Raw genomic sequence first — 61804 nt, forward strand, 5'->3', positions numbered from 1 at the left:
ATTATGCTTGATATATGACAAAAGAACAAACTTTCAACAGTCAAATTATTGTAGCAGCCTTATAAATGGCACCTATAAAAATCTTTTGTATGGATGTTTAACTTAAGTTTAGGGACATTGGGTTAGAGAACAGTTAATGCTAATTTCTATTTTATTTGTATATTGTTAGTTAAGTCTCTTTTTCAGATAATACTACATACTTACAACAACTAAAATGTAAACATGTGATGTAAAAGGGTACATAAAAGTTGAGAGTATTTTTTATAAAGGTTACTTAAGTTACAGGTACATGAATGAACAATTAATTAAAAATTATAATGATTCAAGATTACAATATCAAATATTACTGCAACTACAAGTTACATCTACCGAGCTCTTACATGTAGATCCTTGATCAACTGTGCAATAATAAAACAAATCAACGGATAAAAATATATATTTTCAGCTAACTTATTATTCTATGCATTAAAAAGCACAGTTTTATATTATGATTTTATTTTACTCACTAATATCTTTATAAGACATTTCTAAATAAAGATGTTGTCAACACCTTCGGTGTTGCAAAAATCCTTATTAAGTACCTGATATGCAGATATATTCAAACTCAAGATTTACATTCAGTTGGTGCTATTTTAGTTCATTTGGTTCATGCTGTACAATCACTATATTTGATGATTTGGGTTCTTAAGTGTAAGTAGGACTGTCCGGACAGTAGCCTGCATTTTTGGCAAAGGCATTTTTTTTAATGGATATAAAATTATAAGAACTTAATAGTTGTGGTGTTACTAAAGGACCAGAAATGTTTCACATTGTTCTGTTTATAAGGACAGTGGTTCTGCACACAGCCAGCAGTGAACGTGCTCATACACAAAATGATAACTTTTTACTATATTATTCTTTTGTAGGCAGTAGGCTGGGTGATAACATTAGTCACAGCTGGTTATGAGTGCAAAATAAGTCCGATCACGTAAACAGGAAAAGTTTAGTCAACTTATGGAAATCTGAGAAAATTGGAAAGAAAAAGATAATATAAAATATGTGACACTAAATAAAAAATTAAATTATACATTGTAAAAACATAAATAAAAAATATGCCAAATAATCTAGCACTTGGTGTGGCAGGTTAAAAACAAACATGCGATTTGCAAATGACGTTACACATCTTGAGCGTCTCAACCGCTGTCAATGAGTATCAGTCAGTTAGTATACAATCTACTGGCATCACTGTACAGTTGTAACGTGCCAGTCAATCCAACTTTGCCTACTTTAGACCGCAGGCCAGATGTCAGTTCTTGTTAGAACTGGGTTGTCATTTAAATTTCATTATTTATAAAATATGATTTAAAACATCAACAGTATAGCATGTGTAAGCAGTGAAAATTGTATAAAAAATGTATATTAAAACAGATGTATGAGTACTCTTATGTTAACAAATTGAGTTTTGCATAAAAACGTTTGTTCTAACTTATTTTCTTTGTACTAACAGTTTGAAATAAAGGTATTTAGGTATTATGTTTTGTGAACATGGAATAATTTTGTTATATAATACAGAAAATGTCTATAACAACCATGTTTGGGAGTGCCAATGGTTGAGCATTCTAAAGACATCGAACATTGAATCTGAGTTAGAGATGGCACTGGTTCAAATCATATGTCTGACCATAGCACTCGATATTGTACTGTATTGACATTTCTCTTTATTCTATTTGATAAGATCAGCTCATATGGGCAGGCAAAATACGGCTTAAATGGGAATTTGCCTCTCCTTAAAAAAAAAGCTTAATTGATAGGTCTATACTTACAGTAATAAGTGTCGACCTTTGCGTCTCACTTATTTTTCACCCTCAAATTTGAGGGTTCTGCAAAAACCAATTAGATTTGGGGACTTCTGTTCTCTGATGTCCTTTGGGTTCAATAGATAAGCTCCTAAGAATTTTTCCTGGTTTTGTAAATAGTGAGAAGATTAGCCATATTTACTCTGCTGATTCTTTTGGTCTCTGTAGAGTCTGCATTCATCAGTCTGGCTTAAACCCACCTCCATCCAATGTTTTCAAAGATAGCCATGTCCTGTTAATACCCCAAGTACTAATCTACCCTCCTTGCTTTGGTCTAGGAAGTTTAACCACCTTCTAGCATATGGAGAGATAAACATTTTTGACATTTACTAGAACTTTATTGTTGGAGAGGGCTATTCCATAGCCAAACTCTGGTCATATAAAAAGGCCTCCAGAGCTAATCTTGGCAATGCTAGCCTCTGTAGTGATTTGGTTGCCGTATTTTGTTCTTCTTCGGCCAACACACAAGACCTGCATATATGACCATTGGTTTTATTATGGCTTCATATACTCAATATATCATCCTGTGTTTTAGTTCCAATTTTTATCCAAATAGTCTTATTAGTTTAGGAGGTTTTTGTCTAGAACTATCCATTGGTACTTAACCAAATTGGAATACATTATTCTAATATCTTCCAGAACAGGTCAAGCTATTTTTAAGTTCCTTTTTCTGGTGAAGTTTATTATGTATGTTACGTTATGTTAATTTAAGTGTGCACAGAGCTACAGGAACGTTGTGAAAGAGAAGGTGAGCAATTCCTCAACACAATTTTAACATGTGATGAAACTTGGGTTCACTATTATGAGTCAGAATAAAAAAGCAAAGCATGGAGTGGAAGCATACCAGCTCACCTCTTAGCAAAAAATTCAAAACCCATACATCAGCAGGAAAAGTTATGTTGGCGGTGTTTTGGGATGCTGAAGGTCTGGTTTTTGTGATTATCTTGAAGAGCAGCATACAATTAACAGCCAATACTACTCGGATATGCCTTTGAATAAAGTGAAGCCAGCCATGAGAGAGAAATGTTATGGATCTCAGAGGATAGGTGTGATTCTCCAACAAGACAATGCATGGCCTTATACTGCTCAACTAACTCGAGAAACCATTAAAAAAATGGGCTGGGAAGTTCTGCCTCATTCCCCTTACAGTCCCGATTTAGTACCAAATAGTTTCCACTTGTTTGGTTCGCTGAAGGAGGCATTACGTGGAAAGAGGTTCCAGAATATTGAGGACGTCAAGACATTTGTGGGAAATTGGCTCAAACATCAAGATAAAGAGTTCTTTGCAACTGGTATAAAAAAGCTTGTGGTCTGTTGGAAAAAGTGCATAAATGTTCAAGGTAATTATGTTGAAAAGTAGTAAAAGTATTGTTTTTTCAAAATAAATTGTTTCCTCTCTAGACCGGTTTGTCTCTTTAATTATTGAATGACCCTCAAACTTCTATAACTTTAAATGGCCATCACCCTGAAATCTGGAAAGTTATAAAAAAAATAAGTAAGTATAAATGTTGCTTGGAATTACTTGACAATCTTATAAAAAGTGTCAATTTTAATTTATCTTGTGAAATACTCGAGATAAAAATTTTGTCTGAATGCGAATGACCACCATCTTGAAATATTTTACTGGTTAACACTGGCTGAAGAACTCATCCAGACTATATAAAAATACTGCCTCAGTACAAAGTTTAGTCTGTATATATTAAAAAAAACTATGGTTAATTATCGTGTTCACAATTATTCCCACATTGTTGTATGAATATAGTTAAAACTTTGAATGCATGTTGTCTAGAAACAATATATATTTTTTAACACATTGGAACAAAAATAATTGTAAATAACCTGAGAATTACAAAACAATTTTTTGTTTTGTGATATAATGCATAATATATATATATATATATATATATATATATATATATATTATATATATATATATATATATATATATATATATATATATATACAGGGTGTTCTGAAAAAAAGGTGCCCATAAGTCAGGGCGTGATTCCTCACATCAAAATAAGAAAAAAAAGGTCTAATTAACATAGGTCCGAAAATGCTTAGTTTACCAAGTTATACAGGGTGAAAGATTTCGTCTGAATTTCAGTTCCCCTGCTGCCAACGAAGCCCTACGGGTATTTGTTGGCTGTTAATTAAGATGTACAATTTAGCGTACTTTATGTAAAATGGAACTGAAAAATTGAATAAAACCGTTTCCAGACCTGTAGCTACAGTAATTTTTAAGATATGTGACGAAATACGCGAAACTTGGTCCCGAAAAACAAGTTACATTTAGGTTTGAAGCAGATTTACTATGTTAAATGTACAATAAACACAAAATATTTTTTCACGGCACTTGTAGAAAATTTAATTTCGAAGAGAAAAGATGTAAAATAAGTCTATAATAGACAATACGCAAACTTTAAAAAATAATCCTTAATTACTATACAAAACGCATGAAAAATAGACAAAATCTGTTTAAGCTCTCTACAAATGTAATATTGAAATTAAAACAGCTGTTTTATTAAAATATTTGATTTGAGAAACAAAATAATTTCTATTTAAAACATATGTTTTTAACAATGTAACATTGTTTATAATAATTTAAATAAACATTACAAGCAGCTATTTTTCCATTGCTCATTAAGTGCGTGTGTGTTGATCTGTACTTTAATACAAGTTTAGTGCGAGTGCCGTTGAAGTTAATTTTTGATAGCTAATTAATATCTTATTCATCATGGCAGGTAATATGAATATTATGTACACTAATGGTGAAATGGCAGACATGCATTTAATGTACGGTCTTGCACATTGCAACAGTCGTCAGGCTAGACGACTCTATCAGGAACATTTTCCTCATAGACAGTTACCGACTCATAAAATGTTTTCTTCCATTCATAGAAGGCTAAGCGAGACGGGAACCTTTAAATCTGGAAGAGTTGGTAGATCAGGACGGCCACGTACAACGTGTACAGCTGAATTGGAGGAGGGCGTGTTGGACGAAATAGAGAAATCATCCTGGAAGAAGTACTAGAGAACTAGCCTTGGATTTTCGGGTGTTAGTAATTCAATTGTCTGGAAGATTTTACACGAGCAGCAGTTGCATTCTTATCACTATCAAAGGGTCCAGGCTCTTTTGCCTCGAGATTACTTTCCTCGTGTTCAGCTATGCCAATGGCTTATCCAAAGGTGCAGAAATCCACATTTTTTAAATTACATTATCTTTACTGATGAAGCAAAATTTTCAAGAATGGCTATAATACTCACATGTGGGCAATTGAAAATCCACGTGCTATTTCAGAGAACCGTCACCAATATCAGTTTTCTATAAACGTATGGGCTGCTATTCTGGGTGATAAAATTTTTATTAGTTTTTTACCTGATACGCTCAATGGTGAAAATTATTTACATTTCTTGACGACTAATCTGAATGAGTTACTCGAAGATGTGCCACTATACACACGCAACAACATGTGGTTCATGCAGGATGGAGCTCCAGCTCATTACACATTACAAAGTAAGAGAATTTTTTAAATGAAGCATATCCAAACAGATGGATTGGTCGAGGAGCCCCAGTAGCATGGCCTGCAAGGTCACCTGACCTCAATCCTCTAGACTTTTTCTTATGGGGACATTTAAAGACGCTTGTCTACGACTCGCCTGTGGATACCATAGAAGAGTTGCGAATAGAGAGGATTGTTAACGGGATTCAAAGGATACGTGAGACACCTGGGATATTCGAAAGAGTTCGGCAGTCTATGAGAAGACGGCTGGATGCTTGTATTTTGAATGAGGGGAAACATTTTGAACATCTACTGTGACGTGGTTAGTTTTTTAGGACAAGTGTAACTTTTTTGTTGAATGATAACTCAGATAAACTTTTTTATGTATGATAATGTATGATTGTTAAAAAATATTTACTTGATAAAAAATAATAGTAACTCATTAATTTGTTTTAATAAAACAGCTGTTTTAATTTCAATATTACATTTGTAGAGAGCTTAAACAGATTTTGTCTATTTTTCATGCGTTTTGTATGTAATTAAGGATTATTTTTTAAAGTTTGCGTTTGTCTATTATAGACTTATTTTACATCTTTCTCTTCGAAATTAAATTTTTCTACAAGTACCGTGAAAAAATATTTTGTGTTTATTGTACATTTAACATAGTAAATCTGCTTCAACCTAAATGTAACTTGTTTTTTCGGGACCAAGTTTCGCGTATTTCGTCACATATCTTAAAAATTACTGTAGCTACAGGTCTGGAAACAGTTTTATTCAATTTTTCAGTTCATTTTACATAAAGTACGCTAAATTGTACATCTTAATTAACAGCCAACAAATACCCGTAGGAATTCGTTGCAGCAGGGGAAACTGAAATTCAGACGAAATCTTTCACCCTGTATAACTTGGTAACTAAGCATTTTCGGACCTATGTTAATTAGACCTTTTTTTCTTATTTTGATGTGAGGAATCACGGCCTGACTTATGGGCACCTTTTTTTCAGAACACCCTGTATATATAATTATATATATATATATATAAAATTATATATAGCCATTCCCTTTCAAAACTTTGAATGACCGCTATCTATTATGGTCGCTATACCTCAAGAGATATTGAATAAAATAAACGAGTAAAATATGTAAAAATGTATTATTTTGGGTCAATGTTGGGCATTAGTTGAGTTAAAACCTTTGCTTGAATGTAAATGTCCGCCATCTTGAAACATTTTAAGACCGAAACATTCGGTTTAAGACCGACCACTTCCGAGCTATGTGGTGCAAGTACTGCTTTTGTGCCAAGTTAAGTTTATATATTTTTAAATTACAACATTTATCGTGTACACAAGCTCAAGTTATATTGCATAAGCACATACACAGACATATGTATAAATTATTTAAATATTTGGATTATTGTGGTTTTAGATTTTGGGGGTCATAATCGCAGAAAATCCAAAAAATCTCTCGGTCATGAACGTGATTGCAATAGGCAAATTTTTATGAAAAATACCCAACAATTATATAATATTTGCAAGCTGATCTTAGATTAATAATTTTCTAAAAAATGGGACATTTCATCACAATAAATAAAAATAAGACACTTTTTGGTTATTTACATGAATGATACATTGTTAATTACAAACTGCTAGTCAATTTAACAAGCAGCTTTTAAAACAACTTATTTTTTAGTTTTCTAATGCTAATTAATTACAAGTGGAAAGAACAAGTGCCCTAATATGTACAATATATGAAGCAGTTATTTAAATTGTGTCAAATAGTATAAAAAACTAAAAGAAAAATAAAGGAATGCATTGAGTCATAAGCAGAAAAAAAACGTTTTCCAAGAACTGTTTGTCAAAGTGTTATAATTTTAATATTTTAAGAACAAAATTATCATATGAGTCTGAACTATGCATAAGTCTACATTAAGGTAACAATGATCAATTTTTAATTTGTTAGTTTAAAAACAGGAAAATGATAAAAATGTTTAAAACAGAAGACCTTAGTATATTTTTTTTGAACTCATTATTGTTTTTTATAACCTTCAGTAGCTAATTACTTAGTTTCTGTAAACATTACCATAATATGTGCAGCATGGTAGTTTATAGTTATAAAGACAACCAGTTCATTTGTGAATTTAATTTCAGCTTTATTGAACAAAACGGAGAGGTTGTAAAAATACCTTCAATAAGAACACTCGGACATGAGAAAAATTTTCCAAGAAAGAAGACATACGATTGTGTCAGGAGCCATAGCACAAGATTAGAGCATCCTGCACAAAACAAAGCGATAATCAACAGAACAGATGTGACAACAATTATTTAATAATAAATAAATCTGTAATTAAAACTAGAGTATGTGGAATTTTAGTGCTAAAGCTGAACTTAAAGTGAGCTGTAAATTACCAAGATAAATTAATGTGCCTAAGAAGCTGATAAAAATGTAACAAAAGTGCGTAAGGCCAAACAATAAATTTTTACAAATCAACTTTTTTACATTTAGTGTATAGGTGAATCTTTCCAAAATATTTTATGAATACAATTTCTGCCTATAGCTTACAATTTTGTTTAATGCTGGTTGCCAATAATATTTAACATTTACACTGCCCACCCTACATATACCATACATACCCCTCCACCCAAATAATAAGTACAATAATTAGTGGCAGTGTTATTCAAGATATACAATGCGAGGTTAGTTACATTATAATGGCTGAGAATTGTTGTGTGAGCAGATGTACATTATAATGGCTGAGAATTGTGTGAGCAGATCAAGATGGCCACTGAAAACCTTTCTTCAAATTCCCAACAACTGTAATACTGTATTTAACCCTTACGACGAGTGCAATGGTGACGATTTATCGTAACCAGTTGTATTTGCAGGAAATGCTGTGCTCTATCAAATTATGTCGCTAGCGAAATGCGATCACGGTATTTTGTTACTATATGTTTCTAAATAGATTTTATAAACAACGAGCTAAAAAATATATTCCACCAATCAGTAATTATCAGCTCCAGCAAAAGCCTCAGACTTTGAAAACACAAATTTAAGTAAGGGGGGGCGCAAAGGTCCTTTTAGGACTAAGCACGGGAAAACTGTCCTTTTCCAACTAAAATACAACACTGTCTCAGTTGGATCATGATTACGGTGTCGTGACAAGTAGCGGAGCCTTTTTTATGTTATATAATTGTGCGTTTTTATTAATTTAAAATGTGTATAAGCTAAATTAGATACCCCAGCAGGGATCACTTCTGGCTGGTTTATACCTTCCATTTGAACCCACCACTGGGCACAGCAAAAACCGATGTGTCACTTCAATCTGGGCAACCTTATGGATGTCCAGGAGCGGCACATCACTAACCGCATATGTCGAGATTCTGGGGTTCATGGCCAATTTGATAGGTCTAGTCTACTGTGGGAGATGACTGTTGGAGTTGGTGGTTTGTTCCCTAACCTCAGGTTCTTGCTAACCTCACCAAGAGTATGCCACCCCCTGCCTATTTTGACTGGAGAGGCTGGTTCAGAGCTGGCCTCCCCTTCTTCAGGGGGGGACATGACTTTGAGATGTAGTGCCCTAATTCTTCCTCATGGATCTCGATAGGAGGCGGCCCCTACTCCCTAACCTTACCTATCCTGAATATCCTAACACTCCGGAAGCAGCGCAAAGGTTCTTACAGGACTAAGTGCAATTTATAAGCTTCTTGTCCTAATTAATAAAAAAGTGATGACAGTCACATAAGAAAACTTTTAGAAGATGTTTGTGCCCATTATACGTCCGAGTGTCCATGTTGTAGTTTGTTTGAAAATGGTCAGATTAAGGTTATGTTTATGTTTGGAATTTCATAGATAGTTGGGTGTTTCTTTTTAGTAAGTAATGTTATATTACACATGAATACATGACTTCGCATTGAAATTTTGAAACATTGAAGAATTAAAAGAAGCTTTTTGTGGTTAAAAATAATTTTTAACTGAATGTTTTCAAAAACTCGTGTGTTTTTAGCAAAACAAACCTCTAGCACATGAATAATTTTTATAATAAATTGTGTTTATTGTACAATATTAGGTTATTACACACAATTTTAGGGTGTTTTTAAATGATCTTTATCATAAAAGCATTAAAATTAAAAAATTAATGTTTTATAACAGTTATTTTACCTTTAACTGAATTTTTGTTTTTGTTTCTGTAGAAAAGTCACTGTCTCAAGTGGTTTTTAATTTTAAAATTATATAAACATCTTATTGTTGTATATTTTCAATTTATTTACCTTTCAAACAAATTAAAAGGAACTTTAAATAATCAAATATAAATTTTAGGTGAATTTTTTTCTGAAACCTTGCATTTTAGTAAAAAAATCTCTAGCAAATAACTATTTTTTACAAATTGTTTTATGATATTACACATAATTTTGGGCTGTTTTTATCATGAAAGTATCGAAATTTCAAAATAAAGTTTTTTTATAACAGTTATTACACCTCGAACTTTATTTTTATTTTGTTTCCATATAAATGTTGCTGTCTAAAGTGATTTTTTAATTAAAAAAAATATATAAAAAACTGAATGAATAATATTTTTTTATACATAATTCATTTACCTTTAAAAAGAATTAATATGGAGCTTTTATGATAAAAAATCAATTTTGGGTAAATTCTTTTCTAAAACCTTGTGTTTCCGTCTAAAACCCACTGGCATTTTTCGCAGTCTCACAAAAAATAACTCAGCACTTTTCAACATGGATATGTTTTTATCTCTGGCACTAAAAGGGTAAATAATTTTACTTAGATAATTTTTAGAGAACAAAATTTTTTTATCTAGTCATTCAAGCTGTAAAAGGACCTGCCCTACCAGGAAAACATTCTTTACATTTATTTCAGGTCTATATATTTTTTTAGATGTATGGTTTATTCTTCAGTGTTGGTAATGTTTAACCCTTTCCGGGACAGGCGGCAATATATTGCCGCCATGGATCGCATCTAAAAAGTGCCAGGCGGCAATATATTGCCGTTGGTGGCATGCGCGAAAAGTGCCGGGCAGCAATATATTGCCGCCTTGATATTCGTCGTTTTCTTAAATAAATACGACGTCAAATGATTTAAGTTTTATGTTTTTTTATTCCCTCGTATATTTGTAGATAATTAATATGAATATCATTTTTATTTTTGAGGTCTATGCATTTTTATTTCGTAATTGTCATGTGACATTATCAGCTGACTCCTCGATCTATTGTTGTTAATTCTTTATGATTTAGTGTAATCATACTATTGTATGCTGGATTCTTCTTCATTATTTTATTTTGTGGTTGTAAATATTAGTAGTGTTAGTAGTTACCTGCTTAGCTATTGTGTGTAGTAGTTACAATGACTGACAATTTGCGATCTCACGCGAGTGAAATTGTAAGTAGCATATTTGTAAATAGAAAAAGTGTAAATAAATTTCAAATAAAATTGTGTAAATATTTCTTGGCAAATAGTGTTTTTAACTTTATTGAAACTGTTTATGGATCCTACAATCATCTGTTTACCGGTACATCCATAATGTGAATATTTATTTTAAGTTTCTTGCAGTGTAAGAGTCAGTTGCTTTATCATTTATAAAATGTTGCGAAGTACAATTATGCGTATTTATACAAAATGTGTCATAAAAAATTTATTTATGAGAGAAATAACACAAAATTTGGTATGGTTGTTCCTTTCTAAATGTACAATATAATAACATAGCTTCCCACAGTAAAATTATTTTTCCTTTTTTAGTTATTTACAAAAAAAATAAAAAAATAAAATTTTTTTCATGTAACCATTAAAACATTATTTTTTTTTAAATTTTAAATTACTTAAAACTACATCTATATAATTTTTTGTTGATAGTATATATCTATACGAGTAATTTGGTGCAACTTTTAGGTCATTCTCTAATTTTTATGAAAAGTTATAAATTTTAATCTAAGAGTCTGCAAAATCGCCAATTTTAGCCTGGCACTTTTGACTAGTCACAAGGGGATATGATATGTGAAAAAATTTTGCAACATCTCATATTTGGTCCTGGCCCTGAAAGGGTTAAGCCACTATGGTATTAGGACCATTTCCTTACTTGAAATCAATTCAACTTCATGTTTGGAAAAATGAAAATCTGGTTTTAGGTATCTTTGACTTACCTTTGCTTTGGAGTACAATATATTTAACTTCAAATTAATAGACATTTCCTTTAATTTTCATGTAGTGTCATATTTTCACAAAATTAAAATATTAATATTTTGTCTCCCAGGTTCCTCCTTTTGGACTACACTTTCAAATTTTATGAAGAAATATGAACACAGGTATACAAACAGGATTTAAATGTCATAATATCTCCTACAAATTTCTTTATTCTATATGACGCAAAATTAAGGTTCAGCATTCAAAAAGAAAGAGTATAATAAATATTTAATAAAGTTGAACATTGCCAATGAAATTATTACATTAAGTTTTAGTTATATACATAGTGGTAATTATTATACTGAACTAAAAAACAAGATTCTATTGTATGTTTAAATTATCACAACTCACTTGTTTTAGGCGTGAGGTAGACAGAAATGGCTGTGATAGGATCATGCGATGGGTCCCTGTAAAGCTCAGTTACAAGCAGGTCATTGTCCTTCATACGGAGTGGAAACTTCTGCATGTCTTTCCATTGAAAACAACACATAACATTAATTTAGGCTATTTGTTACAGAAAACAGTATATAGCCTATATTGTTGGCAAGTGTTACCTGTAAGACACTTCTTTAAAAGAATTCAAGAATACAGTATTTGGAATGATTGTTTTTTTTTTTTTTTTTTTATTTCACTTAACCCTTTTAATGCCAGACATTTTTTCAGTGACCATTCGAAAAATGCCAACCTGTTTTCAAAAAGTACATGCGAAGAATGCCAGGCCCTTTTTCCATAATTTGACAACTATTTAAAAAAAATGTATAACTTTTTTATTTATTGAAGGAAATTATCCATTGAGGTGTTGTTTTTTATGTCATAATGTGAAGTGTTTGAAACAAATGAGTATTAAAATTTTTACAAATTTATATAATTTATATTTGTAAAAAACAAAAAATAAAAAAAAAAACAAAAACTTTAAAAAAAAATTAGTTTGAACATATAAAGGTACCTTTATTATTAGCCTTAACTAAAAAGTAGTTACTGGAAATTGTACTATATTTAATTGTTAACACACACACTTAATTTGAAGAGAACTTGCCTTGAAAAATAGTGAAGTTACAGCGTTTTATTGAAAACCTTGTAAAGTCCACATTTTACAGTAAAATTCAGTAAGACTTGGTCAGTTTCATTCAAAATCACTTTATTTACACGTGTTGTTTAGCCCAATGTATAAAATTGTTTGTTGAAATAATAAAGAAAGTAGTTTACATAAAATTAAAATTAATTATTTACAATATAGGGTACATAATTTAAAATTTTTTTAACACTTGTGTTTTGCCGAAGCACAAAGTATGAATCCCCCTCTTTTACTCATGGTCAAATCTATTTACAATAATCACAAAACTAATAATAATATAAGCAAACTGAAATAAACAAAAGAAAAGCATGAATAATTCCCATTAAAACATAACCTAGCAACAACGTATTACCACAGAAACCAGACGCTCATTGAATGATTGGACGTAAATGAGGTTGAAAACAGCTGATAACGTCATCACATGTTGAGTTTTTATCAATAGTAGTAGTGTCTAGATACAGTATGCAAAGTTTAGTGGCATTTAGTCAATAATTAAAACTACAATATAACAAAAAAACCGGACGAGCGCCCCCAGCGCACGTCGGCATTTTTCGTAAAACCTAATGACATGCGCTCGCGGCGCACGTCGGCATTTCTCGAATAAACAGTGACGAGCGCTCGCGGCGCACGTCGGCATTAAAAGGGTTAACAATGACAATTGTATGTAAAAATTTTCTGTCATTAAAAACAAAGAAATCACCCTGAGGTTAAAATATGAGATGATGCAACATCTAAGTTTCCAAGTGATGTAAGTGGTCAACTGTTGGATGCTGTTTTTTTGTTAATTTTTGTTTAAAAGCAACAGATACGAGTTCTTGGAACGTTGCATTAGTTATTTTTGTACTTAAGAAATGTATGAAATGCAATTTTATACTTCTACATTACTTAACCCTTAAGTGCTGAAGATTTAGAATGCATTTGAATTTTTAATTTTTTTTTGTCAAAGTTAAGTTTAATTCTCTTTCTCTTAGAACATAATAACAAAAATATTTTAACAAAAGCACAGCTATAACTAGTAGTAGCCAAATGACAGTCACATTGTACGTTTGACCACATACCATGACACGTATCACCAGATGAAACAACGCATAAAGAACAACACTGGTTTTTTATTTATTGTTGCGAGTGACATGCATTCCAATTTGCTACCTGACTTTCATAACTGCATAAATGTTTGTCTACCTTCATGCATTCCTGCACTTTTGTGTATTGTAATAAACACATCAATCTATTGGGGAACTTGCACGAGTTTTATTCCTTGTCAGCGTGCAGGGCTGAATAATCTTCCCCGAGCTTTACTCCTACTCTTTCTAGATGCTAATGATCACATAATTGTTTGTTTTTCTGCTAAATGGCAGTTATCTGCCAACCTGAATCCTTATGAGCAATCATTCTGTTTAGTTTTGTTATGTTGGCACACTGGAACCACAACTAAAAGCTTGTTTTGTTATTTACATTTTCTCATGTGTTCAATTTTCGTCACTTCAACGTTCTGCACATCATGTTCTCAATGTTTAGTGTTTAACTATTTATAATTGTTGAATGAGTCTTTAGTTCATAGATAGTTCATTTGTACCTGTTTGAACAAGAAAATTTGCATACTTCAAGACAATAGACATACTTGGACGGTGATAATGAAATTACAAAGATATTCAAAGACTCACACAAAAGTGAACTATAAAAAGTAAATGAATAGTCATTGCATGTAATATAAATAGTTTATTTTAATTATCATTTTAATAATAACAATTTAATGTAACAAACAGTTTATCTCATCTCCGAGACAAATAATTCAGGATCATCTTATAAAATCATCAAAAAGTGAAAAAATGCTTAGGTAAATGAATTTTGGTTCTTTTGTTATTAAGGTTTGTAATTAAGTAATCCAATCCAAATTGGTTGTCCTTGTAAAGTAATTTTGCTATTTTGAATAAAAAAATCATTGAAACAGATAAACAAAAGAGTTATAGAATACTAACAGTCACTTTTGATATTTTGTTTTTCTAACTAAAAAGTGTAAATAAATAATAAAAAAAATATTAGAGGAGGCAACAAATATTATTGTAGAGCAAAAAATGGACAAAAATAACCTGAAAATTCTACTAATTTATCTGTAACCAAACTTATTCTATTAAACCATTGCGGATCAACGACGTGAGGGTGACGCGGAGCGAGGCGTGGACCAAAAGCACAATGACGTGACCCTCACGCGGATGACGTGGTACGGATGACTCATTTGTTTTGAACGCTTATCGGTGTTATAAGCCTCGGAGATATTTATTGTCTGTTTTCCTGGACTGGCTTTTTTATCTTATCTCTGGTACTCGTCCACAAATACTTCCCTCGTTATCGGTCAATAACGTTATTATTTGCGACAAATAGTTTGTCTGAGGCGTACAGTCGTGGCGTTCGATTTTCCTTTGCCTCGTGTGCGTGTACGTAAATAAAATGGGTGACAATTTACGATCATCTGAATTAGATAGACTATTATTAGAAATTGGAAGTGATAAAATTGATGTCGATAGTGTTATTGAGGATGGAGACGGTTCTATCACGCGTATTTGTCCACGTTTACGCGGATACTAATGTTGACAGTGACGAGCGGGCTATCACACTAAAATCCACTACTAAGACAAAAGTCTCAATACAGTGTAAATATTTTGTAAATATTAGATTAGTTGTTTCTTGAAGTGACAGTTTTATTACAACATTTTTTTATTGTGTAAAACATTTGATCCGTCCTACATCAAGCAGCTACAACACGCAAAAAACGTTAGTAAAAATGTTACGTACCTGTATTTTTACATTTTTTCTAGTATAATATACTTGTCTAATATGATCTGTATAATGTTTATACAACATAAATAACAACATAAACAAACAAAACATGTATAATTAGCGAGCGCGCTAAGCAGGCAGGTAGGCATGCAAACACTGCGGGTGCTGCGTTGTAATACGGATTAATTCGTACTCTAAGGCCCGCGCGCGCGCGCCGTTTTCACGATCGGCAATGGGTTAATATTTTAGTAAACCCATGCATTTTTGCCAACATTAAATCAAACATTCAGTTCTAGAGAGGCTAGGTTAATTGTTTCCTCAATGGGTTGAATTAAAATAAGAAAATACGGATGTATGTATGCCATAATTAGAGCAATTGGCATACATATGACATGTCCATGAGTATTATATGTATGCCGCACTTCAAGGGTTAATGTATTATAGGAATTCTCGCACGTAAGCAGTAATTCTTAAATGGCTATTCAACCTGATAACATAACAATTTGACCACTCAACTTTCAATGCCAAAGGTTCTTTTCTTTGTTAATTAGCTAAAACTGGCGAGGTAAATTTGATTTAAAAAGCATTACATCAATTACCATAAATCAAGCAATTTTTAAAAATATTGGCTATTAAGGAGGCTTTCCAATAATAACATTTCAACTGAATTTAATATTTTAAAAATTAACTTTGAAATTGTTGTATTTGATTTTCATTTGTGTAATGAAAAAATATTACAAACTCCTTTTTAATGACTATTTTGCATTACTTTGTTTTGCGACATGCATGCAAAATTTTAAGGTCTTAAAATGTGTATGGGATATTAGGCTAATTGTATGGACTTTTATGTACGGGGGCTTATAAATATCCAAAGACTGAAAAGCATTTTTCATGTTTAGCATAATTAATAAGTTGTTTCATTATTTAAAAATATTTTGACTAGCAGAAGTGAAAAGTCATTTACAACTAGGACACAATCTGATTAAAAGAAGCCAGAAGATAAATAAACTGATTTCTCGTAAGATAAGCCTAACTCATATCTAAAAGTCAACCTGAGTTGTAATGTTCTACAAGGATCTATTTTCAGTCCATAGTTTGTTCAAGTATTTAGTAAATTGTACTTGATTATTGCTGGATACACCTGCCTTACAACTTTTACGACAAGGAAATGCCAACCAAAACTGTTTTTTAAAGAAAATTTAAAAATGTCAAAAAGATATAATTGTTACGTTCAACATTGATATGATCTTTAGTATTACATGTTATTCTAATTTTTTATGAATTATAATAATTGAAAAAGCTAAAATGTAAACATAGCTTTTACCTTAGATGCTCAGGAGATCATCTTTCATCATTCAGTATTAAATATGGAACTAAATAGACAATTTATACCTAGAAGGTTGGAATACAGTATGTCTACAAGTATTAGTAATTCAGAGAAAACTGAGTGTAACTAACCTATATAGTAGATGGCACCATTATTGCAGCCAAGTAGCAGGAAGGAGCCAGCTACATCAAAGGAAGAGATGGGGACAACATCCTGAATCTGCCAGTGCTGGGTCATAGCATGCCACACACCAATCTTGCCAGTAGGCGACAGTGCTACCAACTGGCTGCCGATGAAGAACAAATACTCCACTCTCACGTTGAGATTGAAGGTACCTTGGAAATCATACGTGATTTTGAGCTGCCTGATCAAAATTCTAGTATTTAGAAATTCAAAAATGAACTAAAACCTTAAAATGTAGTCAATAAAACCTTAGGTAATATATTCAGCAGTATCTAAGGGTCGTATTTAGGAAAACCTATGCTATCTGGTGAAGACATTAAACTTAGTAAGGTCTCTGTGCGTGATATATTTCAGTATACAATATACAAGTTTATGATCCGAAATCTGGATGTGAATGTGATCCTGCATATCTGAAGTATTGATAACGCCATTCTTCCTGCACAAAAGCCACCTCATCCACTGTAATGTGGTAGAGTTCCTTGTCATCCGTTTTGGCTCATTCACCAACCGAGTTGTGTTATTTTCTTCCAAGAGGTAGGTGGTGGTAGACACTTAGTTTCACAAGAAGTTAGAAATTTTTAGTGTCCCCAACATAGTCACTTATCTGATCTTGACCGCTAAGTCAACAAATAAGGAGTAAAACAGTACGTACATCTGACACCTGGTGATCTATATACATCACCATGTAAAGCCTACTCTCTGCTCTTTAATCTTCAGGACAACACATCTGTGGTCCATTCAAGGGACAATGCTTTCTGGTGAAGTATATCTTTCTTAGACAATGCTATTTTTAATGTAAATAAACTCCACTACCTACCTAACTTCCTTTTGTGTTTTTATGTCTACCACTATACACCTAGAAATACCCTGATATGTTGTGGTTATCTGAGTGTTTATTCCAGGGATTAAGTCAAGTTTCGGCATGAAACATATCTAAGTCTTTACGAGTGAACACATTATGAAGAAACTTATGTTCACAGAATGGATGTTCAGATAAGTCCCCAATTGGCTAGTTCCCCAAAATAACCTTGTTTACTAATGGAATATTTTCTCAAAATGTATAATTTTGTAGTTTAAAACCAGTCTTGGTGTTTCAACCATGAGCCAACTTACCGATGTTTGTGCGTGAACCATGCTCTGAGATGCCCCAGAGCCGGATATGACTTGCATATGAAATAGCCACCATCTTAGACGCTGCCTCACCCTGTGCCGCACCTCCACCCAGCTTAGCATTCACAGCTACCCGTTCTATACAGCTTTCTATGTGTGGTGATGTAAACACAAGCTGCCACCCTGTTGAGTCCTTCAACCTGCGGTAGCCAACAATGACAGGACATAAGAAGGATATTATTTTATAATAATTAATTGATAAAATTTAAAGTATTAAAAGAATTATGAAATAACCAAATAAGACCGATAACATAAACTGTATAAAACAACGAAAATAACAGTTTATAGAGAAAACAGTTCGGACACCAAGAGTATAGCATTCCACTTACAGCACAGCTAATCACCTCATAGCTTCATATGATTTTGCTCCTGATCCACAAAAATCGACAGGAGACTTTGATATGTATTCAATAGTGACTGTTAGGAAAAAATTGTAATTATACACTTTAAAGAAAAATAAAGTGCAAAGTTGATTAATCTTATGTGGCAGACATATTAACCAATAAGTCTTTTTAGTCTCTAATTTATTAAAATATGTTATTGTACAATTACAGGGTTGCTACAGGAGTCCATTATTGACAATTTCCCTGACTTTTCCCTGATTTTCAGACCAAATTTTTCATTTTTCCCTGACTTTTTTCGACGCAAGCCCAGGGTTTTTGGCAATTAATGGGGTGGAAAAAAAAGCAAGTGTTGAGGCTAACAGGGTGGCAAATATAAAAAAGCTAAAAATAAAGTGAACACAGTTTAATACGTACAAAAAGATTGACTTAAATGATCTTTTACAACACAGAAGTAAAATACTTTAGAAACACATGCACCATAAGTAATTAGTAGCACCATAGAAATTACAGAGCTAAAGAAGGTACATAATTAAACATCAACTTTTAAATCACAAAAATTGTTCAGGTATCAAGTACAAAGCATGTATTTGCTTTACTGCAGGAACTTTTTATAACTTAACATACTAAAAGCACCTTTCACAGTTGCATAACTGTTAGTACGATTTTTTTACAACTATAAAAAATGAAAATTATTGTCAAACATTGTCAATTTGCTACCCAAGTTTGGAACATAAGAGACGTAATTTCGTCATTCTACACTAGTAATCTCACTAGTTTTCTCAGAAAGAAACACTTTTGCTCTCTTTGCCTTTAAATCTGCAATTTGTTGCAAAATAGCTTCACTTTCTAGAGGGGGGGGGGGCTTCGGATGCTTTCTCTGCTTTCTGCCTTTTTTGTTCTTCTAGAACTTTCACCATACTCTGTCCCGAGCCCTCCTGAACATCTGAATCATTTTTGGTTCAACAACAACATTATCAATTCCACCACAAGATTTTTTTTTATGCCATCATATACTCTACGTTGTGCAATGAGCGAGCGTGGTAATGATTTTCTACTATTAATTCTTTGTTTACAGAAAAAAAAAACCTCTCTCTACAAATGCCTGTTGTGACTCAATATTAGGACTTTCTGTATGAAGGAGTACAGGTTGGAGTAAGGCATCTTTCCCCTCCAGAAGTGATCAATGCGCTGTCACTTCTGCGGTACGACTTACACCAATGTTAGTTACATCAGATTTATTTGTAAGAGTTCTAAAACTCGCCCTCAACCTTATCAGCTGCTTGGACCGGATATCCAATTCTTAGAGTGAAAATTTTGAACACACTTTTCCAGTCTGTTTCTAGAAACACTTAAATGACTAGCTATTAAAAGCAGGATCACAAAATGTGTGACATTCTTAGTAAGGTTATACTTTATAGGACGATTTTGGTAACAAGGCATATCACATTATTTTGACCAAGAATATTTTTTTTACCAAATCTGTCTTAAATTCCTTTACTGCATCTGTACTAAGATTGAGTTTCTTAATTTCAGCCCTTACCGCATTCCTATTCCAACCTTTTACACGTTTTTCTCTGCTACAAAAAGTTGGCAGAATTTTTGAGATCTACATCTGTTACTGACTTTGCTTTGTCAAGGATGTCACTTTTGATAAACTGACTCATAAGGTCCTTAATTAGTGCACTGAGATCATGTACAGAAAGGGAATCAATTGGTTCTTTACACTGATAAGCTTTAAGAAAGGGGTTTTGCAATTGCTGTGCAACATACATAAAAAAAGGCAAGCCTAACAGGTAAGATTTTCTCTTTCAGTCCTTTAGCCAAATTTACTATAGGCGAGTCTGTCGCACCGGCCGGGCGGGCAAGCCGAGCCGCCTCGGCTGCCTGCTTCATGCGCTGCGTCGTCTGCAGGCTTGGACTCGGCGCGAGGGGGCTGGCAGTAAGTTTATTTGTGTAAAGGGATTTTATATTTTTCCTGACCAACGTCGAAATTCCCTGACTTTTTCCCTGACTTGTAGACCTCGGGATTCCCTGACGTTTCCCTGATTTCCAGTCCTGTTTTTTTTTCCCCTGACTTTTCCCTGACCTGTAGCATCCCTGAATTAAGTAAGTGGTTTGAAGAATAAAATAAAAATTGCAATATGAACAAATCCATTTAATGTTTTAAGCATTTACAAATGTTGTACATTTAAAACAAACGTACTACAGCTTAAAATAAATAACTTTTAGGTGGTAAGCGGTACACATTAAAAGGGGGTTTTCTATGTCTATCGTAAAAAATTAAAAAACTACTGTAAACATTATTTACTTTTCCTCTCAGGTTCATATCCATTCCCAGCAGTATAATTACGAGTGTCATAGACATAATATGATGTATCCCAAACATTCTTGAGATATGAGTGTCAATCATCAATGGAACCAATCTTGAATCATTGGAATGCCTAAGTTTAAAAGGCCAATGGATGGGTTGGAACCTTGAAGTTTGAGAAAACCAAAACTGTATATTTGTGAGTATTTACTACTTTATATGATTGTCTATAGAAAATTGCATGACATTTATTTTAGTTGAATAGTTTCTGAGATTTCAGTAAAATGGCGAACTGAATAAAATAAAGCATCTTTTAAAATGTTTTGTCAATAAAAATGATAAAAATGATTTATTAGGTTGAGATAATCAAACTGTTGGATAATTGCAATTTGTAGTAGATTACCTCCCACTCTTAGGCAACAAATAAATTTCCTATGGAAAAATTGAATTAAATTTGTGGCAAAAATTTAATTAAGAGTTATTTTGATTTATTATGAGTACAGTAAATATTATGAAATAGCTAGTTCAAAATAAGTGGACCATTACTATAGCTCGAATTTATTACAAATGTTAAAACAATTTGAAACGCTAGTTAGCTGCTACCCGCCAGACTTTAGAAGCTTTATTTACAACATGGGTAAAAAGTTTAAAACTGATTATAATTAAGAACGTGTAACAGATCAAAAGTTGAAATTTACATTTCAAATAGTTCGCAGCAAGATTGGTACGCCGAAGTTGTGTATCACAAACAGCTAGGTGATTATTACATGAAAGACTAAAATAATTAATAAAGTAATAGATAAGTCAGAACTGGAATCTCAAGTTCTTTAATTATGATAATCATTCAAGAAATTTAAAATCTATTGGTGATATTAAATAACATCAAGGTAAACTCAGCGACATTGGTTTTTCAAAATATGCAATGAGCACGTACATTGCGGTTAACATAATCTCACTTTGAACTGGAATCCACGTCATATAACAAAATTTAATACCTTAATCTTAACATATGTCGGACATCCATTTAAATCAACACCACATTAGAATCAACATCACATTTGGAACTTCGTCATATGGCATCACCAACGTTGTTGGGCAATACACCGTAACAATAATACTTGAATAACCTCACATGGCACAACATGGTAAAGTTAACCCTTTTAGGACCGCGCGTTTTCAGATTTTCTATGCCTAAAAGACCACCTTGTATTTTTAAAAAGTGTAAGGGTTTGGGGAAAAAATTGTATATTCTAAAGTAGTGGAGATATTTCAATAATTTTTTCAACAATTTTTTCTGCATGGAGTGACTAACAATAAGAAAATAGGTTTTACTTTGTGCAAATCAAAAAAAGGTTTGTTAACACCTATAAATAAAAAGTTTTTTGAAAAAAATTTTTTTTTTGGTTTACAGGAATTTTGTGTACTCTAAAAAAAATAGAACAGTCCACACATATAGATACATGTATTTACAAGTTATTGCTTAGGAGATTGCAACTTATTTCAATACTTTTCTTCAATAAATGGCTGAGAAAATAATAATAATGGTAAAAATTAGAAAATAGATAGAAGCAGAAAAAGATAACTTAACGACAGAGAACAGGCCAATTAAGCAGTAATGAAACAATATTTTGTCTCTAACTCAGTTATTTCATGGTCTTATTAAGTTTGAAAGTTCATGAGAACTATTCTAAAACTTACTCATACTAAAAAACTAAAAATACATTATTTTGCACACAGAAGAAATGTTACAGAACTGCTGACAAGTCTAACAAACATGTTTGGTGAGGCACACTCCATGTAAGCCTTTATTACATTTGACACAGGCAGTTCTGGATCTCTTCATCTTGTCTTTTAGTCATTTTGAAGCACGATAATCGTCTAAACACAATGAACAAAACATAAACTAACTCGGCAGGCCGCATCAGTCAGCTGGCGCTGGCGATCGCGTGTTGGTCGCGGCTGAGAGCTAGCGCTACCAACTGCGCAATTTATCATTTCCCACTCCTCCGTGGATTAAAATTTTACTAAATTCAAAGACGATTGTGAATGTAGAAACTATCAATAGATGTGGAGTCAAAATTTGGTTGAATCAAAGTTATTAATTATTTTCTTATACCCATAAAACCAAACTACTGATAAATCGTTAGTTGGTAGTTTTAGCCTAAAAGACAAACTAACGATATATCGTTAGTTGGTCCTAAAAGGGTTAATTAACCTAATTCTGAACTACAACAAATACATCTCAAAACCATAAATGTCTGTATATCGCAGAAATGTTTAATCATTTTAGTGTCTCGATGCTAATTGTTAAAAATATTATTTTTTACTATTAATTGTTTATAATTTATGTTGAATATAAAGTTTCTTATGCGACAATCTATACTGAACATGAATATTATAAACAATTAGTACTGACAGATAATCGTATTTTAACAATTTATTGGTATTGAGATAATACAATCTAAATTTTTGAAGTGAAACAATTATGGATTTTTTTAAATTTCCCTATTTGTAATGCAGTTTTAAAATTTAGCCTGTGTTAAAAGTGGAGCCTCAGATGTGCGGTCAGCAGCGAACTAGTGTTCCTCTTTTATCTCGTTATTTCCATCATACCCATTTATTTTTCAAAGTGTGACAATTTAGACATTGGTGCCTTGTACAACTTAAGGGATTAAATGAACACATTTTATCTTTGCTAATAAACCCCTAATTTATTGTTGAAAGTGGTGAGAATATTATAATCCCAGTCGTGCTTGTGCATTAGCTGCTTCATAATCCACACATCTCTACAGTAATGTCTTTACTCAACTCACCACCATGCAATACTGTAATATCACAAAAATTAGACATAAACTAATGTGTGACAACACTGTTCTTACCTGTAACATACTACAAAATGTGCATAGGCAACTGCGATCCAGTGATGATGAGCCTTAATTATCTGTACCCTCAATGGATCTGCCCAATTTGAAACTGCAAATTGAAAAACAAATATATCAGTTAATCCAACTAAATAGACCTATCCTCAAGTCCTTTGTTTGAATGTTATTTTTGACGATGGAAGGATTGTGAAGGAAACAGGATTTTTCCGGACATTTGCCATTGTTCAGTGAAACAAGAAATCAGTAACACTATGTTTCGAGATCTGCAATCTGACCTCTTCTTCAGGTTGAAGAAAGAAGCACCTGAAGAAGAGATCAGATTGCAGATCTCGAAACGTAGTGTTACTGATTTCTTGTTTCACTGAACGATGGCAAATGTCCAGAAAAATCCTGTTTCCTATCCTCAAGTCTTTGAAACTGAAATGAGTTGATTAAGTATTATTTCATTTAAATTAACAGGAATTGATATAAACGTCAACCTAATTTCATAACATATCCCTGTTTTTAATATTAAATGTAATTGGATTATAGTATACAATCAAATTGACATTAATTATAATATTGAAACATACAAATTTAACAAAATCACTAAGACTAAAACCACATATTGAAATATAGCAGTTGGTCTATTATTTACAATCCCACTAATATTATAAATGTGAAAGTTTGAATGTTTGGATATTTGGATGTATGTCCTCGAATCACACTGAAACTGCTGTACGGATTGTGCTGAAATTTGGAACAGGTATAGCTTTTGGTCTTAATTAACATTTAGAGTGCTTTTTACCACCCATAACACATTCATTTAAACAAATAAAGTCGAATTCAAATTAAGAAATTAGTTTGTTTACATTCCAATGTTATGATAAGAATGAAACGTATTTTGACAGCTGTTGACAGATATAGTTCGACAAACTTTCTGAAACATCTGTTTACATTTGAATTTGATCAATAATAAGTAAACAGTGCTTGATCGGTAGTGTAATGCAGATAGTAAATAAAACATTAATATATAAATTTTACTCCAGATTGCGCCAGTAACGAATTAAAATCATCTAATGCATTAAATACTGTTATAAAACTAACCTTAATGAACAAAGTTATGAATGTTTTCACATAAGTTACTTTAAACTGGCGGGCTTCCTTGACATTATGATATTACATTTTAACAATGGCTAATGGAAAAACAGAGAAATGAATACTAACATGCCTCAACGATTCATTCTTTCCCTGGCTACAGTCCAAAAAAACAAGTGTAACGCAAAACTTTAATAACGATTATTTTGGAAAGTTGCAAAACCTTAATAAGAATTTCCCTCTTATACCGAAAGTACATAGTAAGTAGGACTCTCCCCTAGGTCGTAACAGGCTTTTCAGTCCTACTTATGTGCGTATTTTCTTCATCAGGACAAGGTAAACTCAACTGTGTCAACACGATTTTGACCAAAGTAGATTTCAGAGAACTAGATAATCGAACGTATATAAAATTTGATCGAGGCAATGTGGCAAGCTAAACTGTGACATAGTAGGTAAGTGAATTTCAATCGTCTTAAGTAGGCACTATTTAACCGAAGTAGGCATTTCGGTCCTACGTAAGTATATATATATATATATATATATATATATTTCTTCTTCGTCAGAACAACAAGGCAAACTCTACTATAGTACTGGAAATATCTTAGACCTGAAATATATGACAAGAACTGGAAATATACGCTTTTTGACCGAAGTAAGTTTCCAAGACCTGTGTGATCTGAGATTTGTGTTTTCTTGATCAGGACGACAAGGCAGATTCAGCTGTGATGTTATGTATATAATTAATTAGAACAAGAAATGCTCCTACACGTGCCAAACATGGTATAATAATTAAGTTAAACTCTGATACTATTTATCATGAACTTAAATAATATCTACCTGATGTATGCCTACTTATGTTTTAAAATTTTTATAGGACTCCCATCATACTACATCATAATTGCTTTTACTAAGTAATATAAGGACTTTGGTTCTAAGATTGCAATGAAGCCGCGGGTAACAGCTAGTAACATAATAAAAAATACTGGTAATGGTTCAACCACTGCAGAAGTTGCACCTACAACTACTTTGCCGACTACATTTATATGGTTGGAATGGACTGCAAAAGCAAGAAACTAAAGAAAATCTATAGGAACCAGAAAGCATTTGACATAATTGGTTGAACAGGGCGATAACATCACCATACATATAAATATGAGTGTACACATCTTACTTTTTACTCATTGCACACATCAACTACATGTAGCTGCAAATAATCTGATAAAGAGGAATTAATTGACGATATATTTTGCTTTTTATTAGATTAAAAAAATAGGAACATCTTCCAAATCAGTTACATTTGTGTCACCAGTTAATCAGTTACTGCTATATATATATATGCATATATTCACCGATGACAGGTATAACACTGATGGTATATGCTATTCACTGAGGATCCATCAGAACAGACTTTTAGTTGAGAGTTAAGTAATTATAAAGAAAACCAAAACTCTTAATACTGTAGATTGAGGAACTGAGGTCCTCCCACTTGTGGTTGGTTCTATGCTGATCAGGTTGTACTGATTGGTTTTATTTCAGCAGAATCCAGACACTAAAGATAAGTGGAACAAGTGTTGAACCCAACTGTTATTGAAGTTTAAGATCCAGTGAGTTTTTATCCAGCATGGTAAAAGCAACATATGGACAACATAGTACAATTTCATTACATTACATTACAGGGCATCAGAGCTTTAAATAAACTTTCACAGGAACTATTTTTACAATACCCAAAAATTAAAATGGCAGGAGAGTTATATGACTTTAAAAGAAAGAGAACTCTTAAATGCCTTTTCCTCTTCAATTTTGGTTTTATGGTTGAGCCAAAATCCAAATTTTTCTCTGGAGGAAAACAAAGGGATTTTAATACCATTCTTCTTACCTTGATTGCCACCGAATACGAGACCAAGGTCGTTCCTGATAAGCTTGTTGAGATCTGCTGAAGAGTTGCGGGTGTGGCGTAGGTCAAGTGAGGCAGCACGAGAATGGCAAGCCCGGCCAGGTATATTCCGCACATCAGAGGAGCTCCGACTGCCAACCCTCATATCTAGTGAGGAATTGCGTGAGTGTGCGTGCCCACGTGCATGCGTATGGGCACCTGGTAGGTACGCTGGGCTTTCTCGCACAGGCCGACTGATGGCTTCATCCACAACTGCTGCACCCAGCACTGGTTCTTGGATTGGAATGCCTTAGGAGGGAGTAAACAGAAAGAAGCTGTGAGACAAAATAGTTAAGGAGAGATCTCAGTTTCAAAACTCACAGTGCTCAATGGTTAACATCTACAATTTCTGATAAAAAAAAAATATTTACTGGTGCTTAGAATGCCTTGGTTTATATTGTATTCATTGTACATAGTTGAACTATCACTGCTTTTGTCAATAAAAATTATACTAGTCTAAATATAAATATTTTTTTATTGTATAATAAGTGCAAAATATCAAGCTAAAAGATCCATAGTTTGGTTGCCTTTGTAGACCTGGCTTAATTATGGGATTTGTTTTTGTTTTTTGTAATTCCAACAACTAAAAAATAAGAGTAATGAAATAAGTGTACCTATCATTTTAGTTATTTTTTTACTGTTTTAAAACAGAACCTTAAAAAATGATAATTAACAATAGCTAGGTGGCTGAATCATTCGAGTTATGGTATGTTGTGTAGCTAATGCTGCCAGGAGTAGGCAGGTTTTAGAAAAGTCTTGTAAGGGTTGTTCAATTTTGCGATGATTCGAACAGAAAAAAAGCTGTTCGAATCAACACAAAATTGAACAACAGAGAGTCACGTCGAAGTGCCTTCAGGGAGCTCAACTTGCTAACTCTACCCAGCTTGTATATTTTAGAGACTTCATTTTACTGTCGATTTCAGTGTATATTGATGCAGGGCAGTGATATACACAAATACGAGACAAGAGCTTGGGGGCGCTTTCGAGCCCGACAGCATAGAACAGCAGCATTTGAACGCCTCCCTTCTCAAGCTGGGATCAAATTCATTAACAATCTCCCTGAAACACTAAATTTAGAAACAAATCCAAAAAAATTTAAAACCCAATTAAAACACTACCTGGTGTCTTGTGCTTTTTACTCAGTTGGCGAGTTCATGGAGCACACTTGGGATTGATATTCACGGCGGTGTTGCAATCCTGGGGGTTGATCCCACGAATTATGAATTTTGTATGTGTATGAATGTGTGCCTGCGTGCAACTGTATGGAAAGTCGAGTGAATGGATTTAGTTTTTAAGATAAATACCGTAAAAAATTGGTATTATTGACTATTGCAATACAATGTAATATATATTGTCAACGCAATAAAATATATTCTATTCTATAGGGTGGAAATTAACCCATTAGCCTACTTTGACGAGACCATCTCGCCGCTAGCGCTATGCACGGTAAAATACTTTGACGAAACCATCTCGCCACCAAGTAGTTCGCCTATTTCTCACAAGATGTCAGCACCATTCAGTCCTAACTTCGTTTCTGTGTTCTATGCAATAATGGGAATTGAATAATTTAACTTTACAGCTTGGCAACACTGCAAGTTGGGGAAGGGGAACAGAAACAGTCGATCGGAACAAGTAAACAGCTGACTCGAGTAAACAAACTAAGCGTGTGTACAATGGCGCGACATGGAGCTTTACGTAGTAGTGAAATTGATCGTTATATTGACAATGACGGATTTATTTTAAGTGAATCTGATGGTGAAATCGGTTCTAATCATGTGGAAGAAGAGTGGAGGATTGATGGTGATGAAGAATTCAGCGATTTATTTTAAGCGAATCTGATATTGATGGTGATGAAGAATTCAGCGATTTATTTTAAGTGAATCTGATGGTGAAATCGGTTCTAATCATGTGGAAGAAGAGTGGAGGATTGATGGTGATGAAGAATTCAGCGACGGTGAGTCTGACAATGCCCTCTCAGATATTGATTTTGAAGAGATGGACGTAGGCCTAAACAATGCCGATGATCCTATGAATGATTTACATTTACAGAATGTTGAAGACGTTATTAGCAATGTGGCTTCTGGTGTAACTGGATTATGGAATTTTCCAATATGGAATGACGAGCCAAACGAACCTAAAAATATTGTGTTTTTAGGCTTTTTTATAAAAGATTTTTATTTTTAAATTCACTTAAAATTAACCAAAATTAACATTAACTTACTATTTTTAAGTCAACAATATTTGTATACTTAAAAACATTGTAATAATAAATAATTGTCAGTAAAAAATCAAAAGTGTTTATTTTGTAATTAACATAAAATTAACACAAATTAACAAAATTAAAAAAATTAACATTAACTTTTTAATTTTTTGTTGTGAAAAATATAGTTTAGGATGCTTTCATTAAATATCCCAAGTTTTATTAAAATCTAAACAGTACAACTAGAGTAATGGAAGTTTAAGTAAAATTCTCCATTTTGGGCCAAATTAATTGGATTTACTGTGGAGTTGAGAGGCTGGAAATACTAGTAGGCCAATGAGTTAACAAATTTAACTTTCTTACATAATAGACTTATTAGATAAAAATGAATAATTGTTTGCAAGTTTGTATAATTTTGTTGAAATTATACTATAGAGAGAACTGAATTTATCACTTCCTCGATTAAAGGGTATGACAACATCGTTTTCACTTACTTGGAGGAGGAAGGTAGCCGTAAAAGAGGACATCCCCACAGGACGACTGGTTGAGATCTTCACAAAGTACAAGGCGTTTCACAAGTGGTGTGATACCATAATATTCAGCCTCATGCCTCAAAGTCTTTATGTCACAATGTCGCAGATCGATATCCCTGGTTCGCAGGTAGTTTAAAATTGTTGCAAACAGCTTGGGATCTCTGTCTATAAATATTGCACCATTCTCATCTTTCAGCGATGATATTCGACCACTTAACAGTGCGGTGAAGAACGAGTCCGGAATCCACATCAACGTCTGCCTTGATGTTGAAAACCTATAAAAACAAAAATTTAACAATGCCATAAATTACAGACGATCAATACAGACACTCTTGATTATTTACAGATGAATTATCCACCTTGCAGATTATCTGTGACATCCACAATGACAAATTTCACATTAAAACTTTTTATAGAATAAACTAAAATAGATTTTATTACTTAAAAAGTATCTCAGAAAGCGATTTAATACATTTCCTAAATACATTAACTTATTGAAAATGGATGATATATTAGAAGAATAAACTGTAATTCTATGCAGTAGCACTGGCCTAAACTTTTGATGTTTAACACTTAAATGCCAACATCTGTATAACGAGGAAGAAGTAATCCTGTTAGGGTAAATCATCTAAGGTAATTGTCATTTCTGAGGGAAATAAGTTCTGAGAAAGATCTGGAGCAAAAGCAAGACAGCCATGATTCATCACAAGAGCACATTGAGGGTCTTATTCAATATTTTGAGAAACAAGGTGGTGAATCACTTTGTCATAAAACTTTGCTGAAGAAAGTTCAATCACAGATAAAGAAAGTGCATTAACAAAAGTGGTTGACTAATATATAAGATTGAAGTGCTGTAATGTACACAATAAAGTTTAAATGTATTTGATATTACTGTTTGTGTATATTATTTTGGAAATGTAAAACTATATATTCTTCTATTGTAGTATTAACTTAATTAAATCACGTAAAAATCAATAATTTTTAGGAATGAACCCCTGAACCCTCTTGCTTTTGGGGTGAACACACTCAAAACCCACCAGTCTAGTCTGTCAGCCTCCTTCGAAATAGTGGGTTTTAGATGCAAATGATGCAAGAATTAAGAACTAATAACTTTTCTCACCCAAAGTTACACAGCAAGCTTGGATCTCAAGCCCTGTAAAATAAATGTAATTTAATTCCTAAATTTCATTATCCTAAGTTCAGTTTTCTCCGAATAGGTCTATACTCTGTCCTGAAAATTATCCTTAATGGCTTGTACATTATGGCTACAGTACACTAATCGGCCACCAAAACAATACAATTATTATTATTATTATTTGGTAGGTTTAGTTATTACCTAACTTACCAAATACTAAAACATACAAGTTATAGATATTTACAATCTGATTTTCTTGACGTAATTATGAAAATAAGTAACAATTAGTTTCTAAAATTGAGAAATACCTACAGTATTTAATAATGATTGTAAGCACCGATTATGGAGTTGTACATTTCGGTTGTTCTATTTAGTACTTTAGATAATCAAAAGATTGATAATTTGATCGATTTGTTAGCTGCTTATTATACTGCGATTGAGATTACTTCTTCGCCATCATTGCTAATAATTTTTCTAAATAGGTAATTTTAAGCCATTCAACTTCAATTAGAAAGTAATAAAAACATGAAAACTAAATATCAAAAAGCAATTGTAGACCACGTGCCATGCCACTTCAAATATCTTTTCCAACCTGAAGGTTGCCTGTTAAGGTGCTCATGTGATCTGAGCTTTATGTTTAGATACTATCTCGATGGATGATTTCCTTTTAAGGCCCCATCGTAACCCACTCTAATGGTCAGGGGAATTTGTGATTGGTAATTTCCCTTTATTCAGATCACATTGATTCATTTAGCACAAGAAATACTGATTACAAATGTCCCTGGCCATCAGTATGGGCTTTAGTGGGATTTTTGGTGCTATTCCAATAAGGTAAGAAATACAATTTTATCTATCAATAATGCGTTAGACTCACTATCAAGCACAGGATTGATTTGACTGTTTCCTGTATAACAATGATGGAATTTGAACATTCTTTTCGCTCTGCAACACTAACAATAGTTTTCCGACATAATTTTCATGTTTAGTCTATTACTTTTTAAGAACATACACAACTAAATTATTAAAAAAGTACAGTTTAACAAAGTTCAGAATTACTTAGTTATCTTCATCTGAATTGCTAACAGCTAACAAATTGTAAATCAAGGTATTGTCACATAAACATGAGTGCTTTACCATATTTGTAACAGAGAATAAATACACGGAATACAATTATACCCTACTGCACTGCTTTGATACAACACTCACATTACCCCCCGGAGCTGCTGTGTACCCCAGACATTGTGTTGCTAGAAAGACAGCTTGAATGTTACACAGACCCTCACTAATCCTCCCCCACAAGACAGAGCTATCTCACAAACAAATGCTAGTTCAAACTCCTCCTATTGATATAATACTCACATTACCCCCCGGAGCTGCTGTGTACCCCAGACATTGTGTTGCTAGAAAGACAGCTTGAATGTTACACAGACCCTCACTAATCCTCCCCCACAAGACAGAGCTATCTCACAAACAAATGCTAGTTCAAACTCCTCCTATTGATATAATACTCACATTACCCCCCGGAGCTGCTGTGTACCCCAGACATTGTGTTGCTAGAAGGACAGCTTGAATGTTACACAGACCCTCACTACTCCTCCCCCACAAGACAGAGCTATCTCACAAACAAATGCTAGTTCAAACTCCTCCTATTGATATAATACTCACATTACCCCCCGGAGCTGCTGTGTAACCCAGACATTGTGTTGTTAGAAAGACAGCTTGAATGTTACACAGACCCTCACTACTCCTCCCCCACAAGACAGAGCTATCTCACAAACAAATGCTAGTTCAAACTCCTCCTATTGATATAATACTCACATTACCCCCCGGAGCTGCTGTGTACCCCAGACATTGTGTTGCTAGAAAGACAGCTTGAATGTTACACAAACCCTCACTACTCCTCCCCCACAAGACAGAGCTATCTCACAAACAAATGCTAGTTCAAACTCCTCCTATTGATATAATACTCACATTACCCCCCGGAGCTGCTGTGTACCCCAGACATTGTGTTGCTAGAAAGACAGCTTGAATGTTACACAAACCCTCACTACTCCTCCCCCACAAGACAGAGCTATCTCACAAACAAATGCTAGTTCAAACTCCTCCTATTGATACAACACTCACATTACCCCCCGGAGCTGCTGTGTACCCCAGACATTGTGTTGCTAGAAAGACAGCTTGAATGTTACACAGACCCTCACTACTCCTCCCCCACAAGACAGAGCTATCTCACAAACAAATGCCAGTTCAAACTCCTCCTATTGATATAATACTCACATTACCCCCCGGAGCTGCTGTGTACCCCAGACATTGTGTTGCTAGAAAGACAGCTTGAATGTTACACAGACCCTCACTACTCCTCCCCCACAAGACAGAGCTATCTCACAAACAAATGCTAGTTCAAACTCCTCCTATTGTAGGGTTAAAGTTTGCAGTTACTGTAGGACTAAGCATACTGCACAGGGTGTGACAAGTCAGTCATATCTGCTATGAAGGTGTTACAATAATACAATGTTTGAATTAGCAAGGTTCGGATTAGTGAGGCTGTACACATAGCGTAGAATGTCATTTTTGTTTACATTATTTGTACTGGATAAAGTAATACAGATACCCTTAACATACAACTAATGGGAGTGGGGTGCTTGTAACTGATATAAAGCACTATTATCTTAACATGTTCACTGCTGGTTGGATATCATCATACTCACACTGTGTGCTGAAACATCTTTTTCTTACTGTTTTTTGCAATTTTGTATTATTTTGTTATATAGACATTCTCACATGTGTTTTTAAGCATGGACACCTATGGGCGTCCATAGCACACAGCATCAATTTACTTGCTCAGTGCTGTGAGCTCAAATAATCGTTCATTTTTGTTTATTTAAAGAGCTAGATTCCTTTTTAAAAGTTTTGTAAGTATGTAATATATTCTGAAGGCCATTCTTCATAAGACATGATATCCAACTCATACGACAAAACAAACTGATAATAAAGTGTTACTTGCACTAATGTAAGACACAACACAGGAAAGACACATCAAACACAGTTAAAAGTACAATAATCACAACTCTTAACAAACTAAAGAAGGCGAGGAAACATGTGATAAGAAAAATTCATGCATGGGGAATAAACCCTTCAATGTAGGGATTTCTTTAATCTTCCTACTCGAGACCAATATACTAAAATCTTAACCAAAAATGAATTTTAAAATTATGAAAATAGTAAAAATATTGCTTTGTTCACAAAACTAACAATTAACCCAATCTAACTAACCGACTGTCCCACCTACTCTAGGGTCTATCATTCTACTTGAGTCACACTCCCAACCTAAGGGTTTACCATCCTCAAAAGAGGAATTTTAACCCTTTAGGGGTTTTTTAAAGGACAATGTTTACTTTAACTATGCTACCCAAAATGACTATTTTTAATAATTTCTTAAAATAGTATATTTGTATTTCAAGAAAAAATTTTGAGCCGGTCGTAAACCATAATTAAATAAAAATTATTAAGTGTTTTAATTTTTAGGTTATATCTCAATTAGTCCATCTATGTAGTGGACCAGGATGTATCGGGATTTTTGGGTGAGGAAGGATAAGAAACTAATGTGGGGTAGTTACAGCAGGAGGTAATATCAAGGCTGTGAACAAGGAATTTTCAGCATGAAGAATAGGTCTATCAACTGCATTTGAAGGTAATTAAAGAGTTCTTCTGTAGCCTACTCTTTTATGTCATCATTGTGGCCAAAGTTTCTACTTCCATGATGAAGATTATTCATTGTTTTTCCATTGACATTTTGGTCCTGTTTGTTATTGCACAACTTCTTTGAGCATTTTGACATTGCTTTTCCTGATTGGTTTTATTTGGTTGCGTAGTCATTTACAGAAATAATTGTTATTCTTTCTCTTGTAGAAGTGCTGTTTTTTTTTTACTAACGAATGGTGTTTTTCTGCATATTCAATATAAAAGTTTGTGTTGTGAGCAGGGTGACCAGACATCCGGCTTTAGGTGGACATGTCATCCTGTCCTCTTGGCTTTTGAAAATTATTTAAAATGTCCGGCTTTTTTTGCGCACGCTTACTGTAAATCTTAAATAGTAGCATTACATAGTTTCTTTTGATTTTTGAAGTTTCGAGTTAGGCCATTAAAAGTTATTGCAGCACACACGTAATGTGATGGCATGTGAACTACTGTTAGATTCAGTTGTATGTTGAGTGTTGTTTTAATGGTGTCACTGTCTCACTGTTACTTATTTCCGCTCAACTGCCCTGGCGCTATTACCTGTTGTTTTTATATTTATATATTATGAATGATAGGTTAGTTTTGTATTAATTTGATTGAGTATTACGTGAGCAGTTAAAATAATAGGATATTAATTAATTCCTTTTTTATTGGTCATTGTATTTCTTCAGTGATAGAGAGAGTGGGAGTTTGATGTATAGCATAATCATGTTTATTTTTAAATTGAGAACAGCTATTTTTATGCGATTGAAAGTTACCACATGGTATGTAAGTAGATAGTACACACAAACGAAATTAGGAAATTATAGTTATGTTAGTTTTGCTTATTATTAAACTTATTAAAAAACATTTGTTTTATACACTATTTATTCATTTGTAAAATAGTTTGGTTCAACTTATTTGCATTATTTCCAAATATATTTTTATCGACACCAGTAACGAGATTCGCGTTATTAATCTATTATAGTTTTGAACAAAATAAAATAAGGTTACAAGGGGTGAAAATGACAAATAATGAATTTTAGAACATTAAAATAGAAACTATTTTTCTTGCATGATAGTAGGAAGTTATGTTTAAGTTACGTGAGTTAACAATATTTGTTTGTTTTGTCAAGTTGCGTTTCCTACCTAGCAGTAATGGCCGTAGGCATTCTGATCAGACCATTTGGTAATTGTCACATAAACGGCCGGAGCGGAAAAATACGAGTTTCACGTTATTAACTTATTAGAATCATCCTACAGAACAAAACAATATAAGGTTTGACAGGGTGGAAATGAGAAATAACGATTTTCTAGAACATAAAAAATGGAACAACTGTTCAAGCGCTGAGCAATATTTCCATGTTCTACATCCACATAGGGCATCATGTGACCTTTTGTGACCATGATATAACCTCGTGATGACATCATCGGATGCGGCGCCATCTTTGCAAACGTTTATGAAAAATAATAGTGTAATGAACAGAATTTTGATCTAAATGAACAATGTTTTTCTTAAATTTCGAGATACAAATTAATTAGTTGTTATCGAGTTGAGACGAGTGCCTCCGGCCATCAGCGCGGGATTCAGCACCAATCTCGTTTCGGTTGAAACGTAAACTCTTAACATGCCCGACAAAACACTCTGACACACCAATTCACTACGATTGGTCGAACTAGTGGATGGTTGATCCATGATCGTCACGCACTCACTCGATCCAAACTACAGTACACGATATCTAGTGAAGCACTGACATCTGCCCCGGAGCGTTCAGATAACAGATACGCTATCAGTCCCAGCCGCAGATAATATTTACGACATACCAGTTCACTACGATTGGTCGAACTAGTGAATGGTTGATCCATGATTGTCACGCACTCACTTGATCCAAACTACAGTACACGATATCTAGTGAAGCACTGACATCTGCCCTAGAGCGCTCAGATAACAGATATGCTATCAGTCCCAACCGCAGATAATATTTACAGATATCAAGACACAGCACACAAACAGAACATTAAAACATTAAGAACTATTTATGTATATACCCTCTAAAATCATGTTATTTGTCATTTGCACCCCCCAAAGCCATATATATTTTTTGTTCAGGAGGATGAGCAGAATAAGTTGATAACGTCAAATTTGTCATTTTCCAGGTCGACCTTTAATCTTATAATATCCGACCATTTAGAATATTATCTTTTAATGATAAGTTCTACCTCAAGGGATATTTTTTGCATGTCACTAACAGCGGTGCTGTTGCAGCCCATGCTGTTGGCTGGAAGCACTGTACCAGGCTGATACGAACATTTATTCTTAGGTCTAAATGAACAAAAACGTTTTATTTGGGTCAAACCCCTCTTATTATAGAATTATTGTTATTTTACATATCCATAAATGGCGTAATAGCTGACGTCAGCAGCAACCAATGCGAGGTTGACTCACAATCGTAACAAGACATGACGGTAATTCTAAGCAATATATGGGTCAACCTCGATTTTTCTCATATTACAATATAATGTTCCAATAGTCAATTAGAAAAGGAAATGACTAGAATTTCTTGCCGGAAAGCAGTTATAGGGAGCAGGCAACTCATATTACAATATAATGTTCCAATGGTCAATTAGAAAAGGAAATGACTAGAATTTCTTGCTGGAAAGCAGTTATAGGGAGCAGGCAACCGCGAGGATTACCTATTAGTGATCAGGGGCACTGACGTGATCTGGGCTTCAAATTTGGAACTACTCGAGTTAATTTTTTTTCTAAAAGAGCAAGCAGCGCGAAGCGCTGCGCAGCGGGCAAGCATCGTGCGTGATCTTCGTATATACTGAATTGATTCAGGCCAAAAGGAATGACACAGATTCCTTTACCAGATTTTTACGGAGATTTTGTATTGGGCGGATTATATTGGTTTACTTTGCTTTCCAGCATGTAATTATGTGTTTAAAATTGTTTTACATACATTACCTACATTATATTGTAATATGTAATAACAATTTATTAGAAATTTTTAATAAAAAAAAAAGGATCAGCACGATGCCTGCCCGCTGCGCAGCGCTTCGCGCTGCTTGCTCTTTTAGAAAAAAAATTAACTCGAGTAGTTCCAAATTTTAAGCCCAGATCACGTCAGTGCCCCTGATCACTAATAGGTAACTCTAAGCAATATATGACCGTCTGGCGGTTGCCTGCTCCCTATAACTGCTTTCCGGCAAGAAATTCTAGTCATTTCCTTTTCTAATTGACTATTGGAACATTATATAGTAATATGAGAAAAATCGAGGTTGACCCATATATTGCTTAGAATTACCAGACATGACACCCCTAGAACAATGAAATATTATACTCCACATGTGAGAAGTCATTCCATTTTAAAATTCGACAGCTTCGGTATTTGTCATTGTCACCCCTTGAAACCTCATATTAATTTGTTTCGGAGGATAACAATATGTTAATAACACAAAAGTTGTATTTTCTCACTCCACCCGTTAAGATCACAATTAGGCCTATCTTTAAATTTACTTTCTAAGCATTTTCCTTTTGAAAAAACGACAAGTATTGTGAAGTAACATTTACCTTTTTAGGTGTTTTATGCCTTTCCTAAATTTTACTTCATTTATATCGCTATTCCTATTCTAGTCACTTAGGCCTAATAAGTACTTTCAATTTGAAAAATCAACATAAAATGTGAAGTGTCTTGAAAACAACTACCTTAATTACTATTACAGAAAAATAAAATTGAATAAAGTTAATTTATCTTATTATAAAAATACTACAAATAATACAGTACCTTGTTCCACCAACATTGAGATGCACTATGTCACCAGTGTGACTTTGATACATTTTATTGTTAGGAAAAATGACTAAGTGGCAGAATTGTTTCTGGGTTTAAGCATATTTAGAACTGAGTGAGTGTAAAATTCACCTATTCAAGCTAAAGTTCGACAATTTTCGTTATTTAATTAGGCTACGCTATCTATATTACTTGTTGCAAGCTATTTCACTCCAGCGTACCAGAAAACAAACGAAGTAATCAACATAAGTACATCAGTGGATCATTCGTAAGTTAACTGTAGAAACAACCATCTGTTGTGACGTTTGACATTTTGTGTTTTATTTAGGTTAGGTAATAATATTTTTGATTTTCTTTGCTATTAAGCAAATCTTATCAACAGTACATGTAACCTTTCCTCACATATTTCTTATCCCAACTTGGTTATCGCCTTGATTGCCAAAGAGAATAAATCTAGTATCTATATGAAGATTTTACAGTAAACTGAGCTGTGTGTTACACAATTTTTAGATAGCTAGGATACCATGTAAATATTTTATTAAGAGTTGTAACCCATTTGAATCTTCCAGTAACTCACTCGTTTTTATGAACGAAATTTTTAATATTGGCTTTTTCTTACTATTGTCTGAGTTTATTCAGTATTAGAAGTTTAAAAATTTTCTGACAAAATAATCATGTAATATTTTTATATGCATGATTTCTTTTGTCTGCTACTACATATTGCACTACCACAATAGTTTAAGTGGTAACAGATTTCATGAAAAATCTTAAACAGTATTGTATGAAAAATCTTCTCATAGAATGTCACAATAAGTAATTACGGTATCTCGGGATTTTTCTAAAAACTTTATGTACTTCATGGAAAATATTTTATTCCATATGCATGTCATAATAATGATTTAAACGGTTTCGTTATGCTTTTTAATCTAGTTTGCAGTGAATGTTTTTTAAAAGTTTATGTTCATAACAGACATATAATGTCCGTTAGATTTGGTCCTAACAGATATAAGTGGTTTCACGATGTTCTCACTTCTTTTGATTTAGTTTGGTCACTGAAAACACAAACTCGAATGACTGTCAGATCGAGTACAGCAATCAACAACATTATCACAGACTTACCGAAAGTTTTAGTTTCTGTTCTCGACGTAGCTATCTCTTACCATTTCCCACAGGAGACTCAAACAATTCAATCATGAATTCGAACCCTCTTCAGCGAAATTTAATAGAGATTTCAAACACAAAACATAAACACTTTCAACAGATTCCACCAAAGAGACTTGTGGACACTTTCAAACTCGTGGAGAAAGCATTTACTGCATTCAACGACTGTCTGAATATTTACTTGAATAACACTAGCCCATATATACATAGAATAGTCAAAGAAAAAAATACCGGGATTACTCTAGATACTTTATACGTAAGAGATAGGCCCAAATTTTATAATTAAATTTATTTAAAACCTGAAAACGATGAGTATGAAAATTGAAAAAAAAATAAAGCTGCACGAAATCTTGAACAAAAATTAAAAACGCAGAAAATGTTCACAAAGTACGCGAGAGGTAAAGCTTTACAGCACGAACTTTTTATTGAACTAACAAATAATCCCGTGCAAGTGGCAAGTGAATTCCATAATATTTTTTCGATTGTAATACACAAAACCAATCTTTCAAATGGGACAGTCGTAAGAAAGATTTACTAGCGAGACCGGTCTCTTTGTTCCATGGTTCTTTTTCCTGTGAGGGAGTTGAAGGTGTCAACCGTCGTGAGGGGTCTCAAGCAGAAAATGTCTAGTAACATCAACGTAATGTCGTGTGGCTGATCAAGCACTGCTCCAATTAGAACTTGCCGTCATTGACTAAATTGATTAATTTTTCCTTTACTTAAGGCGTTTTCCCGTCCGCTTTGAAGACAGCATGAGTGGCACAGATTAAAAAACGGACAATCCATGTGCCCCAACTAAATACCGTTCTCTCATTTTAGAAGACTGGGAGGCTTCCTTCGTAAAAATGAAACAAGATCTCGGAAAAGGCCTTTACTGGATACAATCTAAATACTAACTGTAATAAAACCTACGATAGAAATTTTTGTCTCCGTCAAAAGGAAGTAAACAATGATCAATTAATTGTGATGGCGAAAGAAGTATTCTAGATGAAGCCGAATCCACCAAATTTCTAGAGATGCACATTGACTGGTGACTGACCTGACACTTTCTCATCGTTAGCGTTTGCTCAATGTTCCCTCAGACATTTATGACCTACACAAACTATCAAAATTCTGCTTGTTTGATGTACAGAAATCAGTCTACTTTGGATGGTCTAGCATATCAAACTTTGGCCTATGGTCTGTTATTGTGAAATTATTTTAGAATCATTCTGAAATTAAAACCCATAGAGTCGTGTACAACTACCTTCAGGGAGCTTGAATTGTTGATCTTATTCAGTGCTATATTTTCAATGTCGCATTGCCAATACAAGTGCGAAATCGTTCAGGGCAGTGACATTCTCCAATACAACTTCAGCATTGAACAGAATATAACAATTATATTCAAACATTTGCCATATCAGTCAATAGTCAGATAATAAGCTCCCCGGAGATCTCAGACGAATTAATGGACCCCAACAGTTTAAATCTCAGCCAAGACACTTTTTGTTGTCAAAAGCATACTGTTCTCTTGAGGAATTTATTTTGATATCTGTGGTGTGCAAAAGTGAGTTTGTTTGTTTGTTATGCTTTCACGAGTAAACTACTCAACTGATTGTACTAAAATTTTACATGGACATTCTTAGGGTTCGTGGTTAACATATAGGAAATATATGAAAAATTGCCGTTATAAAATGTCTTGGCTTAGTTTGTTAGCTAGTTTGGTGCACAATTTAGTTTCAATGGCGCCAAGGCCATTTGAACTTAAGAAAATCACAACTTCATTATTAACCTAGAGGCAAACAAACAAATGTTCTGGATTGCCAATAAGATTTACTAAAAACTTTGTATTAAAAAAATGTTTTGGTAACATATTTTCGAGATATCCACCGGTGATAGAAATGCTGAAACAAGTTCAAACTTGGTAAAAAGACTGATTTTTGTAAATATCTCAACTGAATTCGTAAAAAAGGGTATGGTGACCGTTTACACAATTCAAAAATTAACAACTATATCATTTATGAACCCACAGAAAAACTTTTCTGGAATGTCTATAACATTTTCTAGACTTTTTATTATACACATTTTTTCTATCTCGAACGGTTTTATTGATTTTGAGTACATGTGAATCCCATGGGATAAATTAATAATATTACTATTGTCACAAAATCTATCTACTTCTTTCGACTGAACTGCAGGAAGGCCATTTTTAACCAATATTATGAAATGATATTTGCAATACAATTCGGTCGACTGTTTTTCTATGAAGAATCATTATTATTATTTTTTGTAACTAAGGCATAACTAATTATGAGTATCACCTAATATAAGGGCGTTTCTCGTGAGTTTCCCTAATAATGAGGGAAAACGACTGTTAAATTTTTTCTTAATTTAGGCCTATCATTGACTGTATGATAAAACCTAATACACCTTAACATAACATTTACATTAACATATCCTACATATTTAGCATTTTGGTTTTTTTGTTAAAGTTTTAGATAAAAAAATAAGCTTAAACATTTTAATCCAACGCAATTTTAGAGTTAATATTCGGCATGATTGTGTAACTTAGTATGATAAGGGTACTGGCGTGATTAATAAATTTATTTTAATAAATAAATCAGATAATAAATTTTTACAAAGACACATACAGAGACATCACTTCTAAACTAAGCTAGGAACAAGTTATCACAATACAACATGTACTATTTCTATTTATTATATACTACTATTTATTATATTTACTATTTTATATATATATATATATATATATATATATACATGTAAGTAGGTAAGAATATGCCGATTCTAGACCACTTTTGGAGCCAAGAGAAAACCAATCTTCGCTACTGATAACAGACTAGAGTATATTCAGTGCTGTTAATCTCTTCGTACGACTCCATAAAGTGTAACTCATTTTAAGTTTTTTGTTAATACTTCCTTGGGAAAACTTATTACATATAACAGTTATAATAAATATTTGTTTTGAAACTATGCAATAATTAGTTTCCCACGGTAAATTATACAACGAGGCGGATTGTAAATGCCTTAAAATCAACCGTGTCTGGTAGTAATTTGTATTGTTTATTAGATACTTCATATTTGACCTAACACTGAAGAGTTCTAACTTTCATTTTTTTCTTAAATAATAGTTTACGTTGTGTTGACAAAATAAATAAGTTTAGCGTACTCGTTGTACGTTGTAGATTATCCTCGTCAGACATAAGGTTATGGTTGGTTAAATTCATACTATACATTTTTTGTTCAATGTTTTATTATATTTATTTATTTACAGACCATGGATCATTAAACAAAAACTAACGAAATCCGCTGTTGGAGATACCCAGAACGTATATAATCAATAGAACAAAATGTTTGAAAATTAAAGTAATTAATTGTAAAGTTACTGATTCGTAAATTTTATTTAAGGTATTCTATTCAGTTCTGAATTATATACTAAATGCTTTCATACACAAAAAACATACATTTAATACAGTTTTAATAGCAGTTCTAACTGCGTTTTAAGGTATCAACAGTCATGGCCGTTTTCATCAATGTTCAGAGTGGACATATACCCACAGCGAACAAGGGTTTCGAGTAGTTTAGAGGCGGATGAGTTAGCAGAGACAATGAAACTACATTTCACACAAAATTAAGAGAATATATATTTATTTAGGTTTTTATGATTTCTTAATCAAATACAGAAGTAATAATGGTTTTAAAATATTTTTAATTTATTGCAGACGTAGCCAAGCATTTAATCATGTTGTTAACCGTTTTGGGAAGGATTTTCTTCTGAAGGAAGCTCTTTACAACATAAATGAATATTTCAATAGATAAAAAAATAAAATAAACAAATAGTACATGATATAGTACATGAGTAGGTAAGAATATGCCGATTCTAGACCACTTTTGGAGAACAGAAAACAGAAAATCAATGGAAAATACTGTTTAAAGGACAATAAACGAATCTGTAAACCACGAATGAAAAATTACCGAATCTATAGCTGTTTGCTTCTACTTTCTTAAGCTGTTTTAATGTAAAATATATTGGAAATGTTGTCAAATATGCTACGAATAAACGAAAAATCTTCGAAATCTTAATACAATTTAATCAATTTAAAAGTTTTTTACTAAAAACATACTTTAATAAAAAAACTTTTCTACTAAATAGCAAACATGAACTCACCAAGCTCTCTAAAATTTCTAGCGTTTAAACAGTGCAACAAAGATGAATTCAACGAATTACCAAAACATTTTATAGAACAGTTGATACCGTCTTCGACACTTTCCGATACAGAATTCATTGAACTTGTAAATTCTTTTGCAGAAAGAACGAATAATGGAGGGCTGTTTTTTCATCATAAAGCACGAAATGTATTGGATTGTTTATTTAACTTAATTACGAAAGATATTGAAAAGAAATTAAAAAAGAAACAAACAGAGAGTTTTCATCGATATTTTATGGAATTTTTTTAAATATTATACGTTTTTCGAATATAATCAAGACTTACTTGTTGAATTCCTTAGGATTTTTTGTGAGAATCAAGATTTATCAACAAACTTCATTAAAGAGCACTATCAGATTTTTCTTATAAAATATCACTATATTTTGCGTGAAACAAAAGGTATTACTATAGATAATATTCCATGTGATTCTGATGAAGAGAGACACCAACTATGGTTATCAAAAGAGTACTATGAATTGGGAACTAATGATAATCTTCTATTCTACAAAATTGATAGTAACACATTCTTTGTCTTTTATTATCTTTTTACCCGCAACAACCAAGTGTAATTTATCATGTTTATTCAATTCTTTAATCTTTTTTTCATCCAAAACAGTCAAAAGTCTGTTCGGTAAGTGTACTTTATAATCTTCCAACTCGACAATTATTGTAAACCCGAATTTATCTTTTATTTTCTCCAAATTCAAAATTTTGTATTCCTTATTTTCTTCTAACTCATTAAACTTCTTATATTCTTTAAACTTGAATTCACCAACCGCGTTCAACTCTTTCAAGAACTCCATTTAGATAGAAAAAATTTTAAGACGGAAAAAATTAAATTTGCTAACAATCACTCGAGAAGTTGAGGGAATTGCCAACACCTTCATTGTTTGACGAGGTTCATTATTTATCTTTTCCAAGTGTACTATAAAATCATCGAGGATTTCTAGCTTAAAATCGTAGACAAATTCAACATCCAAATAATGAAAAAATACAGGTAATATCTTTTCATAATAAACGTGTGTATCGATACCTACAAACCTAATGTATTCTTTGAAAAGGAAAATAATTTTGTCAATGGTTCTAAGAGATAAGTAAAAATTTTTATTCTGTTTTCTAAATTCTGTAACAAATTGTGTTTGCTTCTTGTCTCCATATTGTAATTTTCTAAGCAGGTTATTCAAATGTGTTAATTTATTTCGAAATTTCTTAGGTTTAGGTCTTTCGTACAAAATTAAATTACAACCTCTACAAACTAAATATCTTTTATCAATAATTTCTCCTCTATTACAACACTTGTAACAGTTGGCATTATACTCTTCCATTTATATAGAAAGATTTTTTTGTTATAAATGGAGATTATGGAACTAAGTCTGCCGAGATATAAATTTTTCAGCGCAAATGTTTATGTTTATATTTCAACTACCGAGATAAAAAGAAATGATTTTATTTTATTATTCAAGTATTTAGGATATTTTGTCTATGATTACAAAGATTATTATGGAAGAAATCGAGATTTTTCATCAGCGAAAGAGTATATTTTTGAAGTTTTAGAAGGAATGAAAGAGAACAATATAAACATCATTAACTACTGAATTTCTCTAATATCGTTCTTAATCACATCATAGGCTAAAAATTTCTCAGAAACCACAACCACACAACAAATCGCGTTTGTAACAGCTCCATATTGATAATTATATCGTTCTTTGAACCAGAAATATTTGTCAAACTCTTTGTCGTATCAATGACATAAATAGGTCTATTCGCTAAAAATTCTTTAGGATTGTAATACATTTCCTTATTATTACAGTAAACTTTCTTAAAATCTTGATACATCTGATACATGATTCTGAAAAGACCTCATGAAATGTTTAAATTTTGTAATTCATCTGGATAATAAGAACCGTTCAATTTTACTCTGATATTTTTTACATTTAAACTATCAAACTTTGAAGGATTTTTTTCTTGATTATTCTGTCTGTCTGTTTGAAAACCTATAATAACGAACTTGGGATTGAAAATCTATATATATATAAATGAAACTGTTCGTGTGTAACAGCATCACTCACAAACGGCTGGACGGATTCGCCTAATTTTTTTTTAAATTTGTTCGTCTTGATCTGTAGAAGGTTATAGGATACTTTTTATCCCTTTCCCGATTCAGGATTCCGCCCCACTGGTTACAGAAATACCCGTAAGAAATGCATTGCAGCAAACATATGTTATTAAGTGAAAGAGTCTTTTCAAATTTTTAATCAGCTGTTCTTTGTAAACATATATAATGCGACAAAAAATTGTTGTTATTTTTGACAGTAACTAAGTAAAGATAAATATTTTTGACGTTTCTATGTAAACAAACATTTTTTGACATTTACAACGTGTCACAAATGTCAAATTTTTGATAAACGTGATTTGATATCTTTTTTACAATTTCCAAGAACAGTGTTATTTTCCATCAGTAAAAGGTTTAAAAAAATAGGCAAGTATTTTTGTTTTCTCATGTAAATATTCTTTGAAGAATGTTTTTCTCAACATTTTTTTTACAGAATTCCTTTGAGCAGTTTTTTGACGAATTTTATTGGAAAATAACATAATGCCGCCAAGAAAAAAAAGTGCTTTAAGCCGTCACAGCGCACGTGCGATAGCAACAAAACGAATTCGTAATAATCAAAGCAACGACCAGCGCGCAAAGGTAAACGAATTGAATCGAATACGAACATCAGCATCAAGAATGATGCTGTCGCAAGAAGAAAGAGAGACATCAAATTTGAATGATAGATTGAGAATGCAAAGTAATCGAGCGGTTGCAAACAGATCAGGCGATGCACGACTTCAACATGACATGTATAAACAAGCTTTTAATTACGATCCTTCAGCAGCAGACTACAATCAACACCCAAATAATACAACTAATAACGTTGTTTACCAAAACGCATTAAAATAAACAAAAAACTTTTATAATAGATTTTATGATATGCTACGATGTATTAGTAGAGCAATAAATTAATTGGAAAAACGTATAATAAAATTAGTATTTCTTTTCGATGCTTGATTGATGTAGCCCTCTCTACTGCCACGCGAGCGGAGCCGCGGGTTTAGGCTAGTATTTCTATAAATATTTGTGATATCGAACGAATAAGTTGTTCCGGAAATATCTTTTTGTTCAATACATTGCCAATCTAGAAAATTAAACATAATGTTTTGACTTTTTGTAATTTCATCAATCAACCTAATTTTACTCGTGGTTTTATAATCAATCATTGGAACTCTAATAAACAAAATCTGTAATTGTTATTTTTCCATCAACAGGCATAACATTTCCAGTTGCAGTCTTCAGAATCACATCATCATCTTCTGCTCTTATAAAACTTAGATAAAATCCTCCTTTATAGATCGGAATAGTAACATTTTCAAAAAATCCTAATCCAAAATGAGATAAATTTCCAGCTGCTTCAAAAACACCAAATTTAAAATCTTATTCAAAACTGTTTGAAAATACATCACTTTTGGAATAACAAATGGTTCCTTTAATTGTGCTTAATTGGCCACAGTTTTCGACTTCTTCTATCAATGTATTGTGTTTTCTTACTTCAATCTTAGAAAATAAAAACGGTATAAAATTATCGATTAATCTAACATTATCAGTTCCAAGATATGCTTGACCATCTTGTTTTGTTAAAGTTCCAGAAATATAAAACTGGAAGTTAGACGAGCAAAAATTATCTCCAAAATCAATATTAAACTCAGTTCTTTTATTCGGTTCATTCAAATGTTGTTTACTAATTGGATAGAAATTTTTAAACTCCGCCCTTTCAATATCACTAGCATACTTTTTGTAGTCCGCCATTTATTAAGAAAAAATTTAGAAATTTTAAACATCATGTTTAAGAAAGATATAATTTTTTCATCGATCTAATGTACGTTTTTATAAGAAAAGATATAAATTAGAGTCATTTTTTAATGATCTACTTCGTCATATTCAGGATTCTCTTCCTTAAATTTTGCGATCTCGGTCACATATTTCAATAAAATTTGCACAGGATAGTAACCGCTATCTATAATATTGTTCCAATCAACTGTATCTTTATTTTCATCCAAAAACTTTATACTCAAGTGTTGATAGAGACAAAGAACAGACATATGATCTTTTAATTGATAATGTATATTTTCTTGAATGAACTCTGATGATAAAGTTTGATATTTAGCAATGTTATACCAATTCAATTTGTTTACGTATAATCTCATCATATCTTCGGATAATTCATATTTTTGAGATATATCATCCCAATGTTCTTTTTTCAAATCTCTTTCGTGTTGCATTATAAAAAGATCGAAAGCACTGTAATGTCCCGCCATCTCTATTTATTAGGAAAAAATTTCAAAATCAAGTTTTTATAAATTGGCTCTTTTTAGCGTTACATTCAGCACATTTTCCAGAAATTCTTTTAACTCCATTGATATTTGCGTAATATTTTATATAATTTGTTTCAGTTTTTTCCTTACACCTCACACAATATATGAGCGCCATTTATATAAGGAAAATTAGTCATCATAACCGTCTAATCTATTAAATCTGTTGTCTATGTTTTCAAAAATGTTATTAACATCTTCTTTAAATTTATCAAAGTTTTCTTCTAGTTTATTTACTTTATCAAGTAATTCACCAACATCGTCTACTGATCTTCTATTTCTGGCTTCTAACTTGTCATAGACTTCTGTTGTAAAATCTTTAACATGCTGTTTATGATTCTCATAATTTTGTTTTAGTTCATTAAACATTTTAATATGATCTTCGAATTGATCTTTTAAAGCACTGTAATGTCCCGCCATCTCTATTTATTAAGAAAAAAATTTCAAAATCAATTTTTTATAAATTGGCTCTTTTTAGTGTTACATTCAGCACATTTTCCAGATATTCTCTTAACTCCATTGATGTTTGCATAGTATTTTATATCATTTGTTGCAGTTTTTGCCTTACACCTCACACAATATATGAGCGCCATTTATATAAGGAAAATTAGTCATCATAGCCGCCTAATCCATTAAATCTGTTATCAATATTTTAAAAAGTTTTATTAACATCTTCTTTAAATTTATTAAAGTTTTCTTCTAGTTTATTTACTTTATTGAGTTTATCATCTATTCCTTCAAGTAATTCACCATTACTTTTTATTTTATCACGAACATTATCTTGATATGTATGAAAATCTTCCTGAATTTTTCGAACTAGTTCTTTAACTTTATTTTGATACGCAATAACACCTTGCGCAATGTTTATAACTTTTTCATTAATTTCACCAACATCGTCTACTGATCTTCTATTTCTGGCTTCTAACTTGTCATAAGACTTCTAACTTGTCATAGACTTCTATTGTAAAATCTTTAACATGTTGTTTATGATTCTTGTAATTTTTGTTTAGTTCATTAAACATTTTAATATGATCTTCTAATTGAATCATTACAACAACATCAAATTGATTAATTCCTTTACTAACACTGCTAATTCTTTTTCCTTTAAAATCTAAGGCATTTTTAACATTCGGATCATGTAAATCAACAATATCGATGTTTTCTGATAATTTTAGAGGTTTTAAAATTTGTTCTTTAACAACAACATCATGTTTGTCAATACCAGGTCGAACACCGACAATTCCTTTTTTTATTAGCCAAACTAACATAATTCTTTTCAACTTTGATCGCTTCAGTAATTTTATCAGCTTTTTCGATATGAGACATTAAATTGGTAAATAATTTTTTTACACCATCATCAACTTCTTTTTCCAATGTTTTTATTTTATCAGCAACTTCATTTGAACTCATGAAATTTGCAAGTTTGTTATCATATTCTGCTTTACAATCTGCAATCTCGACAGCAAACATATCTGAATCTGGAAGGTTTTGTAATAAATTTTCTATCTTGTTATCAAACTCATTTCTCAAACTATCAAAATTGAAACTATTATCTACATTTTGAATAATTTCTGTTTTAATTTGTGTTCCAAATACGTCAAAAATATTTTGTGAATCCATATTTATTAAGTAATAATTTGTTAACAACTTCTTTAAAATCTTTACCATCACTCAGTTCATTCAACACAAAAACACATAAATGACCACAAATTGGGGGATCTTTATAATCTTGAATCTGAGAATCATTGTAGTAGACGCTTGATTTTTTTAAATATTGGATCAATTCTCTCGGTGGTTTGTCCTCAATTCTTCCATACGAATCAAAATAACATGCATTCTTATCATTTTTATAATAACAAATCCAATGCGTTCCACTTCCCATAATCGAGTCTAAATTCACAATTCCACATTCAAATTTCTTAACTTTTTCAGGTAATGTATCTCTCATGAAGATTCCTCTAAAATGTTTAATATTTTTGCAGATTTCTTCCAAATTCCCCGAATGTTAATGGTTTAAATTTTTTTTCAATGTTTGATTTCACGTAATTCAAAGTTTTTTCATCTAATCCAGATCCTGTAACATCTTCCAACTCTTTATCTAACCAATTTAAAATGTTTCGAACAATAGGAATCACGTCTTTTTTACGATTGGAGCAGCTTTACGAACATAAGGAACAACATTTTTAACAACTGGAATATTTTCTCCAAAATCTAATAAATCTTTCAAAAGTCCACCATTTTTAAGTTCTTTCAACTGATTATAAGAAAATTCTATTCTGACGCCTTTATCGTTTTTCTTGTGTTTTTCGAGTTTATTGTATTGTCTATTTGTTAAAAATATCTTATCTTCGCCATTTTTTTAGTTGATCTATTTTAAATTGAATACTAACGGTTATTTTCTTCTTAAAAGCGGATTTTATTTTTTCTTTCTGATTTTTGCTGAAATTTACGTTCACCTCCATTTATATAGTTAAAATTTCAAGTTCTCTTCGATTCCCATTCCTAGTTTTCTCTTCAAAAACATTGCTCCAGCTGTTGGAAGCGCAACAAATCTTTCACCTAAACTAGCATCTTTTGATAAAAATCTATCCATTGCCTTATCTTGCAAAACTTTATCTGCTATATGTCTGGAATTTGTGTCTCTGTTTTGCATAAAAATATCGTGTTCCATAGCAGCTTGATCTAATTTATTTATACCAGGATCTCCTCTTTTTAGTCTTTTTTCGAGTTTTGTGCCAGGCCCCAGATACTGATAAGTTGGTACGTGTAATTCAAAAGGTAAATTGTTGATAAAATCATTCAAAAGTCCGCTACCCTCAATCATAGATGAACTTATTGCCGGCAAAATTCGTTTTAAATATTTAATTCCATCAGGTTTTTCAATCACTTCATCAAGTTTGTTCGAAATAAAATCTTTAATCGCTTTCTTTTCATTCAAAAAATTGTTGTTTCCAGCCTTTTCTTGAGCATAAATATAATTAATAATTCCATCGAGTTTTGTCAAATCGTCGATATATCTGTACTCAATCTTATTATCACTGTATTTTCTTACACCTGATCCTTCGATTCGTTTTTCCCAAATTGGTTTAATTAATTTCATATATTTTTTATCTCTACTTGACTTAGGCTTCTTAGTAGATGGATCATTATTTTTGTAAATTGAGTCAGATTCCCATAAAATTTCTGTATACTTTTTCAAATCTTCTTCAGAATATAAATTATCTTTTGGAGCGTCATAGTCTGTTAATAATCTCCATAAACCTTGAGTTCCTTCATATGTTTTTTCATTAATAATGATATCATTATGCTCAAAATTCACGGGCAAATTTCCAATCATAAAACTTTTCTTTTTTTTATCCCAATACAAACCAAATTTATCATCCTTTGCTCTAGGAAGGAATTTTTTACCAATTTCACCAATTATTATATCCGTTGTTCCAGGACTTATTGGTTCAACTATGGTAGAGTCTTCAATTATTCGAGGTCTAAATGGTGTTGGAAGATGGTAATTTTGGCAATTCAAACTCTTCAGATTCTGGAATTGAAATATCGGCAAATTGTCGTACAACTGGAACCAAATTCATCAAATTTTGATTATCACTTAAAAACGTTTTCAATTTTACCTTCAACATTTGTAATTGCAGAAGTTACAGGTTGATTAATTTTTTGAATAAATTCTTGTTCTTTTTCTTCAATTCGAATCTGTTCTTTAAATTCTTTGATTAATTTCTTTTCGATTTGATCAAGTTTTTTCGCTTCTTCAGAAGTTACGTTCACCATTTAATTAGAAAAATTTTGAAACGTGAACGTGGAACGTAAAAACGTGAACGTGGAACGTAAAAACGTGAACGTGGAACGTAAACGTGGAACGTGAAAACGTACGAGATTATTACACGTTTATATTAGAAAATTTATTCAAATATTTACCATTTTTAGGCTTCAAAGTTAGATTAATAGTTAAAAATCCATAGTCTTCTTTCCAAATTTTATCACATAATTCATTAAAGTGGTTAAAACTCATATCAGATCCCACATAATTGTTGTAAATATTTCTCGAATAGTGATCGTCTTGCTTAAAAACACACAACATATTCAAATTATTTCTAATAACTTGTTTATCAACCTTTGAAAAGCATTGGGAAAGATAGATACAAGATATGTTTTTGTGACGAGACATTACGAAATATTCCTTAATAACGTCCTGATTTTCCAAAATACAATCATCAAAAACGATTAACGAATTGGGTTTACATTCGCTTAACGGAACTATGTCCTCAGAAGCATTATAAAAATGTGATATTTCTTTGCTTAAGTTCTTCTCAATATTTTTGAATCTTTGTTGTAATTTTGACGTGACAACGTCTTAAATTAGGTTGCGGCTCGGAGTCACTCATGAAAAAGTGTAACGCCCGGTAACGTTACGATGCCCGTCCAGTGGGTCCGCCGCACGGGATCCGCACGGGATAAAGCAGATAACTGTGGGTCCGCCGCACGGGATAAAGCAGATAACTATGTTTATTCGTGAAAATGTGGAGTGCTTAGATTCGTCATTTACAACAACTACAACAATAAAGGTAAATAATTGTACACTGATATTTCATTATCGTAAACTATGATTGATTGATTAATTGTTAGATTGACACAAAAGTTGAGAAACTGAGTTTATAGGTTATGTCATACTATTGACAAATGTTGATAGTGTTAAGTAAATTATTAGTTTAAATCACTCTGCAATCAATCGTAATTCAGTCGATTGAGAAGAAACAGCGCGTATTGCTAGTCAAACATTTAAAATAACAAATTATAACCTCTAACCTGTCATAACAGTGCGACCAAACAAACGAACTAAACCGACCAATCACCACGCGCGGAGTTAGAATTTAACTGTGTTTAGCAAGAATTTCAAATTCCAATTTTAGTAAATGTTTTATTCAACTTTACCATTTACAATAACAAATTTTAATTAATTTCAAATTATGTACAATGTTTTAGTAAACAAAATATATTTCTATAGTTAAAATTTGTGCAATTCTTATTTTCATTCAATTCCTTGTTCCTATTGTGCAATTTAATAATATTCATATCAATAAATATTCTACCGAGAAAAAGACGTTGTCACGTAAAATCTTCGCCCGTAAAACCGACTTTACAGGCAACCATAATTTTTTTTGTATGCGTCTTGTTCTAAAGATTTACTAAAAACATACAAATTGGAATAAGGAATCAACCTATTGTAGATAAAATTCAATAATAAAGTTGTTTTTCCACATCCACTTGAACCAACAATTAACAATCTGATTGGTTGATCTTTCTTATTTTCTTCAAACGTTTCAAGTTTTATCTGATCTTTTTGCTTTAAAAATTTCTCCATTTAAACAGCGAAAATGAAGCTGTTCAAGTTGACTTCAGAAAGCTCAAAATTAGTTTTAAACTTGGAACATCCTATTCATTTAGAGGAAGAATCAAATTATTTTATCGGTTTAAGCGGTTTTTATTCTGACAATTTTGTGATAAATATTAGTGAAAGTTCTCCTTATTGTATAGGATTTAGTGAGAAGAACATAACAAAATATTATGGTTTAAACAAAGGACCTTATACCTTCGATCAAATAAAAAATGCCCTTAAAAATTATCTGAAAACATTCAAACAATCAGATAAATCTTTAAACTTTGACGAAAACAAGTTTGAAATGCAAAAAAATTATCTCTCTAATAAAATTCAAATAAAATCACCAGTAAGAATAATGTTTTCAGCAATTATTGTAGATTTGTTAGGGTTTGTTCAAGAAACTATTGAGCCAAATCAGGTATATTTAGGAAATAAAACGCCAAAATTTAGACCGTTTGATTTAATTGAAGTGCACTGCAATCTCGTTGAACCTAGTTTTGAAAATCATACCGAACATTTACACAAAGAATCTGAAATTTTGTACACATTTTTCCCAAATGTTGCTTATGGATCAAAAATCAGTGAAAAACCGAATGAAATCGATTATATTCCAATTAGAAAAAATATTAAAAGAATTCAAAAAATCGTTCTAACTATACAAGACTCTGAGGGAAATTTATTAAATAATGAGAGTAAAACAACAATATATTTAAGATTGTCGAAAAAATGATAAATTAACGTTTAAAGACATGAATCAAGGGGAGCTATTGAATAGCTTACCTTCAAACTTTCAAAAAAACACTGTTTTCATTAATGAATCTGGGCTTTATTCTCAAAATAAAAATTAATAGTTAAATGGAGTCAGTTGTAGACCTACTCAATAATCAACTCAAATTCAATAATACAGAAATTTTTACGATTGTTGACGAAAATAACGAAATTTGGTTCAAAGCAAAAGATGTTGCAGAAATTTTAGAATATGAAAACACGAGGCAAGCTATAATGTCGATAATGACGATAAAACAACTTTTGAATGTATAAATTACAGGAGTCTATCCCATAGACCCCGAGAAAATATTCAAAAACATACTATTTTCGTTAATGAATCTGGTTTATATTCTTTAATTTTGAGATCTAATAAGCCAGAATCGAAATTGTTTAAAAAGTGGGTTACAAAAGAGGTTTTACCCTCCATTAGAAAATTTGGTGAGTACAAACTTAAAAACGAAAATAAGCAATTAAAAGATGAACTAAAATACTTGCAAATTAAATATGAAATAAAAACGGAAAAAATCGCAAAACAAAGTGTAAAAATTGACTTAATGAAACCAGACCTTGTTTGGAAAGATTTTGATAAGAAAAAACACCATGTTTTTGTATTAATTAAGAAGAATCACATGTGGGAATATCCTTATTACGTTATCAGAGCTCAAAAGAGAGAAATACCGAAAAGATTGAAAGAACTTGAAATTGATTACCCAGAAATGGAAATTTTATTAAGATATGGAGATCCAAATAGTATAAATCTCTACAACCAAATGAAAGAATCTTTAAATATTTTATACAACGGAAATCATTTTACTACAAATATGGCAGAATCTCGACTGATTGTTCCGGACATTTGCCATCGTTCAGTGAAACAAGAAAACAGTAACACTACGTTTCGAGATCTGTGAATTTGTGTAGTTTGTAATTATGTATTAGGTTAGTTCTTTACCTGAAGAAGAGATCAGATTGCAGATCTCGAAACGTAGTGTTACTGTTTTCTTGTTTCACTGAACGATGGCAAATGTCCGGAAAAATCCTGTTTCCTTCACAATCCTTCCATCGTCAAAAATAACCTTTAAACAAAGAATTGATTCTCGGTACGGACCCGGAACCAGTAAACAAATCAAAGACCTTGAGAGCTTGCATCTTAAATTAACTAAACACATTAATCATTTAACTTTCTTGCATAAATGTAAGGTTGAAGACCTTATGCCTATAGGGTTAACTCTAAAAACTCCTTTTCATAGTAGGAAAGCCAGTAAAATTTTGTCTTCTGCTTCTAAATCTTACTTAAAGAAAGAATTGCATATCATCATCGTGAAAGATACCTCCTCCAAAATAGTATTGAGTGTAAAAAAAACTGAATTAAAAACACTGATCGGTACAGAATTCAACAACATTCTCGAAAGCATCCAAAATAGATGTATAAAAGTTTCTGAAACAGATAAGAAAAAGAAAATCTCCAAACTGGAAAAAATTAGGCCTAAAAAATGTGATTTGCCTAAGGATGGCAACGTGAATACGGATGCAAATAATAAAAATGTAATCAACCTCTCTTCAAAAATCCTGAATGAAGCGGAAATATCAGTCTTATCCAAGGGTTTAAACTTTTCTGTGGCACAAAAATCGGTAAAGGCACTGGATTTTGTAACTGGAATCGAGTCGGCTGTTTCACAGTTACCTGAGGAACAGGGTGACCGGTTTCGTTGTGAGGCCAGTCTTTTACTCAGAAAAATTCCTCCCACAAAACCCAATTTGACAATAGAGGAGAAAAAGGCCAGGTCGATCCTTGGGAAAGACGACACGGTCAAAATCTTACCTGCCGACAAAGGCAACGCTACTGTGGTACTTGACTCAGTAGCGTATAAAGAAAAGATTGCGGAAACTTTAAATACTGGCAAATATACAGTTTTGAATAAAGACCCGACTGATTCATTTGAACGCAAAGTAGCAAACACCTTAAGAAAACATAAAGAATTTTTTTCAGATAAATTTAGATCTAAATTAACTCCTCACCACTCAAAAATCCCCCATATGTATGGCCTTCCCAAAATCCACAAACCTACCATCCCTCTTCGGCCCATCATTAGTTCTCGTGATTCACCTTGCAGGGAATTGTCTAAAGTCCTCTTGGACATCTTAAAGCCATTGGTAGGAAAAACTGACTCTTTCATCAAAAATTCCAGGGATTTCGTAGAGAAGTCAAAATCCCTAAAGTTGACTGAAACTGACAAACTGGTAAGTTTTGATGTCGAAAGTCTATTTACAAATGTACCAGTTCCAGAAACTCTCGGAATTATTAAATCACGTCTCAAAGAAGACCAAACATTAAAGGATAGAACTAAACTTCCCGTGCCAGTAATTATGGAACTGTTAGAACTATGCACTCAATGCAATTATTTTGAGTTAGAGGGTAAAATTTACCGTCAAGATGAGGGGATGGCAATGGGTTCTCCACTGTCTCCTATTTTCGCCAATATCTTTATGGAGGAATTCGAGCGAAAAGCTTTGGCTTCAGCTCAGTTCAAACCGAAGATTTGGTGGAGGTATGTGGATGATACCTTTGTTATTTTTTCTCATGGGAGACATTGAATTAAATAATTTTTTGAATCACATTAATAGTATTTCTCCTTCCATCCGCCTCACAATGGAAGTGGAAGTCCAAAACAAGCTTCCCTTTTTGGATGTGTGTGTATTAAGAGATAGGGATGTCCTTAAGACAACTGTTTTTCGAAAGATAACACACACAGGAAAATATTTAAATTATCAATCCAACCATCAAAAATCTGTCAAAGAAGGAGTAGCCTACTCGTTGTTTGATAGAGCAAAGAGCTTGTGCTCAGATAAAGATGGACTAAAAGAAGAATTTAAGAAAATTGAATCGGATCTCAGAAGCAATGGATACCCTCAATTAGTAATTAATAAGTGCAAACGAACCAGAAGAATCATTCCTGAGTCAGAAAAACAGAATTGTGATAAATTTGCGTTTATGTCAATCCCTTATGTGCCGGGATTATCGGAGAAAATTAGAAGAGTAGGTAGAAAGTACAACATTAGAACCGCGTTTAAAACACACAACACTCTTAGACAAAGTCTCGTAAAAACAAAACCAAAAAATGGCACACAGGATTCCAAAAACTGTGTTTACAGTATAAAATGTAGCTGCAATAGGGAATACATAGGCGAGACAAAAAGACCACTAAACGTAAGGATAAAAGAACACAAAGAAAACACGAGAAAGGGTTTCACAGAAAAGTCAAAAATTGCACAACCATTGTTGGTCCGAAGACCATCATATGAATTGGGATGAAGCCCACATAATACATCGGGAACCACATTTCTTCAAAAGGAAATTAATTGAGGCAACATACATTAAATTGGCAGACCAACCAATCAGTCAACCATCAGTCGAGATTAGGCCGCTTTGGTTTGCCAATTCTAAAAAATGAACTAAAGAGAAAACCAAAAAGTATCAAACGGATCGGATATTAGTAATAAACCAATGCGGAGTCACAATATGGTTTTAAGAAGTTCATCTCGCATGAACCAATAATAACGAAAGGGCCCATTCCTGTTCCCCTTCCCTTGTATTTCCGCCATCTTGTTTTAGCCAGCCGTCACGATTGCCATTGGCTTAGTCCCTCTGGTCAGTCGTAGGTGGTTAGTAGACGAGTGAAGACGTATTGTGACCTATATTCCGTAGTTTAGTTTTAATGATTAGTGTTTTGTATAGTTTTTGTATTAAGTGCATGTCTTTAGTGTTAGCGAAGTTGACAACAACATGTAGGTTGTGATTCCTGACTTAGGCGTGCCACAACGCTTTAGTAAGATTTGTTTATTTTAACCTAGTTTGTAATTATGTATTAGGTTAGTTCTTTACCTGAAGAAGAGATCAGATTGCAGATCTCGAAACGTAGTGTTACTGTTTTCTTGTTTCACTGAACGATGGCAAATGTCCGGAAAAATCCTGTTTCCTTCACAATCCTTCCATCGTCAAAAATAACCTTTTAAACAAAGAATAAAAATAATAAAAGGCCAAAGTCCTTATTATCTCTGGTGCAATGGCTACGACTTGTGAGGAAACCTGCCCTGTTTGTTTAATAAAGGTACTTGATTCTGACGATGGAATTGCTTGTGACAACGAGTGTGAGCGTTGGTTTTCATATTGAGTGCGTGCGGATGTCTAAATCTGAGTATTCTAAATTACGCCAGTGACAATAATGAAAAATGGGTTTTGCAATCGTGTGGACTGCGTACGCATTGCTGATCAGCCAATTAACAAATTGTTATCCCAGATATCTGATTTGTCCTCGAAAATGTCAACTCTGATAGCAACATTAGATTCTATCAAGACAGTGTCCTCTGACGTTGCTGATATAAAAAACGATTTAAAGGCTCTAAACAACAAGTTGGATTCTTTTTTGAACCACGATTAACGGAGTCTGAGTCTCGAATCACCGTGTTTAGAAACAAAGGTATCTGATATGCAAGCTCAATCTGCGCCGGGGGGAATCAGCCCTGAGGAAATTCTTCGGGAAATAAATGAACGCTCAAAATGCCTTTCTACATGTTATAATCTACGAGCTTCCCGAATCTAAATCAAAGGATGCAAGTGATCGGAAGAAATATGATCTGGAAAAGGTTCGGACTGTGGTCTCTACGGTGTGTCCGAGTGTTGATACAAAGAACCTAAAGGCGTTCAGATTGGGGGCGTGGTCCAAATAGCCAAGGTGGGTGTCGCCCGCTAAGGTGATTCTAAAGGACCAGTTTGAGTCTAGGAAGATAATAGAGAGTTTCGATGAAAATGTGGTAAGAGCCTTGGACGAGTCTTTTGCTGAGCTGTCTTTAGGTAGGGACAGAACTAAAAGAGAGCGTCTTCACCTAGCAAAGTTGAGAGAAGAGCTTCAGTCAAGGACTTCTGCTGGGGAGGTGAATTTAACTATTAAGTTTGTGCATGGAGTTCCAACAATTGTACAGAAAAATAAAAAAAACTAGGAAACTTTCAACGGTCAGAGGCCTCTTTGTATGTTGTATCAGAATGTGAATGGTCTTAGATATAAACTGTCAAGTCTTAAAGTTTTTAGCTCCTTTGTGGGCTTATGATGTACTTGTTTTTTGTGAAACTAATCTTAATGAAGACATCAGGAACGAGGAATTGGGTCTGAACAATTATAATATTTATCGAAAGGATAGGAATGAAGAAACCAGCTCCAAGCTGAGCGGTGGGGGTGTTTTGGTGGCAGTGTGCAAGGAGTTGAAATCATGGTCAGTCCATACCTCCGCACCTGAAATTGAATCTTTGTTTGTAGCAGTCGGTTGTTTGAATTTTTGCGTTGTGGTGGGTGGGGTTTATATTCCACCAAATCATCCCCCCGGTGCCTATGCTGCCTATTGTGAGTCAGTTGAAGAAGCTTTTACTGAGCGTTTCGAAGTATAGTGACATTATCATAGTGGGGGACTTCAATCTTCCAATGATCGACTGGCGCAATATGAAGATGGGTAACAATTTTAATTTAAGTGCCCAATACATTTTTGACATGGCCACAACATTAGATCTTCAACAATATAACAGTACTCTGAACGAGAGGGGAGTCATCTTGGACTTGATCTTAGCCTCAATGAAGTGTACCTCGGTGAGCCCTGCCGTTGACACAGTATTGCAGCAGGACAGACATCATCCTGCCCTGGAAATTAACTTCGGAGTTTCTTCCTCTATACAACGGGATCCTAAGCGATTTCAAAAGGACTTAAATAGGTGCAATATGGATAACGTCTTCTCATGGATTCAGGATACTCCCTACCCTGTTCATTGTGATGATGTGGGAGACTGCGTTCATGGGCTTTTGCCAACAACTGGGACAAGTCATCGTTGAAAATTCCCCCATAAAGATATATTGGAAGTAAAACGTTTCCACGCTGGTTCTCGAAGGAATTGGTGAGTTTTGGTTACCAGGAAGAAGATTGCTCATAAGACTTTTAAATCCACTCTTAGAGATGAGGACTACTGGCGTTTTTGTGGATTGAGAAGGTCATGCAGTGTTCTCGCTAGGGTGTGTTACGATTCATATATTCAGAGGTTGAATTCGGCAATCCCGGGAAACGTCAAGGCTTTTTGGGCGCATGTGAAACTGTCAAAGAAAAAACCTGGGGATACCATCAAGGATTGATTTACAATGACGTTAGTACGCAAGATCCTTCAATAATGTGTGACTTTTTTTCCAGATTCTTTGCATCTGTGTACCGGTTGCCAAGAAGTAATCCCTCTACATACCCTCCTCAGTCAAATGCAAGCTTGTCATCGTGCTTTGTTGATTGTACTGATATGGAAAAAAGGCTTGAAGCTCTGGACCCCTACAAGGGTTCTGGCCCTGACTGTATACCACCCAGAGTCATAAAATATTGCTCTAGTGCAATTGCCCCCCACCTCACTATTTTTTTTCAATCTTTTTGATGAGTAAAGGAGTTTTCCCCAGAATCTTAAGTCTGGTTATGTTACTACCAATTCACAAATCTGGGTGACTTGGGGAATGTTCAAAACTACAGACCTGTAGTTATACAGTCGTGTCTGGCCAAGATATTTGAAAGCATCGTTTTGGATTTCATTTCTTTTTCTTTGAGGAGCTTTATTTGTCCCGAACAGCATGGGTTCTTTGCGGGTCGCTCCACGTCAACTAATTTGGCTGTTTTTCATAACACTGTAATCCGGGTCCTTCTCTAGGGACACTCAGATCGACACAGTCTACCTGGATTTCTCTAAGGCTTTTGATCGCATTAGCCACGTCCACCTGATCAAAAAACTTGAGGCCTTTGGGATCCATGGTGTTTTGCTTGACTGGTTTGAGTCCTACCTTAATAATAGACATCTACAAGTGCGGTTTGGGGGAGCAGTTTCTGAACCGATACCCGTTCTGTCAGGCGTACCTCAGGGCTCACTCCTGGGACCCCATTTTGTTCAGCCTGTTTTATTAATGATGTGGGCGACAGGCTTTCAACTAATTTCTTGTTGTTTGCAGATGATGCTAAGGTCTTTGTTGAGATAACTGGTCCTGATGATTGCCGTAGATTGCAAAGTAACTTGGATGGTCTTGTAGAATGGTGTGTGTTGAATGACATGGACTTGAATCCGGACAAATGTTTTGTGATGACATTTGCACGTTCTCGGTCAGCTCTTGAGTATGGTTATACTATTGGAGGTGCCCATCTGAAGCGAGTGGAGAGTGCAAAGGACCTTGGAATAATAATGGTACCTAATCTTGACCCTCGGGAGCACTTGCAACATATTTCTAAAAAAGCCAACGCTTCCCTTGGATTTGTCATAAGAGCCTCACGTGATGGTCTTTCTGTTCCCTCATTGAGACATCTCTTCATCTCGCTGGTCAGACCACATCTGGAGTATGCGTCCGTGGTGTGGGCTCCTTTCCAGAAAAACCATTGTGACCTACTGGAAAGAATTCAGATAAGATTTTTGAAGACAGTTGGAGTCCGGCTGGGATTTTAACTATAGGAGAGGTTCCGGTGACAACGCTAAGGGATGCTCTTGGGACTGCCCCTGCTGGAGTCAAGAAGAAGGTATCTGGACCTGATGTTCCTGCACAGACTGCTAAATGGTAGTATCGACTGCCCCGATCTCCTCGGCATGGTAGATCTGCGTGTTCCAGTCGGGAGGCACCAGGTCGAGAGACCTCTTTGGAAAGACACATCAGCTAACCAGGCTACGGCTACCACAGTATCATCCCTCGTTTACTGAGACATGGGAACTCTGTTTCAGCACGGCCGACTTCTTTGGCTCTTCACCCACTACCTTCAGGGAAAACATATTGCACTCGTGATTATTCAGGAAATTTTATACTTATTCTTTTTCTAGTCTTATCTTCTTTTTGTTCTTAGGC

The 61804-nt window shown here is 33.2% G+C and overlaps 1 protein-coding gene across 1 annotated transcript; it reads right to left on the bottom strand.

Annotated features, from left to right (window-relative positions):
- Positions 1–7430: 7430 nt before the first annotated feature.
- Positions 7431–38282, bottom strand: LOC124371906 (BTB/POZ domain-containing protein KCTD3). Its single transcript, XM_046830275.1, has 8 exons — positions 37977–38282; positions 29298–29611; positions 26547–26852; positions 23591–23684; positions 18003–18199; positions 16838–17041; positions 11878–11994; positions 7431–7609 (listed from the first exon to the last, which is right to left on the bottom strand). The coding sequence occupies exons 1-8, from the start codon at positions 38027–38029 to the stop codon at positions 7446–7448; spliced, it is 1449 nt and encodes a 482-aa protein (XP_046686231.1). The 5' UTR covers positions 38030–38282; the 3' UTR covers positions 7431–7445.
- Positions 38283–61804: the final 23522 nt, after the last annotated feature.

This window comes from Homalodisca vitripennis, chromosome 1 (assembly GCF_021130785.1).
Source record: "Homalodisca vitripennis isolate AUS2020 chromosome 1, UT_GWSS_2.1, whole genome shotgun sequence".
In the NCBI taxonomy this organism is placed as follows: domain Eukaryota; kingdom Metazoa; phylum Arthropoda; class Insecta; order Hemiptera; family Cicadellidae; genus Homalodisca; species Homalodisca vitripennis.

Bases quoted from the DNA above. Each gene is read 5' to 3' on its own strand.
- LOC124371906 (XM_046830275.1), bottom strand. From the start codon at position 38,029: ATGTATCAAAGTCACACTGGTGACATAGTGCATCTCAATGTTGGTGGA. The intron at 23,685-26,546 runs GTAAGAAGAATG...TTCAATTTGCAG, and splicing joins CGTATTCGGTGGCAATCAAG to TTTCAAATTGGGCAGATCCA. The intron at 11,995-16,837 runs GTTAGTTACACT...TTCAATGGAAAG, and splicing joins TGGTGCCATCTACTATATAG to ACATGCAGAAGTTTCCACTC.